The sequence below is a fragment of the Magnolia sinica genome, chromosome 7, assembly GCF_029962835.1.
Source record: "Magnolia sinica isolate HGM2019 chromosome 7, MsV1, whole genome shotgun sequence".
Lineage (NCBI taxonomy): Eukaryota > Viridiplantae > Streptophyta > Magnoliopsida > Magnoliales > Magnoliaceae > Magnolia > Magnolia sinica.
In genome coordinates, this window is record NC_080579.1 from 57,286,481 (window position 1) to 57,358,569 (window position 72,089).

General features: G+C 38.1%; 1 long non-coding RNA gene across 1 annotated transcript; it reads right to left on the bottom strand.

Annotated features, from left to right (window-relative positions):
- Positions 1 to 22,994: 22,994 nt before the first annotated feature.
- Positions 22,995 to 40,595, bottom strand: LOC131252081 (uncharacterized). Its single transcript, XR_009174156.1, has 3 exons — positions 40,520 to 40,595; positions 39,796 to 39,973; positions 22,995 to 23,517 (listed from the first exon to the last, which is right to left on the bottom strand). It is a non-coding gene; the product is annotated as an uncharacterized LOC131252081 (long non-coding RNA).
- Positions 40,596 to 72,089: the final 31,494 nt, after the last annotated feature.

A 72,089-nucleotide genomic window follows, 5' to 3' on the forward strand; every position in this document is an offset into this window, starting at 1 on the left:
CACTACAAACCTACGAGTTAAACTTTAAAGCTCCTAAAGGTAAATCTATCGCACTAAAATCTTCTAAATGTAATTTAGAAGAAAATTCTGATTCAGAAGATGATATGGCTCTTTTAGCTAAGAAATTTTACAAGATTTTCAAAAGCAAGAAAAGGGTTGATTTTCAAAAATCAAATGATAAAAAGAAGTTTAGACCCAAATTTCAAAAATCTTTGAAAGATAGTCAATGTTACAACTGTCAAGATTATGGGCACTTAGCAAATAAATGTCCTAAAAGGGACAAACCCAAGAAGAAGGGTATGTTGGCTACATGGGATGAATCATCTGATTCTGAAGGTTCTTCTGAATCAGAAGATTCTGAAACTGAGTCGAGCAATGAGGTTAAAGCTCTTATGACTCTAGCCAAATTCACATTTTCAGATAATGACTCTACAAGTGAAGAAAATCTGAATAGTGAATGTGAAAATGAAGATGATCTTCAAGATGCTTACAATGCCCTATATAAGGAAAGTTGTAAAATTACTGTTAAACATAAACTTCAAAAAGAAAAGTTTTCTAAACTCAAAAATTGTTTTGAATCACTTGTCTTAGAAAAATCACAAATTTCAGATTGTTTTGAAAAATCAAAATGCGATTTGGAATTCAAAAACTCCCTAATTATTGATTTAAAATCTGAAATTGAGAAACTTAAAACTGAAGTATCTTCTCTTCTGAGTCTAAAGGACACATGGAAATATGCCCAAGGTGATCCAAAGTTAGAGAAACTTTTATCCGGATCAAGAAAATGTGGCAATCGATCTGGGTTGGGCTATGATAAAAATTTACCTCCTAAACAAAAGTATACTCCTCCTATGTTTATTAAAGGAGAGTCTTCAAACTCAAAAGGAAAAAATACTTATCAAGATTTTTCTAGAAATTCAAAAACTTTTCAAAAACCTAGAAGTAGCCATGTCAACTTTAATCCGAAACGAAATCCACTAGCTGAAAAGATAGTTGATTTACTCAAGGAGCTCTTAAAATCTAACTCTATAGGTCATTCCTACAAATATACACAAAAGAAGACCAACTATGTTCCTAAACCCAAAACAGTTATGAAATGGGTTCCTAAAGTTACCTGCTTGGTTGCTCACACTGCTTTCAAAGCAACAAGTCACTCAAAGTGGTACCTAGACAGTGGATGCTCCAAGCATATGACAGGTGACAAAGCTTTATTCATGGATCTGAAAGATATGACTGATGGTTCAGTCACATTTGGTGATAGTAGCAATTGCAAGATTATAGGCCAAGGTACGGTTCAACTTTTTAATCTTCCTGTGTTTAAAAATGTTTTATACGTTGAAGGCTTAAAACATAACTTGCTTAGTATATCACAAATATGTGATAATAACCATAATGTTCGGTTTTCTAATCAAAGCTGTGAGATACTAAACAATAAGGGTTCTGTAATATTAACTGGACGTAGAATGTCTGAAAATTGCTATATTATTAGTGAATCCAGCTCATCTAATCAAACATGTTACATGGTCCATACAGACGAGACGGATTTATGGCACAAACGTCTTGGACATGTACATTATCGAAATTTATATAGATTGAGCAAACGAGAACTTGTAAGAGGTTTACCCAAACTTCAGAAATTAGATAAAATATGTGGTGAGTGCCAGATAGGCAAACAAACAAAGAACTCACACAAAAAGGTGAATTCAAATACCACATCAAGACCACTCGAACTTCTCCACATGGATCTAATAGGACCTACCAAAACGGAAAGTTGTGGTGGTAAAAAGTATATCTTGGTAATAGTTGATGACTTTACCAGATTCACTTGGGTAGTCTTCTTAAGGGATAAATCTGAAACCTTTGAGGAAGTAAGAAAAGTTTTCAAAAGGATTCAAACTGAAAAATCTTCTCAAATCAGTAAAATTCGTAGTGACCATGAATCTGAATTTGAGAATAGCAATTTTGAGAAGTTCTGTACCGACCAAGGAATATTACATGAATTCTCTGCTCCCAAAACTCCACAACAAAATGGAATTGTAGAAAGAAAGAATAGGGTGCTTCAAGAAATGGCTAATGTCATGTTGAATAGCATGAAGCTCTCTAAAAATCTTTGGGCTAAAGCAGTCAACACACAACTTGTTATATTATTAACCGAGTCTACACTAGCAAAGATAATAATAAAACGGCTTACGAATTGTGGTTCAATAAAAAGCCTACTCTTGTTAAATACTTTTGAGTTTTTGGCGAAGTGCTATATTTTACGTGATCGTGAAAATTTGGAAAAATTTGATACGAAGAGTGATGAAGGTATTTTTCTAGGATACTCTTTAAACAGTCGAGCTTATAGAGTTCTGAACAAAAGGATGGTGTGATTCAAGAATCCATTAATGTTGTCATTGATGATCACTTAAACACACCAATTTCTAATTCGATAATGATGAAGTACTAATCATTGATAAACCCGATACTTCATCGAATCAGATTGATTCTGAGTTGAGGACTGTTAAAGATCATCCAACCACACAAATTCTTGGAAACCCTCTCACCGGTGTTCGCACCCGTAGACAACTTGAGGATATATGTAATTATGTATGTTTTACATCCCAAATAGAACCATCTAATGTAAAAGAAGCTCTTGCTGATGAGAACTGGATTGTTACGATGCAAGATGAACTCAACCAATTCGTAAGAAATGATGTTTGGTATCTCGTACCAAGACCTAAAGATAAACACATCATTGGAACAAAATGGATTTTCAAAAATAAGTCTGACGAATGTGGAAATATAATTAGAAACAAGGCTAGACTGGTGGTACAAGGTTATACTCAAATTGAAGGGATTGATTTTGATGAAACCTTTGCACCAGTAGCACGTCTTGAATCTATCAGACTATTTATATCCATTGCATGTTTTAAAAAGATAAAGATCTATCAGATGGATGTGAAAAGTGCTTTTCTAAATGGCGATTTACATGAAGAAGTCTATGTTGAACAGCCAATGGGTTTTGAAGATTTCAAAAATACTAATCATGTATATCGGCTTAAAAAGGCACTTTATGGATCAAAACAAGCACCTAGGGCGTGGTATGAGAAACTAACGAAATTTCTTATAAGTCATAATTTTCAAATGGGATCTGTTGATAAAACTCTATTTGTTGAGAAACATAATGATCATATCTTAATGGTACAGATTTATGTTGATGATATCATTTATGGATCAACTTGTACTGACTTGACTACTGAGTTTGCAGATTTGATGAAATCACAGTTCGAAATGAGCATGGTTGGGGAATTGACTTATTTCTTTGGGCTGCAAGTAAAGCAACAACCTGAAGGAATATTCATTTCTCAATCTAAGTATGCATTGAATCTAATCAAGAGATTTAGATTTGAGAATGGCAAGAATTTTGATACTCCTATGAGTACTACCCTGAAACTATCAAAAGTCTCTAATGGTAAAAATGTTAACTCAAAACTCTATCGGAGTATGATTGGTAGTTTGTTATATTTAACTGCTAGCAGACCTGATATTTCTCTAAGTGCTGGTATTTGCGTAAGATATCAATCTGATCCAAAAGAATCTCACTTGATTGCTGTCAAGCGAATTATTAGATATGTCGCAAGTACTGTAAATCTCGGTCTCTTGTATCCTCATGAAACCAATGTTCAATTAGCTGGGTACTCGGATGCTGACTAGGCTGGTAATCTAGATGATAGAAAATCAACTAGTGGTGGTTGTTTTTTCATTGAAAATTGTCTAGTTTCCTGGTTTAGTAAGAAACAAAATTCTATATCACTTTCAACAGCTGAAGCTGAGTATATCGCAGCTGGTAATGCATGTACACAGCTTGTTTGGATGCAATGAATGCTAAGTGATTATGGAATTAAATAGGATTCTATGTTATTACATTGTGATAATTCCAGTGCGACAAATATTTCAAAAAATTCTATTCAGCATTCTCGTACTAAGCATATTGACATTAGATTTCATTATATAAGGGAATTAGTAGAAGAAAAAGTTATATCTCTAGAATATATTCCTACTGAAGATCAATGAGCTGACATTTTCACAAAACCTCTCGATAAAAGCAGGTTCAAAAAGATGAAATTTGATCTTGGCATGTGCATTTTTAATTGGTAATTTATGCCTTCTTGTATTATAGTGTATATATTTGCTAGATTGAATTCCAATTTTTGTAGAATTTGCAAGTAATTTGAATTTTTTGGGTTTCTTCGACCAGTCGTGAGTATACACGACCAGTCGTCCTACGACCGGTCGTAGATACCCACGACCAGTCGTGGAACACGAGTTTCACTTAAAATTGAGGATTTTCACTTTCTTCCTCATTTCTTCTTTCTTCTCCTTGGAGCCGAGCTTCGACTTGTCGAACCCATTCTTCAAGTTCTTCAAGGTTAGTGTTCCAAATCCCGTTTTTCTTGCAGATTTGTGTCTAGATTGTTTCATTTTCTCTCTTGAAGCTTTCTATTTTGAAAATCATTAAGATTTGGGGTTTGGATTTTGAAAAATCTGTTTTGAATAAACCCACTTCTCAATCCTTTGCAACTTCTTAATTTCTTGAAATCCTTGTTGCAAGTGGCTTCTAGAGGTAGAAAAACTACTTCCCGTAGTCCTTCTTCTTCCTCCAGATCGACTGCTATCTCTAAACGTCATCTTCTTGTTCCCAATAATGATCCATCATATGTTAGGGACATTAGATCACGGAATGTTATTGTTGAACATCCTGTTGATGTTAATCATATTGCACCTTTTGACATCCTTCCTATGCTTGAAGCTGTAGGTTGGGTTAACTTATTACATTGGGGTGGGCCTGCATACCGGTCCATTGCCCAATCCATGTTTACATGTATCAGTGCTTTTTCACAGGATAATTTAACTTTTCAAATTTCTACTAGAGAAGGGCCTTTTGACGTTGATCGTCATTTAATTTCAGCCCTTATGGAAATTCCTGTGAATGATGAGGGTATTCATATCCATAACTTAACTGATAAACCCTCAATGTCTGAAAAACGCATGCTCACTAGAGACTTGTGCAACATGGATGTTCAATGGACTCAAAAAGGGAATGCGCTTCCCCCAAGGTATTTGTTACCCAAATACAGAATTCTCCACGGAATCTTTGTGTCTAATCTGTATCCTCGTTCGGGTAATAAATATGACTTGATTTCGTTTATGGTTCGTGTTATCCATGCTATTTCCAATGGTACTCAGATTTGTTTGCCATCCTTAATCTGTCATTTCATTATTCAGTTTTGACTCTATCCTGGTCATAGTGACATTCCTTTTACCTATTTTATGACTATATTGGCTACTCATATGTTAGTCGATATGCCTATTGATGAGGCACCTATCCATCATCTGATCTTCAACAATACTAATATCAATAAGATGAAGTTGGATCTGCTTCCTGAACAAGGTGGTGGTGGTGGTGGTGGTCATGAAGAAGCTGGTGTTGACATTAATATGGATGACATTTTTAAGGAACTGGATTCTGACTCAGCAAATGATCCAGATTTTGTACCATCTGATGTTGATGCACGTCTGAGTGCATTAGAGGGTAAAGTTGAGAATATAAATGTAAAGTTGGAAAACATGTCTGTTGCTCATGATTTACAATTCAAGTACATGCGCAAATATCTTAGGCGCTTGAACAAAGGCATGCACCAACTTGATCCCTCTATTCCTGCTCCGTCATCAAGTTCTAGTTCTGAGTAGTTTTTATGAGACTTCTGGTCTGTAATAACTTTATAACTTAGCACTTGGCTGATTTAGAGTTGGATTCTATTTATGTTTTCTGCTGAATATTTATTCTATGTGATGCTATGCTGAGTGTCTCTTTCACTCTTTTGCTATACTCTCTTACCTCCTCATGTTTACTCTCATGAATTCCTTTATTTAGTTCTCCTTTGTCATATTGTGACAAAAAGGGGGAGAATGGTTTGTTCTTAATGTGATTGTGAGAGGAGTAGCATTGGTTATGTTACTCAGGGGGAGTCAAGGGGAGTATATGTTTGATCTTGTTGAATGATAATGGTTGAATGTTGAAACTGGTTGAATGTTGAATATTGAATATTGATTTGCAGGTATTAACCAGTTGTTTTACTTTTGTTTATCTTGGTTATGTGTTTTGTCACTAATTTGACAAAGGGGGAGATTGTAAGTGCTATAGTTTATATCCCTGTCTGTTGTCAAATTTGTGATGCCAAAATCACTGTTATGTTATATATAACTTGCATAAGTGAAGCTCTCTCAAGGATCAACATTCATGAACAAGCTAAGCTCACAACAAGTAAAGCTCACAAGACAAGACTCAAGCTGAAGAGTACAAGGCAGTTGGTAAAGAACTCAAGACCCTTTCAAGATTGAGCTGCATCAGGATTTCAAGATTGATCTACATCAAGACTTCAAGGCTCATTCTTCAAGGTCACTAGTTCCGAATGTTTCAATGTCCTTTACTTCATGGTTGAGGTTTGATTGACCAAAGGTTGACCTTAGAAGTAGGTCATTTCGGATACATAAACCGAATGTTTATTTTACAAGAGTTTGGTCTATTCTTCGACTAGTCCTAGGCCTTCTTCGACTAGTCCTAGACTTGCTTCAACCAGTCTAAGAAATTCCTCGATCAGTCGTGAGTTTATTACAAATTTCGAATGAAATCTATTAGGCTTCGACTAGTCCAAGAATCTGTTCGACCAGTCATAGGAACAGTGTCGACTACATCTACGACCAGTCGAAAATCTTCGACTCGAATTCCAGCGAAGTTTTTCAGGACCTACGACCAGTCGAAGGAGACCTACGACCAGTCGTAGGTGACCTACAACCAGTCATAAGAGACCTTCGACCAGTCGTAGAACGGTCAAAGCATATCCCGCCAGATTTTTCAAATATCTGTTATTGCTTCGACTAGTCGAAGAGCTCTCTAGACCAGTCGAAGACCCGATCTTCTCATCTATAAATAGTGCACGAATCTCAGAAGAAATTATCAAATTAATTAATCCTTTCAAGCCAATCTTCGTCGAACTTCTGAGAGTTAATTCTGTGCTCCATCTAAGCTAAGTGTGCTTATTTAATATTCTCTTTCCTTAGCTTTATTTAATTGATTTTGTTTCTGCTATTCCAATCTGATTTGATAAGAGGAATCGTTATTCCCTTTCTTTGGAATCAAAATCAATTAAGGCAAGCCCTATTTGGTTTAATTTAAAATCTATTAGAATTAGAACCATTGTAATCGAGTACTAGACATTGAACTTGGACATTCAATCATCTACTTTGATTTGGTTCTACCGGGCTGCTACAACGAAGGAGATATCAGGTATTTTACATTTAATTGTAAATCCCTTTCTTTTTTTTTAGTTTCTTTCAAGATTTGCCAGAAAAATCTTGTTGTATTGGTTTTCTGAGGAGAGCCAGGAAAACTCAGAAGTGGGGTTTTTTAATTGTGTAAGCCCACAGATAAAGACACAATTGTAAAGGTTTTGGGTGAACCTGGGAAAACCTATTTTGTTAGTAAACGCTAATATCCCCTGTGTGAGGATATTAGGAGTGGAGTAGCATTTTGTGTGGCTGTTGTTTAACAGTTGGTGAACACACAGGCGAACCACTATAAACCCTTGTGTTGTGGTTGAATGATTTATTCTTCTAATATTTAATTATTCTTTTGTGGGATGTATGTATGGTGGTGAATGTTGTAATCATTTAATTCAAGCTTTGTAAGAATTTTGTAATAGTTTAGAATTTATTTTCAGCTATTCCTTTATCAGCTTGATTTTCAATTTCATTTGAAAGTTGTTCCAGCAAGGTTGCCCTGCCATTTTTATGGTGTATGGCTGTCCCTAGAACAATACATTTTTTATTACAAGTTATTTCAATTCAGTTTGTATTTATTTTTGTATTCCTCTTCGATTTGAGAATTGATACAAAGATCTTTCTAGAAATAAGGTTGTCCTACCATAAACTCTAGTTTTTGGTGTAAGGTTGTCCTTAGAACAACGTTTGTATCAACCTCTCAAGATCTGAATTTTGAGGTTATTTTAATTTACTGCATTGTGATTTACTTTAGTTATCATATTCTTTATTATTCCGCTGTTATAAGTTTTTATTTGGCATTGTCCTATTCACCCCCCCTCTAGGACGTATAGCTTGGCCTTTTCAATTCGAGATTGGGTTTATGTTATAAGTATAGGTATAGGTTAGGGTGTAGGTTAACGTTTAGGGAATCGAGTTTAGGTTATAGGTTTAAGTTATAGATATAGGTTTTGGGATTTGAGAATAAGTTTAGGTTGTAAGTTAAAGTTTAAGGAATTGAGTTTAGGTTATAGGTTATGGATTTAGGTTAAGGTTTAGGTTGTAGTTATAGGTTTTGGGATTTGAGAATAGGTTTAGGTTATAGGTTAAGGGTGTGGTCCGTGCAAATACATATATAAACACGGCCTGTCCAAATGGCCTGTCCACTCCAATGCTGTCCATAGGAAATGGACAGCTTCATCATGGTCATAACAGCAGTGCCCACCTTTCAGGGACCCTCACTCAACATCCAAATAGCTCTAACGCACATCCGGGTCTACTCTATCAATTTCGAGCAAATACAAATACAAACACGGCCTGTCCAAATGGCCAAGCCACTCCAATGTTGTCCATAGGAAATGGACCGCTTCGTCATGGTCATAACAACAATTCTCACCTTTTAGGGACCCCCACTTAACATCTGGATAGATCCGACGCACATCCGGGTCTGCTCCATCAATTTTGAGCAAATACAGATATAAAGACGGCCTGTCTAAATGGCCAGGCCACTCCAATGTTGTCCATAGGAAATTGATAGCTTCATCATGGTCATAAAAGTGGTTCTCACCCTCCAGGGACCCCCGCTGAATATCTGAATAGCTCCAACGTACATCTGGGTCTGCTCCATCAATTATAAGCTAATACAATTAAATCCTAAATTAGTTACTCATCCAAGGTTGGATAGATTGTAATACTTTTATATTCCGATTTAAACGTCTACATTGAAAATTCAGCAGCATCTCCCCATGCCTCTCTACATAAGTTGATCTTATGTTACATTCCGATACCAAATATCTAAAGCAATGTAAAGATATTTGGCATTGGATATAGAACGGAAGAAATATATCCAGAGAGAAACGAGAAGATGGACCGCAGATCAGGCATGAACATTTAAACATATTATATGAAAGTATACTATCCATCTAACCTTGAACTGTCCAAAATGGGACAATTTGAGCGATTTCTATGCTACCAAAAAACACACCATATTTATGTATGGCCCCATAGAAATCCTCAAACGGGTAACTAATTATCTAACTTACAAATCACAATTACAAGTCACAACTATAAACTAACTAATCACAATAATAATTTAAGACAAAAACATTAATAGAGCCAGCAATACATATAAATCAATATGATCGTAACAATCCATAAAAGCATTCCCAATTTTACTGTAACAAGAATACATTTTATAGTCTATCTTACAAAAATAGGTTTAGTTTTAGAGATTTGAGAATACATTTAGGTTATAGGTCTAAGTTTAGGTTTTAGGTTTAGGTTTAGGTTATTGAGTTTAGGTTATAGATTATAGGTTATAGGTTATAAGTTTAGGTTAAGGTTTAGGTTATTGATTTTAGGTTATGGGTTATAGGTTATAAGTTATAAGTTTAAGTTAAGGTTTAGGTTTTGGGTTAAGGTTTAGGTTTAGGTTATAGGTTTAGGTTTAGGTTATAGGTTTTGGGATTTGAGAATAGGTTTAGGTTATAAGTATAGGTTTAGGTTAATGTTTAAGGTTATAGGTTTAGGTTGTAAGTTTATGTTAATGTTGTAGGTTATAGGTTATAGGTTTAGGTTTAGGTTTACGGATTTGAGAATACATTTAAGTTTTAGGTTTAGGTTCTACGTTTAGGTTCAGGTTACAGGTTTAGGTTATAAGTGTAGGTTATAGGTTTAGGTTTAGGTTAGGTTATAGGTTAAGGTTTAGGGAATTGAGAATAGGTTTAGGTTTAGGTTTAGGAAATCGGGTTCTATGTACTAGGTTGATTTTGAGTTGTTACTTAAATTATAAAAGTTGATATCATTTCACTGTTGGGATGGATGCCTTAAGGCATGTCATTATTTGTTCATATTGCATCCCAAGCTAGCAAAATTAACATCAACCTGCTTTTGTGTAAATATATCTTAACATCCATATCAAATTGATAGTACCCCACTACTCACATACAATCAAAGATGATAAAAGAAACACTTCACAAAAAAGTTGATTAAACTAAAATGAATATTTTGCAAGGAAAGACACTACTAATCATCATAGTCAGAGAATTACCTAACAAAAAAATAGCTGAAGCAACGGCTGTGGTCCCTTCAAAATTGATTTTGCTGATAAAATGTTGTTGATAAACTTTTTATGGAAAGAGAAAAAAAAAGGGATATACTAACATATCTAGATTGTTACATTAAACCATCAAAGAATAATTACTCTAATTTTATTTGACATGATGGAATAACTTAGAAAATACTAAGTTTTGTTGAATATGACTCCATAATTAAGAAAAATGAAAAATGAAAAACACCAAATCCTAAGATTAGGTAGATTCCTCAAAAGCAATGTTATCATATGCAATCACATATGCCATTTTGGGAGGTCAAACCGCCTCCATGGTGGCATATGCAGTTTTATAGCCGTTAGGTATTATGCGATCACATACACCATACCATATATAATATGTGATGGCATACTGTCCCAACAGTCACATTTGTGACAGTTGCCTTAACATATAGTATGCGCATAGGCAACCTCAGTCACTCAAGATGGCTAATGTCATTTGACAATATTGCTGGAAAGTGAAGACACCAAAAAGATATTACTTCATGTGAGATTTCAATGTCAAAGCATTGCACTTGAAATTCAAAGGTTAGAGAAACAACTCAAGTTGCATTTAGCTGCGCTATTGAACTCAAATGTGATTATCAACTCAACAGAGAGGAAAGGACCGAATTCTAAATATTGACCTCAGGCTGCATCTGGACACATAAGTCAATTTGATTGGGAGCATTCAGTCTAATCAAGATGGAATGGTCAAATTATAATCATGATACCGGGCATTCATGACAGGGAACTAGCCCTCAAATTGCAGTTGCATTCCTTTCAAGTTTCAGGCCCAACTAGAAATGTAGTAGCAATCTAAAGCCCGGACTCATAATATGAAAGGCTATTATACAATGTTTGGGTTAAAAAAAATGTATAGTTCCCTTTGCGTTTCCAGTTTGCATAAGTAGGGGCAGGTTGCAGCCACCTTTCAGTCTTATAAACAGTCGATATTATGGGTCCCATAGTGGATGTCCTATGCACCAAACTCCCACAGATCGTAAGAATGCTAACCCTTCAACAGACGGTTAAGAGAGAAAATACAGCAACTGTGCAAATTCAACCAGCAAAAGGCCAAATACAGATAGGATCTTCCAAGTCCACTGTAGGGCCCATATATCAACTATTTGGATCACTGAACCATCAGCCCCAGCAGCCTCCAGTCGAGCAAACTGAAAATCTGAACCGTGCTACTAACCCTTTCAGCCCAAACATGGTAAATTACCTGTAATATGAATGCTAAGGAAAATACAATCTTTCTTTTTTTTTTTTTTACTTTTTTATTATCAGCAAAATCAATTTTATTAGAAGATCCCAAAGGGGAAAAGTTTATCAGCAAAATTGCATGGGACGTGTTTGGTTCGAGGGATTGAAAGGGATTGGAAGGCTTAATCATGGGATTGGCCGGGCGTGCCAAATTGATTGGATATAGCAATCTCGGGATATAGCAATCCGATAGATCTTACACCAATCCACTGACGCAGCTAGCATTACCTTCAAATCTGTGCAATCCACTCCAATACCATCCAATCTGCACGGCCAAACAGGCCCTTATTGTATTGAGTAAACTCAGTAGGGCCCACCTTAAACCCTAATTCCCCAAATCCCCAAATCCTCAAATCCCTAAATCCCCAAATCCTTAAATCTCTAAATCTCTAAATCCCCAAATCGTTTCAATTGGTATTGAGATTGAGAGAGAGAGAGAGAGATACCTGTTTGAGTTGGAGCCCCGATCACGGTCAACCGAGCTTTAGAGGATGCTTGAGAGAAAGAGAGGACTGAGAGAGACAAAGAGAGAGAGGATGCGAGAGAGAGAGAGAGCACCAAGAGAGACAGAGAGACAGAGATAGAGAGAGGGCGCGGTGGAGAGAGGACAGAGAGAGAGAGAGAGAGGATAGAGAGCGAGAGAGTGAGAGTGAGAGTGAGAGAGGACAAAGAGCAAGAGAGACTTCAAGTCTCTCTCACGGTCTCACGAGTGGGTCACGTGGTCGGTGCTCTGTGGGCCCCACCATGATGTATGTGTTTCATCCTTGCTATCCATCTATTTTTCCATTTCATTTTATGGTATGAGAAATAAAATGAGGTATATCCCAATCTCAACTGGACCACATTATAGGAAACAATGTTGAATAAGCGTCGACCATTAAAACCTTTTGCGGGCCATATAAAGTTTTGGATCAATCTGATATTTTTTTCCCCTTTATCTGGGCCTGTATGACCTAATCAACAGATTGGATGTTAAATAAAAAATACAATGGGCCTTAGGAGGGTTTTAATGGTGGATATCTAATCACTATTATTTTCATGTGGTGTGGCCCACTAGAGATTTATATCCCTCTCATTTTTGGCATCAAGCCCTAATATGATTTGTAAAAATGGATGGACGACATGGATGAAACACATACATCATGGTGGGACCCATAGAGACCAACCAACATCCACCAAGTTTTGTGGGCCCCACTATGAGGTATTTGTTATATCCACACCGTCCATCCATTTTGAGATATCATTTTACGTCAAGAGCCAAAGAATGAGGCAGATAAAAATCTATAATGGACCCCACCACAGAAATCTCAGGTGCACCTCACCACATGAAATCAATAGTAATTGGATATCCATCATTAAAATCCTCCTAAGGCTTACTGTACTGTTTATTTGACATCCAATATGTTGATTAGGTCATACAGGGCCAGATGAAGGGAAAAAACAAAAATCAGCTTGATCTAAAACTTTTATGGCCCCAAAATGGTATGACATCCAATATTGTATTGTTTATATTCTTTTAGATGTCTTCACATAGTTGTAGATGGTAATCAACACCTGAGTTTCGTATACGGATGATTTTTGAGATATCTCATAAGCTAAAGAGGAGACATCAAATGCACGGTGTTGATGTTCGACACACATCATGATTGCCCCCTTTGACATGTCTGGTCATTTCACTCTGCTTTACTGATCAATATGCTCAATTTGACTAGTTACTTGCCTCAATCAGGCTACATATGAGAAAGAAATTGGGCATATAAGATTGATCAACAATTTCAGTGAAATTTGATTTAAACCTCTGAAGTTATTTACTCTTCAATCTGGACTCAAATTGTCCAAAAACAGTTAAAGGTTGTTTATAATATCAAAAATATATAAATGAATAGAAAACACAAACATCATCTTGATCCAAAACTTTTATGGCCTCTAAGAAATTTTAAATAGTAGAGGTTTAATCACACTATTTCCTGTGGTGTGGTCCACTTGAGCTTTGGATATGCTTCCTTTTTCGTTCTTTAGACCTCAAATTATCTGTTAGCATGGATGAATGGAGTGGATAAAATAAATAAGTAACGGTGGACCCCACAGAGTTTACTCTGGTAAAGGTAACAAGTAACTCACTTAAATGTAGTGGAGAAAGGTTTCCTTAAAACATTCATCACCATATATTGGGCCTACCTAAGTGTGATTCACATATCCAACCCACTCATTATGTGTGTCCCACTTGGATGAGGGGTCAGACCAAGTTTCAACCACATCCAAAACTCATGTGGGCTCCACCAAGTGCTTTTATATTTTTTAGGATGTCTTCGCATAAATTTAAATGGTATGGCCCACTTGAGTTTCATTTACTGATGATTTTTGAGATATCTCATAACCTAAAGGGGACACATCAAATCCATGGTGTAGATGTTCGACACACATCATAATAGGGCCCACAAAACTTACTAACATCAATTATTAGGTTCTCACGATGTCAGTAAGTTAGGTCACAATTTTAAGTAGAATATTTGGCCCATTTTACATGTCTGGTCCATTCACTCTATTTTACTGATCAATACTCTCAATTTGACTAGTTACTCGCCCCAATCAGGCTACATATGAGAAAGATAATGGGCATACAAGATTGATCAACAATTTCAGTGAAATTTGATTTAAACATATGAAGTTATTTATTCTTTAATTTGAACTGATTAAATTGTCCAAAAATGATTAAAGGTTCAATTAGTGGATGTGCCTAATAATTTAGTAATTTTATTTTTCACAAATAAATTTAACATTTTTTTTCAAAATGTATATTTTTTTTTTACTCTTTTAACTAAATATCAATTTTATTATAAAATATTTCAAAAATATTTAAAATACAAATTTTCAATGTTTATTTTCAAATTTTTAAAAATTTTCTCATATTTTAATTTTTCTCAAAATTTTCAAAATGCCGATTTTTTTCTTCAAAGGCATTATTTTGTTCTCAAAATTTTTCCTAAACATAGTTAAAATTTCTAAACTTTTCAATATTCTTTTTCATGTGATATTACAAATCATTTAAATATTATCTTTTAATTATATATAAAAAAATTTCCATTCATATAATATAAAAACTACATATATATATATATATATATATATATATATATATATATATATATATATATATATATATATATATATATATTACCAAAGCATGATGATTCGTGATCACAATACCAAGCAACGGTCTCCATTATAAATTCAGATGGCTATAAGTACTTACTGCGAACATTTCCAACTTAGCATGAAAATTTGCTATGCCAAAAATTCAAAACACCCTTTAGCGATGAACATTTTCATCGCTAAAGGTGGCTTTTAGCTACGAAATTAATTTCGTCACTAAAAGGACACATCCCGACTTTTTTGTTTTTTGAAAAATTCAAAACACCCTTTAGCGATGGAAATTTTCATCGCTAAAGGTGGCTTTTAGCTACGAAATTAATTTCGTCGCTAAAAGGAAACATCTCGACTTTTTTATTTTTTCAAAAATTCAAAACACCCTTTAGCGACAAAACGTTTCGTTGCTAAAGGTGGCCTTTAGCTACGAAATTAATTGTGTCCCTAAAAGGAAACATCTCGACTTTTTTGTTTTTTCAAAAATTCAAAACACCCTTTAGCGACGAAAATTTTCATCGCTAAAAGGAAACATCTTGACTTTTTTGTTTTTTGTTTTTTTAAATTCAAAACATCCTTTAGCGACGAACATTTTCGTCACTAAAGGTGGCTTTTAGCTACGAAATTAATTTCGTCACTAAAAGAAAACATCTCGACTTTTTTATTTTTTCAAAAATTCAAAACACCCTTTAGCGACGAAACTTTTCGTCGCTAAAGGTGGCTTTTAGGTACGAAATTAATTTCGTCGGTAAAAGGAAACATCTCGACTTTTTTATTTTTTCAAAAATTCAAAACACCTTTAACGACAAAACTTTTCATTGCTAAAGATGGCTTTTAGCTACGAAATTAATTTCGTCGCTAAAAGGAAACATCTTGATTTTTTTGTTTTTTCAAAAATTGAAAACACCCTTTAGTGACGAAACTTTTCGTTGCTAAAGGTGGCTTTTAACTACAAAATTAATTTCATCACTAAAAGGAAACATCTCGACTTTTTTGTTTTTTCAAAAATTCAAAACACCCATTAGCGACGAAAATTTTCAACGCTAAATGTGGTTTTTAGCTACGAAATTAATTTCATCGCTAAAAGGAAACATCTCAATTTTTTTGTTTTTTCAAAAATTCAAAACAACCTTTAGCGACGAAAATTTTCGTCGCGAAAGGTGGGTTTTAGCTACGAAATTAATTTCGTCGCCAACAAGAAACATCTCGACTTTTTTATTTTTTCAAAAATTCAAAACACTCTTTAGCAACGAACATTTTCGTCGCTAAAGGTGGCATTTAGCTACGAAATTAAATTCATCACTAAAAGGAAACATCTCGACTTTTTTGTTTTTTCAAAAATTCAAAACACCATTTAACGACGAAAGTTTTCGTCACTAAAGGTGGCTTTTTGATACGAAATTAATTTCGTCACTAAAAGGAAATATCTCGACTTTTTTGTTTTTTCAAAAATTCAAAACACTCTTTAGCGACGAAAGTTTTAATCGTTAAAGGTGGCTTTTAGCTATGAAATTAATTTCATCACTAAAAGGAAACATCTCGACTTTTTTATTTTTTCAAAAATTCAAAACACCATTTAGTGACGAAACTTTTCATCGCTAAAGGCGGCCTTTAGCTACGAAATTAATTTTGTCGCCAAAAGGAAACATCTCAATTTTTTTATTTTTTCAAAAATTCAAAACACTCTTTAGCGATGAAACTTTTCGTCGCTAAAGGTGGCTTTTAGGTACGAAATTAATGTCATTGGTAAAAGGAAACATCTCAACTTTTTTATTTTTTCAAAAATTCAAAACACCTTTAGTGACGAAACTTTTCATTGCTAAGGTGGCTTTTAGCAACGAAATTAATTTCATCGCTAAAAGGAAACATCTTGATTTTTTTATTTTTCAAAAATTCAAAACATCCTTTAGTGACGAAACTTTTCGTCGGTGAAGGTGGCTTTTAGCTACGAAATTAATTTCATAACTAAAACGAAACATCTGGACTTTTTTAGTTTTTCAAAAATTCAAAACACCCTTTAGGGATGAAAATTTTCGTCACTAAAGGTGATTTTTAGCTACGAAATTAATTTCATCGTTAAAAAGAAACATTCAATTTTTTTGTTTTTTGAAAAATTCAAAACACCTTTTAGCGACAAAAATTTTCATCGCAAAAGGTGGGTTTTTGCTACAAAATTAATTTCGTTGCTAAAAGGAAACATCTCGACTTTTTTATTTTTTTAAAAATTCAAAACACCCTTTAGCAACGAACATTTTCGTTGTTAAAGGTGGCTTTTAGCTATAAAATTAAATTCATCACTAGAAGGAAATATCTCAACTTTTTTGTTTTTTCAAAAATTCAAAACAACGTTTAGCGATGAAATTTTTCGTCGCTAAAGGTGGCTTTTAGCTGCGAAATTAATTTCGTCGCTAAAAGGAAATATCTCGACTTTTTTATTTTTTCAAAAATTCAAAACACTCTTTAGCGACGAAACTTTTCATTGCTAAAGGTGGCTTTTAGCTACGAAATTAATTTCGTCACTAAAAGGAAACATCTCAAATTTTTTTATTTTTTCAAAAATTCAAAACACCCTTTATCGACGAAAATTTTCGTTGCAAAAGGTGGGTTTTAGCTACGAAATTAATTTCATCGCTAAAAGGATACATCTCGACTTTTTTGTTTTTTCAAAAATTCAAAACACCCTTTAACAACGAACATTTTTGTCGCTAAATGTGGCTTTTAGCTACAAAATTGATTTCATTACTAAAACGAAACATCTCGACTTTTTTGTGTTTTCAAAAATTCAAAACACCGTTTAGCAACGAAACTTTTCGTCACTAAAGGTGGCTTTTAGCTACAAAATTAATTTTGTCGCTAAAAGGAAACATCTCAACTTTTTGTTTTTTCAAAAATTCAAAACACACTTTAGCGACGAAACTTTTCGTCGCTAAAGGTGGCTTTTAGCTACGAAATTAATTTCGTCGCTAAAAGGAAACATCTCGATTTTTTTGTCTTTTCAAAAATTCAAAACACCCTTTAGCGATAAAACTTTTCGTCGCTAAAGGTGGCTTTTAGCTACGAAATTAATTTCGTCGTTAGAAGGAAACATCTCTATTTTTTTATTTTTTCAAAAATTCAAAACACCATTTAGCGAAGAAAATTTTCATTGCGAAAGGTGGCTTTTAGCTATGAAATTAATTTCATTGCTAAAAGGAAACATTTCGACTTTTTTGTTTTTTCAAAAAATTCAAAACACCCTTTAGCGACGAAACCTTTCGTCGCTCAAGTTGGCTTTTAGCTATGAAATTAATTTTGTCACTAAAAGGAAACTTTTCAAATTTTTTTATTTTTTCAAAAATTCAAAACACGCTTTAGCAACGAAAAGTTTCATCGCTAAAACTCTTAGCGGGAAAATTTCTTTTAGCAAGTAAAAGTTACTTTTAGCTACGAATTTACAATTTCGTTGGTAAAAGTATACTTTTAGTGATGAAAATTATTCTCGTCGCTAAAAGTCATGACTTTTAGCGATGAAAAAAAAGTTTTGTTGCTGAAAACCCTCTTTCTTGTAGTGCACAATTTGAAATTATCAATCCCATTTAAGAGATTAGCAAATTGCGCGATTGCCCGAATCTTTTTTAATTGAGTATTTCATTTCAAGGTTGCGTGAAGATATTCAAGTAGGGGTTAAAATCTCTCAACCATCTGCTTTTGTAGAAGCATTCCAAATGGCGGCTTCCATCAACTAAACTTTACATCCAAATGGCTCGCAACCTTCTACCGTATGATGACTGCCTCACACAAGGAGGGCATATCGCCTATTAAGTGGTTGACTTTACAAGAAATGCAAGAGCATAGAATACATAAACTATGCTATAATTGCGATGAAAAGTTTAGCATAAGTCATCAATGTAACACACAATTAACTATTCTCATGGATTCTGAACAAGATGTAGTGGAAGAAGAACCCATCATAAAAGTTGGCATCACCTAAGGATCCTAATTTTTTAAGGGGTGGGGAATGTTGCACACCCCACTGATCATGCACACTAGTAGTAAAGGGAATCACCTTGATTGTTATCCTGGTTTTCTCTTGAGGTTATTCCCTAGGTTTAAGAAGTTTGAAGTTTGAATAAGATTATTACATTTACTTTGATTCTTTGTTTTAAGTTGTTATATATATAAACTTTGTTGTTACAAGATAAGAATAGTTAGATATGGAGAAAAAAGTGATGTATTTCTGAAAAAGAAATTAAGGAAAAATTGAAAAATGAAAACCACGATCTTGACGTGGATCAGATTGGTAGAGAATTGCTGGGGTAGTGTTTGGTTTTCGGTCCTTCTTAACGGTGAGGCGTCGGGCTTCTTTAAATCTTCGAGAGGTCTCTGGCAGGGAGACCCCCTATCCCCAGCTTTGTTCATTCTCTCTACAGAAGTGCTAAGTCGTTGGTTGAAGGCCCAAATCTCCCATCGCTCCATCCTTCTGTTCAATCTCAGAAGGGGCTGTCAGTCCATCTCCCACCTTCTCTACACCAATGACACGCTTCTTTTTCTTAATGGAAGTCTCTCCTCAATCCGGGCCACAAGGAAGTTTCTTGAAGAATATCAAGCGGTCTCCAGTCAAAATATAAACTTCAGCAAAAGCACCTTTGTTTGCAGTAACTCCTTCTCCCTAGCCAGAATCAGAGCAATGGAACGTGCTAGCGGTATCTCCAACTCCCCCTCCCATTTCAATTACCTTGGAGTTCCTCTGGTCGCTGGTAGGTCCAGGGCGGTTTTTTTTCAACCACTAATTCAGAAAATCAAGGCCAAGATATCGGGTTGGCATGCCAAATTGCTCTCTCTCTCACAGGCGGATCAGTTCCGATCCAGAATGTGCTCAGTAGCATCCCAGTTCACTGCCTCGCAACTTCTCATATTCCCTTGCAGGTGCTACAGTCCTTGGAAAGGCGGATGGCAGATTTTCTATGGGGATGGTCGGATGGGAAACGCAAGCTCCATTGGCGCAGTTGGAGCTCGTTAACCCTTCCAACGGCAGAAGGGGTCCTCGGATTTAGGTGGCTGATCGATATCATGCAGGCTCTCAAGCAGAAAATGGCCTAGTCCTATGAATTTAAGCCTGATCACGGTCTTTGGAGGAGCTTCATGATAGCTAAATATGGGCCGAACCTCAACTCGAATGAACAAAGGCGCCCCCCTGCTTTTGCCTCTCCTTTATGGAAACAAGTCCAACGTCTTCTCCCCGTTATGGAGTCTATTGCGTAGCTTCAGATCGGCGAGGGAGACAGCAACCTTTGGAGTTCAAATTAGACTGGCCTTGGCCCTCTCCAGGAGCTTGATGGGATCCATATCCTCCCTCCCTGCGACATCTTAAGATTCAGCAATTTCTGGGAAAAGCAGGCCCTCTCCTCCCATGTTCGGTGTTGACTTTTCTGCCCTAAGTGCTGTTAGATTTCATCTTTTAAGCAGGTTCTTGCACTTCTTCTGCCCCAGATATTCCTTTTGGCCGTTCACCCCCTCGGGCGAGTTCTCGGTTACTTCGACATGGAACTAGTGTAGAGCCTGCCAAACGAGTAAGCAGTGGGCCAGATGGATCTAGCACCCCTCCCTTCCCCTGAACATTTCAATTTTGGTGTGGATAATTCTGAGTAGGGCAGCCCCGGTAGATGATAGAGTGCAAGCGAAAGGCATCCAATTGGCATCAAAATGTGTTTGTTGTTTTCTAAACGTTTCGATGAGCAATTCTGATAGACCTGGCACTGATTGCGAATCCATCTCTCCCACCTTTTCCTGGAAGGTGGCCTAGCTAATGCAGGATGGCATTTCATCGGATCCTTCTTCGGCATCGACAATTGGCATGCCTTTACGGTCAAACAGAGACTGAGCCAATAGTGGGCTGCACTCCCTGAGGGCCGCCAAGCCTCACTGTACCACAAACTAGCCCCCTGCGTCATGCTCTGGGAGGTTTAGAAGGCACGCAATGCATCTAGATTCTCGGACTCCACACCCTCCATTTAGGTGCTGCGGGCCCGCATTAAATGGTGGTTTAAATACTTCAAGGAGAAGTCTGGATTGAACCATGCTCATACCCCCTGCCTGCGTCGGTCGCCTTATCCAGGGTACCATCCTCTTTCCTCCCACGCGCAACTCAACACCTCCATCTACATCGTCAGATGGTAGCGGCCCCCTATTGGGTGGGTCAAAATCAAGGTCGATGGGTCATCTCTCCAGAACCCCGGCCCATCAGGAGGAGGGGGTCTTTGTAGAGACAGTTTGGGTGGTTTCCTCTTTGCCTTTGCGGAAGGTTATGGGATGGCATCCAACACCCATGCGGAACTCAGAGCCATCCATGTTGGGTTACGCATGGGTCTCTTTAAGGGGTACCATCAGATCATTATCGAATTGGATTTGGAATTAATCTGGAAACTCCTGTCGGGTACAACTACCCCAGGGTGGAAATAGCTCTACTGAATTGCCAGGATCAAAGACCTAGACGCCTTTGCTAGGTTGACCTTCTCCCACTCCCCAAGGGAAGGTAACACCCTCGCGGACGCCATGGCCAGGCTGGGTAGCAGTACCCAAACGTCCTTCTTCTCCTGCACTCTGGCAGACCTTACTTCTCACACCAAAGGTCTCATTTTCTTGGACAAGGTTGGGATGGGGTCTCTAAGAAATCGGTAGTTTTTCTTGTGCAGTTTCCTCTCCACATGATAGGTTGGCCCAATTGCTTTTTGTTCTGGCCAACCCGAATATCTCTGTAAAGTTGTGATCTTTTTTATCCCCATATATGGAATTTGCTGGCTCTTAAAAAAAAAAAAAAGAAGAAAAAAAGAAAAAAAAAAAAAAAAAAAAAGTGGTTTCTTTACCATTTTTTATTCTTTTCTTTTTCTATGTTTTCTTGAGATATTTATATAAATTCATGATACAAGTTGAGCATCTTATTGAAAATTGCCTAACAAAAAATTCTTCGTAACCCTTGACGTGGTAACACACGGCATACACGTGTCAAATGCAAGACTTGAAGTGAAAAGTAAATATCCCCATGAAATGAAGAACAATTTCACCCATTTCAATGCAAGCCACATACCTACATGTGCACATCACCGTTTTTCATCATGCCACATAATTTGTTACAGGAATCCCCTATATAGGGAATTTTTGTCCTACTGATGCCCAAATTACATCCTCCTCCTGTCGATCCAATGGTTTGGTCATGGTCCAACCATAACATGCAATTCACAACTGTCCCGTTACCCAAAATGACATAATCCACTAGTTGGGTCAGTCCCACCAGGCTAGGCAATTCCCGTCCTTCCCAATACCTAAATGATATCATCCTCTTTTCAATCCACTAGTTGAGTCATAGTCCCACCATGCACGGCAATTCACGTATGTCCCAATACCCAAATTACATCATCCTCAGTTCGGAGACACTGGTTGTGTAAAGCGCCTTTACACATGTGTTGATACATGTGAGGAGCTTGAAGATTGGTGTCACATTAAAGTTCTTAAACATGAAGGTTGCACATATAGAACATTTACCTCATGCAAATATGCATGCAAACATCACGTTCCAACTTGCACCATACAAATGTTTTAGTATACATATGGTCTAGCCTTTTCAACCCTTTTACTAACGATAGACCACCCTTGAGTAACAGTCATATTGACTGTACATGTTGTATTAGTTTTCCTTTCTTTAAAATTGCATTAAAAAAAAAAAAAAAAAAAAAACAGAGATTGACAAACCACCAGCATGTTTTCATGTAGTATAGCTTTTAAATTAGGACCTTGATTGCATCCAAATAGCCCCTTGAGAGTGTTAAAAATCTCAGAAATAAAGGATAACTTCAATCAACAGAAGTGAAGGAACAGCCAAATTAGGAGATAAATTCTTCAAATAAACTAATATAACCATATAAGATCATAAATACTTACATAAAACCCCCACATATAAAGAATACCTACCAAGATAATATGCTTAGACAACAAGGACCCATTTGGATCATCACATTTGTCAATCCAGGATTGGCCAATACAAGGGCCCAAGCAGCTCTAATGCATAACATCCTACATCCACCCTTAGCAGGGAAAAAATAAATAAATAAATAAAACTCATTGCCACATAAAAACTTAGAGAGTTAAAAATATATGAAAATAAAGCATAAAAATCAACCAGCAGAAATCAGGGAAACTCAATCAAATTAGGAAACGATTTGTGAATACGTACAGAGCTATTTAATTGATATTGACAATTCCTAATAGAAGTTTCTTTTCCTGGAAGAAACAAATGTGATTCAGATAACTGCTGAGCAAAAGAACTTCATATTCCATTAGAATCAGAAGGAAACTAAATAAATCAACCCAAAACCACCCTACAGTTTACAACAAGTTGAGCAGAACTTGTCATACAACGTAAAAACAACAATACCGCTACAAATCAAAACAAGAAGATCTATGACAAATTCCCACCACTCTGTTGCCACAAATTGATGATATCAGTGGCCTGATTAAGAAGGATAATCATCCTCTTCTGAGAAATCCATGGCTTATTCTCTAGTTTAGTTTGGAGTTCCTTCCCATGCATCTTTTCTTGGCCAGAAATAGTGAGGACTGAGAGGGATGGTTCCATGGCCCGGTATGACCTGATCAATGGCAAGACTAATGTTCTTCTCCAGCCAGATGAATTTCAGAACCAGCCTTGGTTTCTCAATCGGCTTCACTACCACCCCAAGCTTCTGTAAATACAAGTAAAATGACACTGAGAAAAAGGACACGTGAGAACGCCAGTAAGATTTCAAGGAACAGAGGCAAATGAATGAATGAACAGAATTAAAAAAAGAAATTATAAGGCATTGAAAAAAGTTTAAACCTAATTGAACTAGATAAAAGGTAAGTGTGATAGTTAAAAGAGATGAAGACAAGGAAACCAATAAGAACAGATTATCAGAATTGTCAACCTATTGTGTTTCTTGGTGGATGGGCCACGATTAAATAATACACAGAATGGATGATCCTAATCAATGATATGTGGAGTTGATTGTGAACCGATGGAAATTTAATTTATAAACAATCAGAATCAACTGTTTGTTATGGGGCCCAGGACATGGACAGGTATGATCATCTGATAATCTGTGCATGAAGGCCCCAATGGGGTGATGCATGCAACAGAGCTGTATCAGCAAAACAAATATGATTAGAAACAATTGAAAAGTACGTAAATAAATAAATTAAAAAAAAAAAAAAAAAAAAAAAACTGAAATGGTTAAGTGGCTTGAGCAAACCACCAGTCCATGTGTCCCATGTGGTCAGATGTGTGGGCCTCACATGGCCATACATGGCTCCACATGGCCCATACATGTGGTAGTAGGGCTTGGACTTTTCCATTTGTTTAATGTTTAAAACAAATAGGGAAGAAGTCTAAACTATCCTCACTTTTGGGCCTACCAGTGAATATTGCTTGAGGGCCTTTTGGTCCTTTCACCTTTATGGCTTAGTCATTTGTTTCAAGATATAAATAAGCCCCTCTTGGGCATGTGATTCAACTTATGTAATGAATTATTTTTTTTCGCTTTTTTACCAATAAATAGTTTTTTTTTTTTTTTTTTTGAGAGAACTCTTGGTGCGTTGTTGGTGGCATGGCTTGCCTCTTTATCTTACCATGTGTTGCTAGATCTTTCCCTTTCGTCCACATTCATAGTTTTTTTTTTTTTGGTGCGTCTGTCTGTTTGTTGAATCATGAGAAGGCTGCCATCAACCTATATTTTTCTTCTTCATTTTTTATTTTAAATCAAGATGGTTTAGGGTTTGGGATCAGATAATTGGATTAGGCAAATCAGGGTAGAGAGGGAACCAGGCGTTGCATTAATCAGTACTGGAGCAAGTTCCTCTTTTTTCCATTGCTTTTCTTTCCAATCTCGAAAGCTCTAGCCGTCCCTCTTTCTCATCCCAAAAAATCTAGCCGGCCCTCTTTCCCATCCCCAAAATTTATCCCTAACCGTTTCTTTCCATCTCCAAAACCCTAACAGCTACTTCTCCCTTTTAATCGGAGTCTGAGCTGCCACCCAAAAGACCCTATGTCTAATTTCCTTACACCCACCAATCCTCTGATCCATCACATCCAACCCCATATCAATTGTTAAATCGACACCATAGTCATGATCAGCATTCATAGGCAGTGTAGTTTAATCCGATTTGTTTATCCCTGGCATGATCATTGTTTTGATCAAGGTCATCATTCAAACATTGCCTACAAATCGTGTATGACATCCATGGCCAAATCAACAGTGGGATCTACCCGTATTCAAGAATGACATTCATATATTGTCCATATATCGATCTGCTTATTTGAGACCATATCGATGATTGGATCTAGCCCATATTCAAGATCAATGTTCATATCTTGTTCACAAATTGGATTTCCTTACCCATCTGCCCTGAAATTCAAATATTTTTTATGTGACCTTCAAGTCGGATCATGATCCATAACCAATCAATAGTCAGATCTGCCCCAAATTTCATATACCTGAACTATTAACCATCTTCAAGTCCATTTGGTGATCCATAACCTGATCAATGGTGAAATACGCCCCAAATTCCAAAACAACATGATCTTCAATCGATATGTCATCCTTGACCCGATCAACGGTCAGATCTTTCAACATTTCATGTCTGCATTTCATGCACAATCTTCAAGTCAAATTGGTCATCTGAGACCTGATCATCTGAGACCTGATCAGTGTTCACACCTGCCCCAAATTTAGATTTGCATTCTTATACTATCTTCAAGTCAGATTTGCGATCTGTGACCAATAAAGAGTCCAATCTGCCCCAAATTTCAGATCTGCATTTTTACACGTCTTCAAGTCAGATCTGTGAGCTATAAGCCTATCAACAGTGTAATCTGCACATATTTCAGAAAAGCATTTTTACGATATCTACATGGCAGGTCAGATCTCCCAAAATTTTGCAACTGCATTTTTGGACGATATTCAAGTCAAATTGGTTGTCTGTGACCCGATCAACAGTCAGACCTACCCCAAATTTTAGAGTTACACTATTACATGATCTTCAAGTTGGATCAGTGATATGTAACCCAACCAAGAGGCAGATTTGCTCCAAAATTCAGAACTGTGTTTTAATACGATCTATAAGCCAGGTTTGTGATATGCGTTCAGATCTGCCATTATGCACAAGAAGAGGGCATTCTTATAGTCCTGAGATGGAGGGAGATGAGCAAAATGAAATACCTTTGGGACATATGATGGAAATGATGACGAAGCAAATGAATGGCATGAGTGGCAACTAATCAAATCAAGGGGCCCTGGGCTGATGGAGATGTTATCTCTTCTTGCAAACACATACATCCCAGTTCATGGCTTGGACAGAAGAATCTGAGCCTCAGATTCAAGGGGAGGAGAGCAAGTGGTTAATTGTCCTGCATCAAGGGTTCTCTGTTAAATCTGTTTTAATGATTTGTCGGGTGGAGAAAGTTCACCTACTTCCCAAATCTGGGCCAACTGAATCCCATAAAAAATTGGGGCATTTGTATGGATAACATGTTTTTTACAAGATCATAACCATTGATCACGTGAGGAACTGCAAATGATATCTCTGAATATATGCCGCCTATGAAGCAAAAGTAAAGAAAATGTACATCGTCTACTTGTTCATTGTCTGTTTGCACCACAAATTTGGGCAGAGATTTTAGATAAATTTGGAATGTCACATGGGTAGCACACGCTTGGCATTCTGCTGGCTGAAGTTTCTGGGGCATAACAATTCATGCAGTTCAGGCGTGATATGGTTGGAAAGAAACTTAGCAGTTCTCGACGGAAAATGGCTTCTATTGGTATCATTTTCAGAAGATTATCTCTTTGACAAACTAGTGGGCAGATTTGGACAGGAGGCTCAGAGTCATCCCTTCTAATTATGCTAATTCAGATTAGGAGGAGGTTTTATCGTGGTCTCTAAAGAAAATCCAGGCCTCTACTCAGTGGTTCGCTGCAGCTTCGAGAGTCATCAAAATCAATTTCAATGGTATTTCAGAAACCCCTGTAAGTGCATATGTTTGTCAATCACGGGGGCCATTGTATTAGTGGGTCGATTAAGTCCTTTGGAAGCTGAAGACTGAAGAGACATGAAGACTTGAAGCATCAAGAAGTGAACAAATAGGTAAATTGAAGTGTCTTTCAGTAACCTAATCCTTAACCCTTTAGGTCCAAAACAACCTAGCCTCTGGATGATATACTTCAACCGGAAAACCTTATTTTATTATCCCAAGCCTTAGGAATTGATCATTAATCATCAAGATTTATAGAAGACCAGAGAATCTACAGACCTCTAGATCGAATCGATAGACTTGTAGATCGAATCGACAAACCTATAAATCGAATCAACAAAACAGTCGATCAAATTGATAGCCCATCGATTCGAGTCAATCAAATTGAAAACAGCCAAAACTATCCAGTGAGCAAATTGAAAAATTTTGGAATTTCTAGATAGAATTGATAACTAGCCTTTTTAGATCTGTTGGAGCACTTTTCCTATATATTTAGCATCCAGATATTTGCGAAGATGATGGGTTTTTGGTAGAAACAGAACCCAAGTGATTTCTCACTCTTTATTCCTCTCCTAGACTCCAAACCAAAGAGTTTTATGTCTCTCTTCTTGTGATTAATTATTTTAATAAGCATTTCAAGTTCCATTATGAAGGTGTGTTTGAACTCTTCTATTTCTAGAAATTAGATACCAAACATATAGGTAAATCCTTGTCTATATCCTCTAGAATACCCATGTAGGTGAATCTTTACTTAAAACCAATTAACATCATTAGTTGTAAGAGATTCAACCAAACTCCCAATACCTTTGCATCTCAATAGGAAGATCGTTGACGGTAGCCGATTCGAGCAAGTAGAAGAAGATCAACTTTAAAGATTGGGGGAGCACAAAAAAAGTGAATTCAAGATTGAAGACGCATCTCAAAAGTGTTACAAAGGGGCTCATCCAACCAAGTAAGGGTTATTGTTTAGAGTCCATTGTGTCCTCTTTTCCTATGTAAAATTGAGTATAAAATTTATAACCCAAACTCGAATTCATCAAACACAGGTTTGTAGGTGTTAATTACTATGGGAGTCTCTGGTGGGATTATACATAAGTACTTGGATTAAGACCGAATAAGTTCTTGGTTACCCTATAGAAAACTAAGTCTCCAAGAGAGACCGACACGGGTGGATACATGTGGTTAGCCTATAGAAATCCAAGGCTCCAAGGGAGACACCGACATGGTTGGATACAGGTTCCACCAACATGGGTGAGTATGTGTAGATCCTTGTGTATGACTGTCACCAACACGGGTGTGTACATATAGGTCCTTGTATAGGGTTGTAAAGGTTTGTGGTGAACCTATTGAAGGCCATCGAGATAGAGAAATCCGGTACAATCGAGTTTGAGTGCGTCCGCCGAGAGTGGAGTAGATACTTAACCAAACCACTATATATCAGTGTGTTTGCAATTGCTTATGTGGATGCATTTATATTCTTTTTTTGATTGAATTTGTTTAATTCATAATGCAGGGGCATTTCCACACCGGGCTTGAGTGGGGTGGCCTGTGAGATGCAGGGGCACACTCAGGGTGGGTGGCTTGTGTGAGGCAGGTGGCTCGTGAGATGCAGGCCCCACCCGTGTGACTCGGGTGGCTCGTGTGAGGCGATACACATGTGATTTGGGGCCCACGAGGGGGGTTCGACCAAGGGCCTAACCCATGGTATGTGGGGCCTGGGTAATGAGATAAAGGGATTGATTCGCCATACTCTAATAGTTCGAGCTTTTAGAGCAAGTGGTTAATTGTCCTACATCAAATTGGTATCAGAGTGGGAGGTCTCGTGTTCGAGACTCCTTACTGGGGGTGATTAATGCTGGGGCATTTTCACACCGGGCTCAAGTGGGGTGGCCTATGAGATGCAGGGGCACACTCGGGGTAGGTGGCCTGTATGAGGTAGGTGGCTCATGAGATGCGGGCCCCACCTATGTGACTCGGGTGGCTCGTGTGTGGCGGTACTCATGTGATTTGGGGCCCACAAGGGGGGGTTCGACCAAGGCCCTAACCCATGAGACGTGGGGCCTAGGCAATGAGATAAAGGGATTAATTCGCCACACTCTAACAGTTTGAGCTTTTAGAGCAAGTTGTTAATTGTCCTACATCAATTCATATGGATGAATGATTAGAGTGTACGTTAGCCACTTAATTTGCAACACACGCAATTGATATTTTATATCTCACTCCTTAGATTACTTTGCTCAGTTAGTTGTATCTCTTGTAGTCTACGCACTTGGATTCACTTAATTGAATTAATTTGTAAATAATTTTAAGTGGTCTTATTCACCCCCATCTTTAGGACCTAGCCATAATTCTAAGATCTGAAAGCTTCCACGAGTTGTGATATCGTGTTAGATAATCTAGGCAATTTCAACCCCGATACTATAGGAGTGGGTAGAGTGGTCAGAGATAGCACCAGTGTGATTTTGATTGAATTATCCAAGTCTACTAGGATAAGGGATTCCAATTTTGCTAGGGAGATGGCCCTTAGGCAAGCTGTAAAATTTATTATGGATTTTAATCTCTTACTTGCTATCATTAAAGTATATTCCTACAATGCTATTAATTAGGCTAATTTCAAGGTTGGCCCATGGAGGCAATGATGCGGACACCAGGCCATTCAAAGTATATCAACACAGGAGGCGTGCGTTACCCGTGTCAATGTGGTTAGATGACGGATATGGGTCAGGTCTCTAGAGGTTGAAGACCTTACACATGTGTTCGTGACATGAGTAAGTTGCTTAGAGGAGATAGTTGGAACATTGGATCACGTGAATGGTGTGATCGGACCATTGGATCGTCATGGCCTACCTTTATTACACCACCTTCACGGTGCTATCATCGGGGCCCATTGGGCATCTTAAATTTGCATTTAGTTTATGAACATTTCATTTATTTAAGTTTTGAGGTAGTTTGAGAACAATTTTGTGCAAATTTTCTTTTTTTGAAACCTTTTTTAGTAGGGTAATTTTGGTAATTTTATGTCATTACGAATTTATAAGGGTTGCCCTAAACCTATAGCAGGTTATATTATGTTTATGAAAAAGAAAAAGTGAGCTTTTTATTTCTGAAAAATTTTTCTTTGACTTCCAGTTATTGAAAAAGGGTGTGAGGCTCAGGTAAACAATTTCTCATTCTCTACTTCTTTCTCCTTCTCTCTTTTATAAAGGTACTCTTTTCTTTAACCCAATTCTCTTCCTTTTCTCCTAAAATCTTTATATCTAGAAGCCAAATCTTATTTCTTTTTTATTTAAATCATTAGATTTTAAAAGATTTTCATCCCCACATAAAACTCATCACCCAAATCTAAATTTGAAGAACCTCCAATTCTTTTCTGAATTTTTCAGATTTCCTAATCCACGAAATTCCTATCTTTCTGGATTAGAAAATCCACTTGGGTTGTTAGATGAACCTATTACAAGATAAAAGTTTTATTTTTCGCTCGATCCAACTAAATTCAGATTTTAAGATTCAATACTTCGTGTTTGTGATGGATGACCCTAATCAATGCTATATTAACCATATTTCTTTCTTGTGTTCATGATGTATAAGGCAGGCTGATATTTTATTTGTTTTTTAAGATTGCGTGAATCTTCTCCTTTGAAATACCATGCTTATTTAAGGTTGGATTAGGCTGTCCTACATCAATTTTTGGTATCAAAGCTTAGGTTTCTTACATTGGGTCGTCTTAGATCAAGTTATCAAGAGTCTAGATTTTTATTTTATTTTTCTAGGGTTTCATGCATTGCATATAGAGTCTAGATCTGAAAATTTTTAATTTGCATTAAAGAAAATCTAGATCTAAAAACTTTTCCACATTTACATCATTTTAAAAGTTAGGATCGTCAGTGTCCATAGTCTTGTGTCAAAACAATCTATTAGAGTGGTGTTTTAGGAAACCTAAGTTGAGTCTTATTGTGTATGCATACTCGAACTGGTAGAAGATTTGGTTTACACCTGATTTTTAATATGAAATAGTTGACTGAGATGATGAACACGATCAACCAATGTTTGACTGCCATTGAGGCGCAATCTAGGAACACGAATACCCGTATGGATCAGATGGAAGCATCCCTAAGAGAAATCTCTGACATTGGAGGGGATGAACAGTCTCACGTAGGGGGAGTAGTTGAGGAACGGGTAGAAAATTGTGATAGAGGTTGTGGAGCACGTGGCTAAGGGGTAGAACATGGAGGAGCATGAAATCTGCAGCCCGATGTCGAGTATCAAAACCGTTATGATGTCAATGAGAGGGTCTGAAAGAGTGTTAGAGTAGATGCTCCTAGTTTTGATGTGCATCTTGACCCAAAGGCATTCCTTGATTGGTTAGCGGACATGGACCATTATTTTGAATGGTATGAGATGTCTGAGAACCGACAAGTGTGGTTTGTAGAGATGAAACTTGTGGGTCAAGCTTAGTTATTTTGGACAAATACGGAGCGTATGATTGATAGACCAGGAGGTTTCCTAGTCGCGCATTGGGTAGAGATGAAGGAGTTATTAAAGGAAAAATATCTTCCTCTCTCTTACCGTCAAAAGCACCTAGATCAATGGCAATCATTACGCCAGGGATCAATGTCGGTTGGAGATTACATCACAAAATTTGAAGAGTATATGATGCGGTGTGATATTCAGGAGGATCCCTTAGTGACGCTGGCACGTTTCAAGATGGGTCTTCACATGGATCTGCAGCATGAGCTTATCACCCATGTAGTGAGTGACGTGGATCAGACTTATCAAGTTGTATAGGAGTTAGAGCTTTACCTAAAGTCTCCTGTCACGAGGCGCTTTGAGTCTCGAAACTCTATTGTTAGATCTAGTTTTCAGGGAACCAAACCTAACATTGGAAGTGCCCTAGGGCGCAGGCTAGTGCACCGCCTAAGCCTAAGGATGATAAGGGCAAAGGTGTCCTTAGTGCTAATCCTGGTAGTGGTAGTCACTTGAGATGTTATGAGTGCTGAGGTACAGGTCATTTCGCATATCAGTGCACGGTAAAAACTCACGGAAAAGCCTTAGTCATAGATGAGTTAAATGAAAATGTGGATGACATGGGTGATTATGAAGTTGAGTAATATCCCCCAGAGATAGGTGTTAATGATTATGAAGAAGAAGAATCAGAGACTACACCACCAGCTGTAGTTAGATGTGCTTTATCGCAAGCCAAAGAGAGTGATGATTGACGCAGAAGTTTAATTTTCTACACATTTATCAAGAGCGGTGACAAAAATTACGAAGTCATCGTGGATAGTAGTAGTTGCACCAATGTGGTCTCAGCTAGCACAATTACTCATTTGGGTTTGAAGCCCATCCCTCACCCTCAATCCTACAAGGTTTCTTGGGTTGACACGTCTTCTATGCCTGTGTCCCAGCAGTATTTAGTCCCCATCCAAATCGGTTCATATAAAGACATATTGTGGTGTGATGTTTTACCTATGGATGTAAGTCACATCATTCTAGGGAGGCCGTGGTTATACGATAGAGATGTCATGATTTTTGGTCACTCAAACGTGTGTACATTCACGCATGAGGGCAAGAAAATCAAGATTATTCCGTTGTCACCCAAGAGCCACACAGACAAGGCTAGGGATGTGAAAACGAGTGAGTCAAGGAAGGATGTAAGAAAATCTATTCCGAAGTCTCTAGATATCATAAATGTAAAAGATTTTGAGAAAGTGACAGAGGATGATTGGACGGTGTACGCCCTATTGGCTAGGGAAATTACACTCGAGGTTCATGTAGAGTTACCCCCTGAGGTGACTTCGATTCTTGAGGAGTACAGTGATGTATTCCCCAAGGATTTACTAGATGAGCTTCCCCTTATGCGGGACATCCAGCATACCATTGATCTCATCCTGGGGTCTTCTTTACCGAACCTTCCTCATTACAGGATGAATCCTACAGAACATGCAGAGTTGTATAGGCAGGTAAATGATCTCTTGCGAAAGGGTTTCATCCATGAGAGCATGAGTTCGTGTGGCGTGCCAGCTCTATTAACACCTAAGAAAGATGGTACATGGCAGATGTGTGTGGACAGTAAGGCCATTTATAAGATCATGATCAAGTATTAGTTTTCAATACCGAGGCTTGATGATGTGTTAGACATGATGGCCAAATCCACTATTTTTTTCCAAGATAGACCTCAAGAGCGGGTATCACCAGATACCCATGCACCCTAGAAATAAGTGGAAGACAACCTTCAAGACGAAGGATGTGTTGTACGAGTGGTTGGTCATGCCCTTTGGCTTGACTAATGCACCCAGTACTTTTATGCGTGTGATGACCCAGGTTTTAAGACCCTTTATGGGTAAGTTCTTAGTGATTTATTTTGATGACATGCTCATATATATTACCACTAATGAGCTGCATCTCGACCACTTGAGGCAGGTCTGTAGTGTCCTGAGGGCGGAGAGGTTCTGTGCGAACCTTAAGAAATGTTCGTTCTTGTCTGATAGGGTTGTCTTCTTAGGGTTCATAGTGTCGTCTGTAGGGATGCGAGCAGATCCAAAAAAAGTCAAGGACATAGTTGACTAACTTGAACCGCGGAACATACATGAAGTGAGAAGCTTTCATGGCTTAACCACAATTTATTGTCGGTTCATTCGAGGGTTTAACACTATTATGACTCTCATTACTGATTACATTAAAAAGGGAGAGTTCATATGGTATAAGGCCGCAGCTAAGGCATTCAAAGGTATTAAGGGTAAGATGATAGAGGCTCCCGTCATGCGTCTTACAGATTTTTTTAAAGTCTTTAAAGTAGCGTTAGATGCTTCAGGCATAGGTATAGGAGGAGTACTAAGTCAAGAGGGTCATCCAGTTGCCTATTTTAGTGAGAAACTGAATGAGGCAGAACAAAAGTATTCCACCTATGACAAAGAATTTTATGCGGCAGTGCAATTGCTATGTCGTTGGCGTCATTATCTTCTACCGAAAGAATTTGTCTTATTTTCTAATCATGAGACTTTGAGGTATTTGAAATCCCAAAAGAAGCTTAACCCATGGCATGCCAAGTGGGCAACGTTTCTTTAGGAATATTCATTTGTCCTGAAACATAAAGTCCGGATCGAGAACAAACCAGCCGATGCCCTTAGTAGGAGAGTGACATTGCTCAACCCCTTGAGTGTAGGAGTTGTCGGGTTTGAGCAATTGAAAGACGAGTATCTCGTGTGTCCAAATTTTGGTGGAACATATGTGCACTTTTGGTGCCCAACATAGTTCAGGTGAGTTCGTGTTAAAAGATGGTTTCCTTTTTAAAGGAGACAGACTTTGTATTCCCCGCACTTCCCTCTAGGATTTTCTTATTTGGGAGCTTCATGCTGGAGGTATTACTAGCCATTTTGATCGAGATAAGACCATCGCCCTAGTGGAGGTTCGATTTTATTGGCCAAGTCTCAACCGAGACATAACCAAAATTTTAGGGCAATGTCGAACATGTCAACTGGCAAAATAGAAGAAGCAGAATACTGGATTGTACACGCCATTGCCAGTGCAACACGTACCATGGTAAGACATCAGTATAGATTTCGTGCTTGGATTTCCTAAGACAATTAAAAAGCACGATTCCATTTTTGTGGTCATGGACCATTTCTAAAAAATAACCCACTTTCTCCCTTTTTCTAAAACCTCAGATGCGTCCAACATAGCTAATATCTTCTTTGAGGGGGTGGTTCGATTACATGGTTTGCCTAAGACCATAGTGTCTAACAGGGATGTCCGGTTTACTAGTTATTTTTGGAAGACATTATGGCATATGATGGGTACAAGACTCCATTTCTCGTCTGCCTACCATCCTCAAACTGATGGCCAAATTGAGGTTGTGAATCGAAGTCTCAGAAATCTACTATGATGTTTGGTGGGTGAACACATTAAAATTTGGGACTTAATCTTGCTAGTCGCTGAGTTTGCATATAACAGTTCAGTTAATAGGTCTACAGGTATGAGTCCATTCGAAATTGTTAGTGGGTATAAACCTAAACTACCCATAGATTTGTTAACTATGTCAATCACCCAGAGGACCTCAGAGTCAGCCGATGCATTTTCACATCACATTCATGAGCTGCATGTAGAGATTAGGAGGCGGATAAATGCTAGTAATGAACAATATAAAATTTTTGCTGACTTACATTGTAGAATTGAAGAATTTAATGAGGGTGATTATGTAATGGTTAGGATGAGGCCAGAACGGTTCCCACAAGGTACCGTTAAGATGTATACAAGCACGCAGTGCTGGACCATTTAAGATTCTGAAAAAAATTGGGTCCAATGCGTATGTGATAGATCTTTCCCCTCGCATGGGGATTACTTCAACATTCAATGTGAAGGATCTAATGCCTTGTTCAAGTCATCCCATAGACCCTAATTTTGTTACAAATCATTGGCCAATTTCTGAATTTTCTTCCCAACCTACACCACCTATGCCTATTATACCTAAGAAAAGAGAAGAATTTGAAGGAATTGTGGAAGAGAAAATTGTTTCCACTCGAGACGGTGGATTTTAGAGGTACTTAGTGAAGTGGAAGAACAAACCATCATTCGATTATACATGGTTGACGGAGTAGAGTTGCAGCGACTAAATCCAGATTTGTTAGAAAAGCACAAGAGTTTTATCTCGCTGGAGTCGAGATCTTCTCAGCCAAGGGGAGTTGATGCAGACAACGGGCCATTCAAAGTATATCAACGCAGGAGGCGTGCATTACCCATATCAACGTGGTTAGATGATGGATACGGGTTAGGTCTCTAGAGGTTTAAGACCTTGTACATGTGTAAGTTGCTTAGAGGAGACAGTTGGACCATTGGATCGCGTGGATGGTGTGATCGGACCGTTGGATCGTCATAGCCCACCTTCATTATGCCACCTTCACGGTGCTATCATTGGGGCCCATCGGGCATCTTAAATTTGCATTTAGTGTATGAACATTTGATTTATTTAAGTTTTGATACAGTTTGTGCACAATTTTGTACGAATTTCCTTTTTTTGAAACTTTTTTTAGTAGGGTATTTTGGTAATTTCATGTAATTATGAATTTATAAGAGTTGCCCTAAACTTATAGCAGGTTATATTATGTTTATGAAAAAGAAAACGTGAGCTTTCTTGCTTCTGACATTTTCGTCTTCAACTTCCAGTGATTGGAAGAGGGCGTGAGGCCCAGGTAAACGATTTCTCATCCTCTACTTCTTTCTCCTTCTCTCTTTTTCTAAAGGTACTCTTTTCTTTAACCCCATTCTCTTCCTTTTCTCTTAGAATCTTTAGATCTAGAAGTTAAATCTTGTTTCTTTTTTATCTAAATCACTAGATCTCAAAAGATTTTCATCCCCACATAAAATCCATCACCCAAATCTAAATTTGAAAATCCACCAATTCTTTTTTGAAAATTTCAAATTTCTCAATTCAGGAAATTCTCATCTTTCTATATTAGAAAATCCACTTAGATCGTTAGACGGAACTATTGCAAGATGAAAGTTCTATATTTCACTGGATCCAATTAAATTCAGATTTTAAGATTCAACACTTCATGTTTGTGATGGATGACCCTAATTAATGCTATATTAACCTTATTTCTTTCTTGTGTTCATGATGTATAAGGCAGGCTGATATATATATATATATATATATATATATAAGATTGCATGAATCTGTCCCTTTCAAATACCATGCTCATTTAAGGTTGGATTAGGTCGTCTTAAATATCTTCGATATTATCGTTATCTCTAGCTTGGGGATACTGATAAGACTAGTAGCAATACCGATAACACTAGAAGTTTAGAAATTCTAGACATCAACAATGTATCTCTAAATATCGGCAATGTGTCGACATCGCCAATATTTTCAATTGTGTAAATTCTAGACATCGCTTATATTGCCAATGTATCGATATCACCAATGTATCGTCAATATTTTCGACTATGTAATGATGCTTGTATCACAAGTGTATCGGCAATATTTCAACAATATCATCAATGTAAAGATACCACAGAGAGTTTGTTTATTAAAAAACAAATCTATTTCAATTTTTTTATGAGCACATTATTGTATGCAGTTTTGAATTTATTGTTGTTAATATTGATAATATCTCAATATTATCGTTATTGCAACATGCTCGATATCAAGACCAGGATGTTTCATTTTTTTTGGTTGTTAATGATTTCTTGGAAAAATATTGTGAGTTGTTGATATTCTACAATATCGATGGAAGGTTGGATGTATGATTGGATGGTTAGATGGGATCGATGGGATAGTTAGACTATTTCTTATGGTGATATATGCTTTTAAGACCCATTAGATGAAAACTTATTGTGTATACATTCTTTTTCAAAATTTTTTATTTCTAAATATACAAATATGTGTATTTTAGCATCTTCTAAAGTTTTACTAAAAATTCTACCATTTTTCCATGTTTTCCTGCATTTCCGGTTATTAGCGATATTATCGGCGATATCGATATTGTTTCTATATCCCTAGCCAACGAAACTTGTAGCGATACCAATACTTCGAACACTACATGGAAGTTGGAGTTTTTTTTTTTTCCTGTGTGTGTGTGTGTGTGTGTGTGTGTGTGTGTGGCAGGGATGAATGTGATGAGGTCGAGCACCATCTCCCTCAAGAAGATAACTGTTCTGAATCCACGGAACTTCTCTGGACTCCTCATAGAGGCCTCTTGAATCCACGAGAAAGAAAGAAAGCAAAATAGAAAATAAATTCTATAAAATTTGAAATTGATGAATGAATGAAATAAACGAGTTCACAACCCTTTAAATAGGGATATCAAGCAATGGGAGAGAAATTTGAAGCAAACTACAACTAAAACTCCTAGAATTCACAACTTACTATAAATAGTAAACTTACTAGATGCTGATAACGTTTCTAAATGAGATTTAGTTCACAAGATATGCAGGATAGAAAGATGTTATTTGCTGTAATTCCATCTATTTGTGCATCAAGTTTGAAGAACATCTCAATCTATAATGAAGAAATGATAATAGCTCGTCATTTTATAGGCTTTATCATATTCAGTCGGAAGAGTTTAGGTAAGACTTTCAAAGTGACACTCGATGGTAAACTTATTATTTATAAATGGTCGTAATGTTTACTAGTGTGCAAGGTTTTCAGCCAAAAATAGTAAGTGTCCTATTTAGCTTCACCAAGTTGTTCTCCTAATTATTCTAAGCTCTTTTCACATTGGGCGCAACTTCTAAAGCCCAATGGATGGAGAATTATAATCAAAATAAAACTTACTATTTATAGTAAAAATGGAATTAAAATAGGGAAACAACTGTCGATCTAGGGGTATTTTGCAAATTCAGCTTGTACAACGCGGCGTTGTGGGGTTGGGTCGCTAAAGTAGCTCGTTCTACCCCAAAATTATATATTTTATGCCCGATAACTCATTCAAGATTGTGAGATACGCCCAATCTAAGGTCCAATGGTCCAGATCACTTCTGTTGTCGACCGGGCCTTTTTTAATCCATCGTGGCCATGAAGCTGTCCGTGACCTATTGTACATCTGTGTGTGTGTGTGTGTGTGTGTGTGTGTGTGTGTGTGTGTGTGGAAAGATTGGATGAAATCATTGACAAATTGTGGGATTTAAGTGTCAGGATAGCCATCTCATATGTTTTAGTTCTCAAAAGTACCAATGAAGAGACATATGTGTTGGCAAAAAAATTGGCTTTAAGAATGAGTTGGTCAATGGGACTGGGGAGAGATGAAGCTTTGGGTGTGTGGGATGAATTCTAGCAAAAGAAATGAGGTTTTACACACCATGAGTGTCTCAAATTGGCATATGCGTGTGAGATCTAATCCATCCATCGGGTGGGTCCAACCATTTAAATGCTCTTATTTTTCCCGAAGCCTCAATCCAAAGACTGGTGTGTACCTAAAACTAATCTGATTCGCGTCTAGGCCTTTAAGATCTAGACGCAGACCTGAAAGGACCCAAAACCGGCAAGAACCAAACTCAGTTAGCCTAGATATGGGTACAATAGGACCCGACCCATTGACAGACCTACCTACAGCCACAAAGCCCTTATTGGCTGTCTAATTATATATAGAAAAGGAAGAAATTACTCCTCACTTTATCTACTCCTTGACACTATCCTAACTACTTCTAGAGTAGACAAAATTAAGCAATAGATATGGGGAGTAAGGACAAATAGGATTTGAGTTGTGGTTTCTTTTGCAGCTTTATGTACTAATGCGATATATTGTCATTCCTATGAAGCATTGAAGACAGATCAATTGAATGAAGAACCTTTTTTCGGTTCCTAAGTTTGGAATTTCTTAGAATCGGGACACTTTTAACCTTAGGGGCAAAATTCCTTCAGTTTCTTGTGGCAAGACTCCATGTGTTTATTTATCCTTCTTTATCCTATGATCCTATTATTCTTCCCTATCTTCTCTACTTTGCTGCAATTGAAGCGAATTATCTAATTTGTGGCAATTCAAGATGGATTTCTAGTTTCAAATGGGAAGTAGTCATACCTTATAAAGTGAACTTAATTTCCATCACGATGATTCATTAAAGCCCCATAGCATTTTAATTGATTAATGTAGGGTTTTAACAATAGGGGGTGGTTTATTTAGATGAAATGTAGCAAAAAGGACCATGTAACCCGATATAAAGCATTACTCATCCATAATTCAAAAACCTATTGTGTTTCACTACTTCATTGTTGCCTTGGGTTCAAGCAAAACTCATTTTGTAAAAAAATAAATAGTTCAGAATAATTTCAATATTACATTTCTATCCCCTATTTTTTCCTCAATACAATGCAATCATACAATTCACTTCAAAATGGAAACCTCTAAAGATTTTGAGGTGCATTACTTTCAACAACCTAAAATCAGAAATACAACTTCAACAACGAATTAAAGATCCAAAGAAATGGAGAAAAAAACACATAAAAAGGAAGATTAAGAAAGACCTCTGGGGCATCAATGGTAGCGGCCCTGACAACAAGACCATGGAAATGCCTCTAGTTGAGCCGTACATTACAAGGCCCAACCGAAGAAACCCTAACTATGGATGGGCGGAATCCTTCATAAGGTGGCAAGCTCCTTGTTGCAGAAGCACCCGGGAATTGTATAGTAGCCATGGAAATCCTATAGGAAAATTCTCAAAAGACATCAGAAAAAATAATATATATGAAGAAGAATCTCATAACTTATGTGATGTAAAAAGACAAAAGAAAAAATAAATAATTTTTTTTTAAAAAAAATGAATCTAAATAGTAAAAATCGAGAAACTGTAGAATTTCAACTTCTAATGGGAACTCTGAAAGAAAATAGAAGAATTCTAGCGAGGAATTTTCCAATTATTGCATTAGAACCTGGAAAAATCAAACAAAAAAGAGGTTCTCAGAGAATCTAAGCGCCAGAAAACTAAAAAATCTCAAGTTTTTGACTCAAAAGCCATCGACAACATCTGAAAAAGAGAGAACATGAATTTTCAAAATCAAGTAAGAAATTCCAGATTTCTCCTGGGAAAAAAGGTTCAAAAGTATAAGAAAAATGAGACCCGCACGAAAATAATCATCCAAACAAGAGAGGGAAGAAAACTGAAAAATCCACCTCATTTGAAAGAAAATGTAGATGAAATCAGAATCCGTCAAGAAATTTATGGATTTTCAGAAGTATAGGAAAACGAACCAGAAATGAGATTGAAAATGCGAAGGAGACTGGATTTTCTTATATGCTGGGGGGGGGGGAGCGTGAAACTCTTTAGTAAGGATAATAACTGATAAGTTGAGGCTTCAAGAATATTTATGCATTGCCACATATATACTCGGGTTTTTCATTTGGGAAATTGACCATACTCACCTCGAAGTTTGGGCAAATTACCTAGAAAGCTAGGTCATTCCACATATTACAAGAAGGGCCTTCTGACATGCTTCTGAAAATTACTTAGACCAAAATGCCTTTCTCGTTGTTTCAGTAGTTGTACAGTTTTTCAGGGAAGAAGAAGTTACGTCGTATTTAATGCAATTAAAGTGATGTGTATGAAACCCTTTTTTGTGTGCGGGCAAGGACTAAGCTCGTGGGGCCCACATTGATGTATATGTATAATCCATGTCGCCCATCCTTTTTGCCGTGTAATTTTAGGGCTAGGGTCCAGATATCAGCCTGATTTAGAGCTTGCGTGGGTCACATAATAGAAAATAATGGTGACAATGGAACCCACTATTGAAACTTTTCAGGCTCATTGTGATGTTTGTTAGAAGTGGACACTGCCCAAGTCAAGATTTTTTTGGGCTCACACGGAGCAGGCCGACAAGGTGGACGAAATGGATCACCCCATTGTCGGCCTTAAGCTATGGTACTAATGGTTTGGTAGAAAAGGACATGTACACGTTCAAAACCACGATCCATACAACATGACAACCATGGCCCATATAACATGACAACTATGACCCATGCAAACCACGATCCAAATGGGCCCACACTAATGTATGTGAGTAATCCATTCTGCCCATCCTTTTTGTCATGTCATTTTAGGGCTAGGGCCCAGCCATTAGCCTGATCCAGTGCTTTTATGGCTCACAAAATAGAAAATAATGGTGACTGTTGAACATTTCCAGACTCACTGTGATGTTTGTTAGAAGTGGACATTGCCCAAGTTAGGACTTTTTGGGCCCACACCGGGTTGGCCGATAAGGTAGATGGATTGGATCACCCCATTGTGGGCCTTAAGCTATGGTACCAATGGTTTGGTAGAAAAAGAATTGAACACGTTGAAAGCCACTATCCATACAATATGACAACCACAACCCATATAACATGGCAACTATGACCCAAATAGGCCTACACTGATGTATGTATATAATCCATTCTGCCCATCCCTTTTTTCATGTCATTTTAGGGCTAGGGCCCAAATATTGGTCTGATCCAGTGCTTTTATGGCCCACAATAGAAAATAATGGTGACTATTGAAAGTTTCCAGGCTCACTGTGATGTTTGTTAGAAGTGGACATTGCCCAAGTTAGGCCTTTTTGGGCCCATTCCAAGCTGACCGATAAGGTGGATGGATCAGATCACACCAATGTGGGCCTTAAGCTATGGTTCCAATGGTTTGGTAGAAGAGGAATTGAACACATTGAAAACCACGATCCATACAACATGACAACCACGATCCATATAACATGGCAACTACCACCCATACAAACCACAACCTAAATGGTCTGGAGTTGTATGGATCGTAGTTGTCATGTTATATGGGTCTTAGTTGTCCTGTTATATGGGTCTCAATTGTATGGATTGTAGTTGTCCTCTTATATGGGTCGTAGTTATCCTATTATATGGGTTGCGGTCGTAGTTGTACTATTATATGAGTCTTAATTTTCCTGTTATATGGGTCTCAGTTATATGTATGGGTTACAGTTATCCTGTTATATGGGTCGTGGTAGCAGTTGTCCTGTTATATGGGTCTTAGTTGTCTTGTTATATCGGTCTCAGTTGTATGGATCGCAGTTATCCTATTATATGGGTCGCAGTTATCCTGTTATATGGGTCGCGATTGCAGTTGTCCTGTTATATGGGTCTTAGTTGTGTGGATCACAATTTTCCTATTATATGGGTCGTAGTTATCCTATTATATGGGTCACGGTCGTAGTTATTATAAGTGTCATAGTTTATAGCCCTTTGTGTTATCATATTTGTGGTGTCAAAGACACTGTTATGAAGCTTGCATCTGTGAAGAACAATACTCTACTCAAGATCAACTTAGGTTGGCAAGCACTGTTCACAAGTCAAGAATCTCAAGAAGCTTTCAAGTTTAACCTCAAGATCTCAAGAAACTTTCAAGTTTAACCTCAAGATCTCAAGAAACTTTCAAGTTCAATCTCAATATCTCAAAAAGCTCTCAAGTTTAAATGACATCGAGACTTCAAGCTCCATTACTTTCAAAGGTCAATCGTCTCTAAAGTTTCAATGTCCTTACTTCATTATTGAGGTATGGCTGACCTTAGGTTGACTTTTAGAGTAGGCCATTTTGGATACATAATTCATATATTTTATATAAGTGAGTTTGTTCTATTATAAGACTAGTCCTAGACTTTGTTCGATTAGTCGTAACACTGCTTTGACCTGTCTAAACATTTCCTGGATCAGTCGTAAGTTTGTTACAAAATTTGAAAAATTTTTATTAGGCTTCGACTAGTCCTAGGGACTGTTCGACCAGTCGTAGGAATAATGTCGACTGCATCTTCAACCAGTCATAGACCTATGACTCAATGAACAAAGTTAAAATTTAGCCACCTACGACCAGTTAAAGGGATCCTATGACCAGTCAAAGGAGACCTACGACTAGTCGAAGGAGACCTACGACCAGCCGTGAAACTGCCAAATCTTATCGCGCCTGAATTTTCAAATATCTGTTGGTTCTACGACCAGTCGTAGAGGTCCTTAGACTAGTCGAAGGCATGATTTGTTCACGTATAAATAGAGCACGAATCTCAGAATTATATATGGAAATTAAAAAACTTCAAGTTAAATTAATTCGGCCTTCTAAGAGATAAGTCGGTGCTCCATATAAGCTATGTGTGCATATTTAATATTCTCTTTCTTTAGCTTTCTTAATTGATTTTTTTTCTTGTATTCCAATCTAATCTGAAAAGAGGAATTGTTGTTTTCCTTTTTCTGGAATCAAAATCAATTAGAGCTAGCCCTTTTGTTTTAATTTAAAATCTATTAGAACCTAGAACCATTATAAAGTGAGTATTGGACATTGAACTTTGACATTCAAATCTTTACTCTGACTTGGTTCTTCTGGGCTGCTACAACGAAGGAGAAAATCAGGTATTTTATAATTTGTGTAATTTACATTGTTTGGTTTTATTTGAGGTTAAGCCTGAAAAATCTCAAAGTTGTTGGTTATCTGAGGAGAGCTAGAAAACTCAGAAGTGAGGGTTTTTGAATTGTGTAAGCCATTTGAAAAAGACACAATTGTGAAGTTTTTGAGTGAACCTATGAAAACCTATTTGATAGTGAACGTTAATATCCCCTGTGTGAGGATATTAGGAGTGGAGTAGCATTCTGTTTGGTTGTTATTTAACAGTTGGTGAACACACAGACGAACCACTATAATTCTTTGTGTTGTGGATGTGTGATTTATATTTCCTATCTTTTATCATTCAGAATTGTGGAATGTATGTGTGGATGTAAATGTTATAAATTTTACATTTCAAGCACGGTGGGGAATGTTGTGATAATTTAGATTTACATTTTAGCATTATATTTTTGCTATCTATTTATTACTTTGAGCTTCAGTTTCTCTATTTGTTCTAGTAAGGTTGCCATGGTGCATAGTTGTCCTTAGAACAATCAATATTTTGAGCTAGCATTCAGTAGTGTGAATTGATTTATTTATTTAGTTCTATCTTTATATATTTCCGCTGTATTTATCTTAAAATTAGGCATAGTCCTATTCACCCACCCCCCCCCCCCCCTCCTAGGACATATAGCTTGGCCATTTCAGTTATTTGGGTCATAGTTGTCTTGTTATATGGGTCTCAGTTGTATGGATCACAGTTGTCTTGTTATATGGGTCACAATTATCCTGTTATATGGGTCGCAGTCACAGTTGTCCTGTTGTATGGGTCTCAGTTGTATGGATCGTAGTTGTCCTGTTATATGGGTCATAGTTATCTTGTTATATGGGTCGCGGTCGCAGTTGTCCTATTATTTGGGTATTAGTTGTCTTGTTATATGGGTCTCAGTTGCGTGGATTGCAGTTGTCCTGTTATATGGGTCGCAGTTATCCTGTGATATAGGTCGCAGTCACAGTTGTCCTGTTATTTGGGTCTTAGATGTCCTGTTATATGGGTCTCAGTTGTATGGATCGCAGTTGTCCTATTATATGGTTCGCAGTTATCCTATTATATGGGTCACTGTCGTAGTTGTCCTGTTATTTGTGTCTTAGTTGTCCTGTTATATGGGTCTCACTTGTATGGATCGCAGTTGTCCTGTTATATGGGTCTCACTTGTATGGATCGCAGTTGTCCTGTTATATGGGTCTCACTAGTATGGATCGCAGTTGTCCTATTATATGGGTCGCAATTATCCTGTTATATGGGTTGCGGTTGTCATGGGTTATGGTTATCATGTTATATATGGCCCACAATGGGGTGATCTGATCCATTCACCTTGTTGGCCAGCTTGTCATGGGCACAAAAAGTCCTGACTTAGGCCCACATTAATGTTTGTTAAAAGTGGACAATGCCCAAGTCACCATTATTGATGTTTCAACAGTCACCATTATTTTAAAAAATTCCTAACTTGGGCCCACATCTGATCCATTAATGTTTCAATAGTCCCGATTATTTTCTATTATGTGGGCCACACGAACACTCAATGAAGCTGATATTTGGCCCCTAGCCCTAAAATGACATGGTAAGAAGGATGGGTAGCATGGATTATACACATACATCAATGTGGGGCCAAGTCAGGACTTTTTGGGCCCACGACAAGCTGGCCGACAAGGTGGATGGGTCAGATCACCCCATTGTGGGCCATATATAACATGATAACCACGACCCATATAATTGGAGAATTACGTTCCATACAACTGAGACCCATATAACAAGACAACTAAGACACAAATAACAGGACAACTGTGATCGTGACCCATATAACAGGATAATTGCGACCCATATAACAAGACAACTACGATCCATGCAACTGAGACCCAAATAACGGGACAATTAAGACCCAAATAATAGGACAACTGCAACCGCGACTCAGATAATAGGATAACTACGACCCGTATAACAGAACAACTGTGATCCATACAACTGAGACCCATATAACAGGACAACTAAGACCCATATAACAAGATAACTGTGACAACGACCATCTAACAGGATAACTGTGACTCATATAACGGGACAATTGTGATCCACACAACTGAGACCCATGTAACAGGAAAACTAAGACCCATATAATAGGACAACTACGACCGCAACCGATATAATAGGCTAACTACGACTCATATAATAGGACAACTGCGATCCATACAACTGAGACTCATATAACAGGACAACTAAGACCCATATAACATGACAACTACGATCCATACAACTGTGGCCCATTTGGATCGTGGTTTACACATGTTGTAGTTGCCATATTATATGGGTCATGGTTGTCATGTTGTATGGATCATGGTTTTCAACGTGTTCAATTCCTTTTCTACCAAAACATTGGTACCATAGCTTAAGGCCTACAATGGGGTGATCCGATCCATCCACCTTATCAGCCGGCCTGACGTGGGCCCAAAAAGTCCTAACTTGGGCAATGTCCACTTCTAACAAACATCATAGTGAGCCTGAAAACTTTCAACAGTCACCATTATTTTCTATTTTGTGGGCCATAAAAGCACTGGATCAGGCTAATATCTGGTCCCTAACCCTAAAATGATACGACAAAAAGGATGGGTGGAATGGATTATACACATACATCAATGTGGGCCCATTTGGGTCATGGTTTGCATGGGTCGTAGTTACCATGTTATATGGGTTGTGGTTGTCATGTTGTATGGATCGTAGTTTTGAACGTGTTCACATCCTTTTCTACCAAACCATTGGCACCATAGCTTAAGGCCTACAATGGGGTGATCCATTCCGTCCACCTTGTCGGCCTGCTCCGCGTGGGCCTAAAAAAGTCCTAACTTGGGTAGTGTCCACTTCTAACAAACATCACAGTGAGCCTGAAAAATTTCAACAATGGGTTCTGTTATCACCATTATTTTCTATTATGTGACCCACAAAAGCTCTGGATCAGGCTGATATCTAGGCCTTAGCCCTAAAATGACATGACAAAAAGGATGGGCGACATAGATTATACACATACATCAATGTGGGCCCCACGAGCTTGGTCCTTGCTCGCACACAAAAAAGGGTTCTGTACACATCACTTTCTTGGCATTAAATACGACACAACTTCTTCTTCTTTAGAAAACCGTAGAACTACTGAAATAAGGACAAGGGCATTTTGGTCCAAGTAATTTTTAGAAGCATGTCAGAAGGCCCTTCTTGTAATATATGGAATGGCATAACTTTCTAGGTAATTTGCCCAAACTTCGAGGTGAGTAGAATCAATTTCCTTTTTCATTTCTTGCGAGTGGGATCTAATGTCCCTGATCTAAGCCTTGGACGCGGTATGGCTAGCTAGTGGTCAGTGCTCTGTGGGCCCCACCAAGATGTATGTGTTTTATCTGTGTCGTCCATCCATTTTTCTAAATCAATTTAGGGCTTGATTCTAAAAATGAGGCAGATTTAATCTCAGGTGGACCACAACACTTTAAAACAGAGCTTGGATATACAATAAATACATCAAGATGGGCATTAATGTCAATAACCCACCCACATTGCTTGCTCCGGGGTCACTATTGCGGCGTATCTACTCGCCACACTACGATGAACTCGACGCAGATTGCCTGCAGCTAGGGTGTTTCCTCCATCCCTAATTTTCATGGAGCATCATGATATATGTGTTTTATTGGCTCCATCCATCCATTTCCCCAACTCATTTTACAATAATAACTCTAAACATGAGATCCAAGGCTCAAGTGGACTACAACACAAGAACAGAGGAGGCAAAGATTCTTATTGTTAAAAGCTTAGCACTAACGTGGTCTTTATATGCCATTAAACTAGTTTATCAGGTGACTCTGACTTAGGTTTTAGGTTAATGGAAAGGACAAACAACAGCTTGATCCAAAGCTTCTATGTCCCGGAAGATGTTTTCTACAGTGGATGTTCAATCCCCACTATTTATGTGGTGTGGTTTACTTATCCTTATAAGTTGCTTCATGAGTTTTGGCTCATGTGCTGAAATGAGCAGGTGAATGGATAGTGTGGATATAACACATATCACAATGGCCCCACAGAGCTAGGGTTACGAGGTGTCCCAGCTAACTAGGATGGGAAATCTTTGGCATTGGACTATTATCGTTATATACAGCTGGCCTCAGCTTGACTCGGCTCAGCCACTAGCTGACCTCAGCTCGAACTTGTCTTGGCTCAGTCCTCGAGCCTGATTTGCTTGCTCAGCTCGATTTGGTCAGCAGCTCGAGCCAGTTCGAGCCGAGTTCGCCATTGCTGCAGTTTCACAAACACTTGGACTGTACCTTCAAAATGTCATTGTATTTGAGACAACAACAATGGTTTTATAGGTATTTTATTAAAGACCTTCTAAGAAACATAAAAATTAAGAAAAAAAGGATGTTGGTTTCATATACATACCTTTTGTAAGTGCCATGGTTTCTTCCTCCTTTGATTGTTAGATTTTATAGTGCTAAAACCACAATTTGTGTCTTGTGTAGCACATTGATATATATTGTTCAAGACAATGCATTACATGTATAACGACAATGCTTCAAGTCAAGAACAAGATCTACATCAAAGAAATGCAAGATCAAGTACATTGTTCTCCCCTTTAAGCTTCAAAGTTCAATGTTTTAAAGTGACATCGAAAGACAAATCAACTGTTCATACTCAAGACTCAAAGTGAAGTAAAACTCAAGTACTACAAATTCAAGTTTCAAAAGATCTCAAATTCAAGCTTCATCATGTGTTGAGATCTCAAGCTTTATGAACTTCAAAGATCATCTATTATCTGAAGAAAAAGAAGGTTCAATGTTCATACTTCTTGCTTAAGGTATGAAAGACCTTAGATTAACCTTAGGGTAGGTCATTTTGAATACATGATTCAAATTGAATTACTTTATCAGTATTTGGTCTGTTCTTCAACTAGTCTTAGCACTGGCTTAACCAGTCCAAAAAATTCCACGACCAGTCCTAAGGTTGTTGCAAATTTTTCAAAATTTTTTGTTTAAGCCACGACTAGTCCAGGAGACCGCTCAACCGGTCGTGTGAATAGTGCACGACTCGTTCATGACCAGTCTTGTAGCTATGACTCAAAGTCCAGCAACTATTCCACGTTCCACATGACCTGTCGTGGACAAGTCAAGACCAGTCGTGGACAGGTCACAACCAGTCGTGGAGGTCCCTCGGCCAGTTGCGAAGGTCCTACAACCAATCTTGGAACGGCTTTCTCTTATTGCACGCAAATTTTTAAAAAACCGTTGGTCCTATGACCAGTTGTGGAGACCTTAGGACCAGTCATGAACGTGATTTGTTCAGATATAAATAGACGACGAATTTCAGAATTTTTTAATCCAATTCAAGTATAATCAAGACACACTCTGAGAGATAAGTTTGTCATTATTTTAAGCTATATTATGCTCATTTAATATTCTCTTTTACTAGATTTTTATATTTGATTTTGTATTCTGCATTCCAATCTAATTTGAAAGAGGGATTGAAATATTCCTACTTATTGGAATCAAAATCAAATAGAGCTAGCCCAACTTGATTTAATTTAAAATCAATTTAGAATCTAGAACCATTTCATAAGTGAGTGTGGACATTGAACTTCTATATTCGAACTTCTACTCTGATTTGGTTCTTCCAGGCTGTAATAAAAGGAGAATATCCAGGTATTTTACATTTGTGTAAATCTTCTGTTTTGGTTTCTTTTGAGATTGGGCCAGAAAAATCTCATTCTTTTGGTTATTGAGGAGATCTAGAAAACTTGGAGTGTGGGGTTTTTTGAATTGTTTAAGCCCACTTGAAAGACACAATTGTGAGGGTTTTAGGTGAACCTAGAAAACCTATTTTCATAGTGAACACTAATATCCACTATGTAAGGATATTAGGAGTGGAGTAGCTGTGTGGCTGTTGTTTAATAATTAGTGTACACACAGGCGAATCACTATAAATCTCTGTGTTTTGTGGATGTATGGTTTATTTTCTATATCTTTTATCATTCAAGATTATGGGATGTATTTGTGGATGGGAATATTGTAATCTTTTACATTTCAAGCATTGTGAGGAATGTTGTAATAGCTTATATTTCTTTTGTGGCTATTTCCTTTTTATTCCTCTTCAGTTTGAGTTTTTGATACACAAACCGTTCTAGTAAGGTTGTCCTACCATAAACCCTTAGTTTTTATGGTGCAAGGTTATCCTTAGAACAATATTTGTATTAACCTCTCAATACTAGAATTTTGTGGTTGCTTTACATTTCTGTATTGTGGATTGTTTATAGTGATATCTTTCCTTTATTTGTTTAAATTTCGCTATTATCATTTTAGTTTGGCATAATCTATTCAACCCCCCCCCCCCCCCTCTAGGACATATAGCTCAGCCTTTTCAAGTGGTATCAAAGCCTAATAGCTCGCTTTTAATTCTTCTATTTGGATTTATTTCCTGAGCTAATCGATCTGAGCTATTTATAAGATGTCAAATTTTGATAGCCTTTCAGTCACTAGGCCTCCACCATTTGATGGCACCAATTATGCCTATTGGAAAGCCAGAACGAGGATTTTCTTAAAATCCATGGATGAAAGTGTGTTGCTAGCTATAGTGACTGAATGGACCCCTCCTACTACTGAAGTAACTGGTATCAATGGATTAAAATCTATGAGAGTAACACCTTATTTTTCTTGGACCACTCTTCAGAAAAGTGAGAGTAGTGCCAATGCAAAAGCACTAAATGCAATTACTTGCACACTATCACCAGATGAATTCAAAAGAATTATATCCTATAATTCTACAAAGCAAGCCTAGGATATTTTAGAAATGACATACGAGGGAACATCAATTGTCAAGAAATCTAAAGTCCAAATCCTCACAACTAAATTTGAGGAAATATATATGGAAGAAAATGAAATGTTCATAGACTTCTATAAAAGATTAAAAGACATTGTGAACTCTATGTGGGGTCTTGGTGATAAATTCCCCGAAAGTAAAGTCTATGCAAAGATTCTATGCTCCCTTCCTGAACGGTTCAATTTTAAGGTAACTGCGATCCAGAAACTTCATGATACGGATAATATGAGCATAGAAGAATTAGTTGGCTCTGTACAGACTTATGAGTTAACTTGTAAAGCTCTTAAAGGTAAATCTATCGCTCTTAAATCTTCTAAATGTATTTCTCAAGAAAATTCTGAAGATGATACGGCCCTTTTAGCAAAAAAGTTTTATAAAATCTTCAGAAGTAAAAAGAGGGTTGATTTTCAAAAATTTAATGATAAGAAAAGATCTAAATCTAAAACTTGAAAATCTTTAAAAGATAGTCAATGCTACAACTGCCATGAATATGAGCATTTAACAAACAAGTGTCCCAAAAAGGACAAACCCAAAAGGAAGGGTATGTTGGCTACTTAGGATGAATCTTTTGGCACTGAAGCCTCTTTTGAATCAGAAGATTCTAAAACTGAGTCGGGGAATGAAGATAAGGCCCTTATGACTCTAGCCAAGTTCACTTTTTCAGATCATGATGATTCAACTAGTAAAGAAAATCTGAATAGTGATAATGAAAATGAAGAAGATCTTTAAGATGCTTACAATGCCCTATACAAGGATAGTTGTAAAATTACTGTAAAACTAAAACTTCAAAAAGAAAAGTTTTTTAAGCTTAAAGAAAATTTTGATTCTCTTGTTTTAAAAAAATCTCAAATTTCAGATTGTTTTGAAAAAACTAAATGTGATTTAGATTTCAAAACCTCCCTGATTGAAAATCTTAAATCTGAAAATAAAAAACTTAAACTTGAAGTCTCTTTACTTTTGAGTTTAAAGGATATATGGAGGTATGCCCAAGGTGATCCAAAGTTAGAAAAGCTTTTGTCTGGATCAAGAAAATGTGGCGATCGATCCAGTTTGGGCTATGACAAAAATGTTCCTCCTAAACAGAAGAATACTCATCCTAAGTTTGTGAAAGGAGAGTCTTCAAACTCAAAAGGGAATAGTTCAAATCATTTTTTTTCTAAAAATACTAAAACCTTTTAATCTTTTAAACCTAAAAGCAACCATATCGACTATAAAAAATCAGAACCGAAACCCTTTAGCTGAGAAGATAGTTGATTTACTTAAGGAGCTCTTAAAATCTAACTCAGTAGGTCATTCTTATAACAACTACAAATATAAGAAGACCAACTATACTCCTAAACCAAAAACTGTAATGAAATGGGTTCCTAAAGTCACCTATTTGGCTACCCACACCACTTTCAAAGCATCAAGCCATTTAAAGTGGTACCTAGATAGTGGTTGCTCCAGGCATACGATAGGTGACAAGGGTCTGTTCACTAACCTTAAAGATATGACTAATAGTTCAGTCACATTTGGTGCTGTTAGCAGCTGTAAGATTATTAGCTAAGGTACGGTTCAACTCTTTAGCCTTGCTTTATTTGAGAATGTTTTATACGTTGAAGGTTTAAAACACAACTTGTTAAGCGTATCTCAAATATGCGAAAATAATCATAGCGTAAAATTTACTAATCAAGGTTATAGAATTTTAAATAAAAAGGGTTCTGTAATATTAACTTGTCGCAGAACTTCTAAAAACTGCTACATTGTAAGTGATTCTAGCTCATCTAATAAATCGTGTTACATGGTCTATACCGATGAGACCGAATTATGGTATAAACGCCTTGGACATGTACACTACCGTAATTTGTATAGATTAAGCAAAAGAGAACTGATAAGAGGTCTACATAAATTATAGAAAGTAGACAAAATATGTGGTGAATGCCAGATTGGCAAACAAACTAGGAGTGCTCACAAAATGGTGGACTCCAATGCCACATCCTAACCACTCGAACTTCTCCACATGGATCTTATACGACCAACCAGGACGGAGAGTCGAGGTGGCAAAAAATATAAACTGGTAATCGTGGATGATTTTTCCAAATTTACTTGGTTAGCCTTCTTAAGGGATAAATCAGAAACCTTTAATGAAGTAAAAAGAGTTCTCAAATAGATCCAAACGGAAAAAGGTTCTCAAGTCTGTAAGATCTGTAGTGATCATGGATCAGAATTTGAGAATACTAGTTTTGAGAAATTCTATAGCGATCAGGGAATATCACATGAATTCTCTGTGCCCAAAACACCACAATAAAATGAAATTGTTAAAAGAAAAAATTGAGTGCTTCAAGAAGTGGCAAATGTAATGTTGAATAGTACGAAGCTCCCTAAAAATCTTTGGGCTGAAGCCGCAAATACTGCCTACTAGATAATTAACTGGGTTTATACAAGTAAGTTAAATAATAAAACAGCTTATGAAATATGGTTTGATAAAAAGCCTACTGTCAAGTACTTTCGAGTTTTTGGCAGCAAGTGCTATATTTTATGTGACCGTGAAAATCTGGGTAAGTTTGACACCAAAAGTGATGAAGGGATCTTTTTAGGGTATGCTTTAAACAGTTAAGAGTATCGAGTACTGAATATGCGGACCAGTGTAATTCAAGAGTCCATCAATGTGGTCATTGACGATCACTTGAATACACCTGCCTCAAGTTCAGATAATGATGAAATTCTTCTAATTGACAGAACAAATACTTCATCAAGTCAAAATAACTCTTAACTGAGGACTGTTAAAGATCATCCATCCACTCAGATTCTTGAAAACCCTCTAACTGGTGAACGTACTCGTAGACAACTAGAAGATGTATGAAATTACGTGTGTGTAATGCCCTGAAATTCGGGGGTCGAGCATAACTCAGCTCCCGAGTTCCAAAACATCACTTATACAACATATTTGATGATGGATGTATGTTGACTGTATTAGTGCATAAAACATGGAATAGATTAAGCCAAAACACAGATATAATTCAAGGATAAGTAAACAAAGCAAGCGGAAGACTTATAGAAATATATGTGTACAAGTGTAAATCCCTGAAGTACATATACAAACCAGGTCGTGATGAAAGTGTTACTTAACAAAATTTCAAGTATCAAGTTATATCATTTAAATCTCAAAAATAATCCTATAATCCCGCACATCAGACAAGGCTCGCTAGAACCCGTCTGAAAACTGCATATAGGAGAAAGCAGCCTCATCATCATCCATCTCCCGCTCTGCCTCAGAAGTCGCATCAACATCTGCAACATCAGAACCTAAGACAGATTTTGGTGGGTGTTTAACACCGCCACAGAACGTGGGAGTGAGTGATCAACTCAGTGGAACAATAAGGCACTGGTTAACATGTTATCAGTTCAATCAAGCAGTAATGATAAAGCAGAACAATTAAACAAATCCTAAGTACTCTTGTTAATGCAAGGATGTATGCAAAACGATGCGTGCCCTCACGTGTACACCCTCAGCGTCTTCATCTTACGTTACGCATGACACCACCTCAAAGTGCGCCACATCTACATAGCACATGCAAATGCGGTGCATGGATATGATTACCAAGTTGTTATTAGTCCTTTTCATGCAGCAGGATTGGGAAGCTAAGATACCTTCCTCACATCACCATCCAAACAGTGATCCATTCTTGGGTCGTCACTCCTAGGCATCTCATACGATCATATGGTTTCAGGTCGTAGCAAAGGGCTCGTCACCAATCAATGCACGCATATCACACCTTCATTACCACAGTTCAGCTCGTCACCTCATTGCGGTATCCAGGTATGCTCGAGGTCACTACAAAGGGCTCATCACCAATCAATGTAGGCCGACAGCACGAATATAGTGTCCCATACCACCATAATCGGCTCACGAGTTTAGTTACTCACTGATCACTACGGGGAGGCTCGTCACCCCAGCGTAGGCCGACAGCTCGACCACGGTGTCCCATACCACCATGTCCGGCTCATGAGTCTCAGCGGATCAAGGTACCATGGTTAATAGGATTTCACTGGTAAGTTCGGTACCCTAGATTTAAATAGTAGCGTCCAATACATAGTGAACATACATCGGACAATCGGGTTACTTGACGAACTCGACTAGCACGAGCGCACGTTGGGTTGAACAACATAGAGTGCGCAAACACTCTGCGTGGCCAAACCACTGCCGCCAACTCTAATACGGGTCGGGTTCGTCTAATCACATCCTTCATGGCGAAAGCAGTCTCAGCCACGATCATAAGGCAGATTACCGATTTCCTGGACTATTCATAGTCCCAAACACATTACACTATGACAGATATTCATATTGAATGTAGAACAGTAATGGAACAACAACTTAAATCAAGTGGTACTCAAGCATCTGAAGAATGTCAACTTAACATAAATGAAAGCATAAGTAATGCTTGAAATTAAATAACAAGGAATGTAACTTGCATAAAGGAATCATACACACTAGTGGGAGAGTTGAGAATCGCTTCTCAACGCCCATACTAGGTTGAAATATCACACTTTAGCTCATTCAGACATTTCTACAAACACTTAGAATACATAATACAACATACATGACATATGTTGAAATACAAGTATTTGGACAATTCCTTTTACCAAGGAGTTGTCATACACACATCTAGCATGCATACATGACAAATAATCATGGCAAACACAAGTGCATAATTTATACGTATACGGTACTTTATACATACACATAAAATACACAAATCTCAATGTAACACTTGCATATCAGGAACGCAACATAAACACAACATTTGGCATGTGAAATCTCATCCATAACAAGAATAAATCAGTAACTGGCATTGAAAGCCTTGAAAACCATAACCTATACACTTAAAGTCCGCACCTTAAGCCAGAAAAGAAACACTGAACTGATTTAGACGAGTTGTCTTCGTCAACGGCGATAGAATACCCTAAAGTAAGAATAGAAATGAGATACAACAACACCAAGACTATTCTAAGCTCTAACACAGATTACGGTTAGGTTAACTTACCCAAAGATGAACTCAGAATCGTCAGAATAACGATTCAGAGTGAAGGTTCAAAGAGGAAGAAGAACAAGAAAGAATCTAGGATGATTGACCAACTTCTCTCTCACTTTCTCTCTCTTTTCCACTCTCATTCCAAGCTAGGGTTAGAGAAAATTCGTATGGATAAGAGAGCTAGGGTTTAAGGACTATAAATAGGCCTAATATTGACGAAAATAACCCCAAGGCCAAGGTATACTTAGGGTATAACCAAAACCTGACTCTCGCGATCCAACGAAGCACTTCTGGTGGGCCTAAAACCACGAAAGGTCGGACTTAAGCTCACTGACCATGGATCTAGGTCAAGCTGAATTTTCGTACTGACTGTTTCTTCAGATCAGTCGTGACAGACCACACTCAATTCAACGGTCACTGAATCTTGATTAGGTCCACAAGCACAAGGATATGCTTGGGCCACCTTCCCTGATCAGAGGGTGAAATTGGGTCAGAATCCGACGGTCAGATTGCTTAAAATCATCGCGCAAGCGCCACGACTCAGATTTCATAAAAGCTTAATAAATTTCCAACCGTTCTCACACTCTTCACTCCAAACTCAATCAAATCGACCCAGAACATCACATGGACTTGATTCTTGAGGTGATGGTCAAGCCCAACATAGTGACCGCAACAGCCTAGGATCATCGCAATCGGACTTTCGACGCGCGGTCCAGGTCCGATCCAGAACTTCCAAAAATTCCCCAGAACAACTGGATTTAGCGATGGATCCCAGATTTCAGAGTAACATAGCGCTAACTAATCTACAAGTTTTGAGCCATGGAGATACAATTTAAAGTGATTGATGCAGATTTCACAAGCAATCGAGTATAGTGCTAATTACCCCAAAAACAACTGCTTAAGGAAAGATTAGCACAAAATTTCCAAGGTCGTTACAATCTACCCCCCTTAAAGAAAATTTCATCCTCGAAATTCATACCTTCATATAATCCTCAAGGATCAGAGGGTAGGTCTTCCTGACCTTAGCTTCAGATTCCCAAGTAGCTTCTTCCACACCATAATGCGTCCATAGCACCTTCACAAGAGGGATAACCTTGATACGCAATACCTGCTCCTTCCTGTCAAGAATACGCGTCGGTCGCAGTACATAAGTGGCATCCTCACTCAACTGCACTTGCTCCCAACTGATAATATGCGAAGGATCAGGAACGTACTTCTTCATAGAAACATGAAATACGTTATGCACGCCCGCAAGAGGCGTGGGCAAAGCAAGGCTGTATGCTACCGCTCCCACTCGATCCAGAACTTGAAATGGACCAATAAATCTCAGCGTCAGCTTCCCCTTCTTACCGAACCACAGAACTCCCTTCATAGGAGAGACCTTCAGAAAAACATGGTCTCTAACCTCAAACTCAAGCGGTCGACGCCTCGTATCAGCATAACTCTTCTACCTACTCTGGGCTGTCAAAAGTCGACGTCGAATGATGTCAACTTTCTCTGAAGTCACCTGCACCAACTCCGGGCCAAGCAAACTACGCTCACCAATTTCTGCCCAGCAATGTGGTGCTCTGCACGGGCGACCATACAATGCCTCATAGGGAGCCATGCCGATACTCGCCTGGAAACTATTATTATACGCGAACTCTGCATACTGAAGACAATCATCCCAACTGTCCTTGAAATCCAAAACAAAAGCTCGCAACATATCTTCCCGGACTTGATTCACGCGCTCCGTCTGCCCATCTGTTTGCGGATGAAACGGGGTGCTGAACTTTAGTTTCACACTCATCGCTTCCTGAATACGAGTCCAAAAGATAGATGTGAAACGCGTGTCTCTATCAGACACAATCTCTAGGGGAACTCCATGCAGATGTACTATCTCCTTGATATACAACCTAGCCAACTCGTCTGCAGAGTTAGTGACTTTGATCGGTAAGAAATGTGTCGACTTCGTTAATCGGTCGACGATCACCCAAATAGAGTCATATCCCTTCCTCGTTCTCGGCAAGCCAGAAATAAAATTCATAGAGATGAATTCCCACTTCCATTCAGCTATGGGCATGGGCTGCAACAATTCAGGAGGTCGGCGATGCTCTACCTTGACCTGCTGGTACGTGAGACAACGAGAAACAAATTCAGTAATCTGGACCTTCATATTGTCCCACCAATAAGATCTTCTCATATCCTGATACATCTTCGTGCTACCTAGATGCATCGCAAGTTTAGAACTATGGGCTAACTCGAGAACCTCCTGTCTCAAGTCAGGGATGTCAGGAACACATAACCGGCCACGAAATCGTAGGCCCCCATCAGAACTAACACTCCAGTCGGAGTTCTCATCTGTACTAACCCGCTTTCTCATCTTCACCAAAAGCTCATCATCTGCCTGAGCTACAACGATCCTCTCGTCGATAAGGGGTTGTACACGAATGTGTGCTATAACCTCATACGGCTTAACCACCGTAAGCTTCTGCTCAAAATTGCGCACGAACTCCAACATATCCCACTCTCCTATCATCAGCGGAGCCACAAACTCAATAGCCTTCTTGCGACTCAACGCATCTGCCACAAGGTTCGCCTTGCCCGGATGGTAAGAAACATCGAACTTAAAGTCCTTCAATGTTTCCATCCATCGGCGCTGCCTCATATTCAAGTCACGCTGCGTGAAAATATACTTAAGGCTCTTGTGGTCGCAAAAGAGCTCGAACTCCTCACCGTAGAGGTAATGTCTCCAAAGTTTTAATGCGAATATGACAGCTGCTAATTCCATGTCGTACGTAGGGTAATTCTCTTCGTGTTTCCTCAACTGAGGCGAAGCATAAGCAATCACCCTGTCCTTCTGCATAAGGACATAACCCAGACCCACGCGAGAGGCGTCAGTATATATGATATACTTAACCCCTTGCTCTGGCAATACTAGCACAGGGCGGACGTCAACTTGTCCTTCAGCTCCTGAAAAGCTAACTCCGCCTGCTCATTCCAAGTAAACTTCAAATCCTTCAGTGTCAACTGCGACAATAGTCTGGCAATCTTTGAGAAGTCTTGAATGAAGCGTCGATAATAGCCTGTAAGACCCAGAAAACTCCTTACCTCAGTAACTGAACCAGGCTGCTTCCAGTCCTGCACTGCAACTACCTTGGCAAGATCGACAGCTATCCCTTCGTTGGACACCACATGTCCCAGGAACTTGACTTCCTCCTTCCAGAAATCACACTTCTTGAACTGCGCGAAAAGCTGATTCTTCCTAAGAGTATCCAAAACTGCTCTTAAGTGCTCCTCGTGTTCTGCCCGACTCGCCGAATATATCAAGATGTCATCGATAAAGACAATGACGAATCGGAACAAGAATGGCCGAAACACCCTGTTCATCAGATCCATGAACACGGCTGGTGCATTCGTCAGACCGAACGACATCACAAGGAACTCATAATGACCGAAGCTAGTCCTGAAAGCGGTCTTCTGCACGTCTCCATCCTTGACACGCAATTGATGATACCCTGACTGCAGATCAGCCTTCGAAAAGTACCATGCCCCCTTCAACTGATCAAACAGATCATCAATCCTGGGCAAAGGGTACTTATTCTTCACAGTTACCAAATTCAGCCTGCGATAATCAATACAAAATCGCAAGGAACCATCCTTCTTCTTCACAAACAGAACAGGTGCTCCCCAAGGAGACACACTAGGCCGAATAAAACTCAAATCCAGCAAACCATCTATCTGCTTCCTCAACTCCTCCATTTCACTTGGAGGCATACGATAGGTGGGTAATGAAATGGGCGCCGCACCAGGCATAAGATCGATAGCAAAATCAATCTCACGCTGAGGAGGTAATCCAGGAATCGACTCAAACACATCTTCAAATTCCAGAACTACCAGCGTACTAACTAACGCCGATTCGGCCAAACTCTCCAACAGCGAAGAATAATAATTAATACGAAGAGGGTAACTGACCTGAACTGGGAAAGTAACAGTCTCGCCCTCAGGTCCATGGATCCCTCAGGTCCATGGATCGTCACTGATCTAGCTTCACAATCAATCTCAGCTCGCATCCTCGTGAGCCAATCCATACCCATAATAACATTGTAATGATAAAGCGGTGTGACTAAGAAATCAACCCGGATCAATCCACTTCCCAGATCGACCAAACAATCCAAACAACGCTTGCCCAAAGCAGAGGAAATCCCCGTAGCGGTAGTAAGCGTCACTCCTTGCATAGGAACAGATCTCAAACCCAAACGCCTAACTGCCGCATAAGATATAAGAGAAGTAGTGGATCCTGTATCCACCAACGTAGAAATGGGAATACCATCAATGTGCGCTGTCACCTCGAAGGACCTAGGCACCAAGTTAGACATAGGCGCTTCAGCTGAAAGCGCATGAACTCGAACCTGCTGCTGACGATTCGGCGGAGGAACCATGGGCCACTGAGGTAGCCTGAAGCTAGGAACTGCAGGTCTGAAGGATGGATGAGCTGGCGCTGATCGAAGAGGTGGAGGAGAAATAACCTGAGGCATCGGACGGCTAATCCTCTGCGGTGGAATAAATCCACTAGCTCGCATACGGGAGAAGCATAAATGGTCCAAATGCCCTGTCTTCCCACAATAGGAACAACGAAGATCAGCTCTCAACTGCTAAGTTGGGTCGGTATGTTCCAACTTGTAATGCCCTGAAATTCAGGGGTCGAGCATAACTCAGCTCCCGAGTTCCAAAACATCACTTATGCAACATATTTGATGATGGATGTATGTTGACTATATTAGTGCATAAAACATGGAATAGATTAAGCCAAAACACAGATATAATTCAGGGATAAGTGAGGAAAGCAAGTGGAAGACTTATAGAAATATATGTGTACAAGTGTAAATCCCTGAAGTACATATACAAACCAGGTCGTGATGAAAGTGTTACTTAACAAAATTTCAAGTATCAAGTTACATCATTTAAATCCCAAAAATAATCCCATAATCCCGCACATCAGACCAAGGCTCACTAGAACCTGTCTGAAAACTGCATATAGGAGAAAGAAGCCTCATCATCATCCATCTCCCACTCTGCCTTAGAAGTCGCATCAACATCTGCAACATCAGAACTTAAGACAGAGTCTGGTGGGTGTTTAACACCGCCCCAGAACGTGGGAGTGAGTGATCAACTCAGTGGAACAATAAGGCACTGGTTAACATATTATCAGTTCAATCAAGAAGTAATGATAAAGCAGAACAATTAAACAAATCCTAAGTACTCTTGTTAATGCAAGGATGTATGCAAAATGATGCGTGCCCTCACGCGTACACCCTCAGCATCTTCATCTTACGTTACGCATGACACCACCTCAAAGTGCGCCACATCTACAAATCACATGCAAATGCGGTGCGTGGATATGATTACCGAGTTGTTATTAGTCCTCTTCATACAGCAGAATTGGGAAGCTAAGATACCTTCCTCATATCACCATCCAAACAGTGATCCATTATAGGGTCGTCAATCCAAGGCATCTCATACGATCATATGGTTTCAAGTCGTAGCAAAGGGCTCGTCACCAATCAATGCACGCCTATCACACCTTCATTACCACAGTTCGGCTCGTCACCTCATTGCGGTATACAGGTATGCTCGAGGTCACTACAAAGGGCTCGTTACCAATCAATGTAGGCCGACAGCACGAATATAGTGTCCCATACCACCATAATCGGCTCACGAGTTTAGTTGCTCACTCATCACTATGGGGAGGCTCGTCACCCCAGCGTAGGCCGACAGCTCAACCACGGTGTCCCATACCACCATGTCCAGCTCATGAGTCTTAACGGATCAAGGTACTATGGTTAATAGGATTTCATTGGTAAGTTCGGTACCCTAGATTCAAACAGTAGCGTCCAATACATAGTGAACATACATCGGACAATCGGGTTACTTGACGAACTCGACTAGCATGAGCGCACGTTGGGTTGAACAACATAGAGTGCGCAAACACTTCGCGTGGCCAAACCACTGCCGCCAACTCTAATACGGCTCGGGTTCGTCTAATCACATCCTTCGAGGCGAAAGCAGTCTCAGCCACGATCATAAGGCAGATTACCGATTTCCTGGACTATTCATAGTCCCAAACACATTACACTACGACAGATATTCGTATTGAATGTAGAACAGTAATGGAACAACAACTTAAATCAAGTGGTACTCAAGCATCTGAAGAATGTCAACTTAACATAAATGAAAGCATAAGTAATGCTTGAAATTAAATAACAAGGAATGTAACTTGCATAAAGGAATCATACACACTAGTGGGAGAGTTGAGAATCGCTTCTCAACGCTCATACTAGGTTGAAATATCACACTTTAGCTCATTCAGACATTTTTACAGACACTTAGAATACATAATACAACATACATGACGTATGTTGAAATACAAGCATTTGGACAATTCCTTTTACCAAGGAGTTGTCATACACACATCTAGCATGCATACATGACAAATAATCATGGCAAACACAAGTGCATAATTTATACGTATACGGTACTTTATACATACACATAAAATACACAAATCTCAATATAACACATGCATATCAGGAACGCAACATAAACACAACATTTGGCATGTGAAATCTCATCCATAACAAGAATAAATCAGTAACTGGCATTGAAAGCCTTGAAAACCATAACCTATACACTTAAAGTCTACACATTGAGCCAGAAAAGAAACACTGAACTGATTTAGACGAGTTGTCTTCGTCAACGGCGATAGAATACCCTAAAGCAAGAATATAAATGAGATACAACAACACCAAGACTATTCTAAGCTCTAACACAGATTACGGTTAGGTTAACTTACCCAAAGATGAACTCAGAATCGTCAGAATAACGATTCAAAGTGAAGGTTCAAAGATGAAGAAGAACAAGAAAGAATCTAGGATGATTCACCAACTTCTCTCTCACATTCTCTCTCTTTTCCACTCTCATTCCAAGCTAGGGTTAGAGAAAATTCGTATGGATAAGAGAGCTAGGGTTTAAGGACTATAAATAGGCCTAATATTGACGAAAATAACCCCAGGGCCAAGGTATACTTAGGGTATAACCAAAACCTGACTCTTGCGATCCAACGAAGCACTTCCGGTGGGCCTAAAACCACGAAAGGTTGGACTTAAGCTCACTGACCATGGATCTAGATCAAGCTGAGTTTTCGTATCGACCGGCTCTTCAGATCAGCCGTGGCAGATCACACTCAATTCAACGGTCACTGAATCTCGATCAGGTCCACAAGCATAAGGATATGCCTGGGCCACCTTCCCTGATCAGAGGGTGAAATTGGGTCAGAATCCAACGGTCAGATTGCTTAAAATCATCGCGCAAGTGACACGACTCAGATTTCATAAAAGCTTAATAAATTTCCAACCATTCTCACACTCTTCACTCCGAACTCAATCAAATCAACCCAGAACATCACATGGACTTGATTTTTGAGGTGATGGTCAAGCCCAACATAGTGACCGCAACAGATTAGGATCATCGCAATCGGACTTTCTACGCGCGGTCCAGGTCCGATCCAGAACTTCCAAAAATTCCCCAGAACAACTGGATTTAGCGATGGATCCCAGATTTCAGAGTAACATAGCGCTAACTAATCTACAAGTTTTGAGCTATGCAGATACAATTTAAAGTGATTGATGCAGATTTCACAAGCAATCGAGTATAGCGCTAATTACCCCAAAAACAACTGCTTAAGGAAAGATTAGCACAAAATTTCCAAGGTCATCATAGTGTGCTTTACATCTCAGATAGAACCAGCTAACATAAAAGAAGCTCTTACTGACGAAAACTGGATAGTTACGATGCAAGAAGAGCTTAATCAATTTGTTAGATATGATGTTTGGTATCTTGATCCTAAACCTAAAAATAAACATATTATCGGAACTAAGTGGATTTTCTAAAATAAGTCTGATGAACTTGGTAATATAATTCGAAACAAGGCTAGACTGGTTGTAAAGGATACACTCAAATTGAAGGCATTGATTATGATGAAACCTTTGCCCAAGTAGCTCGTCTTGAATCATCAGACTATTTATATCCATTGCTTTCTTTAGAAAATTCAAAATATATCAAATGGATGTAAAGAGTGTTTTCTTAAATGGCGATTTGCATGAAGAAGTGTATGTTGAACAACCAATGGGTTTTTAAGACCCTAAGAATGTTGATCATGTCTACACCTAAAAAAGGTACTCTACGGTTTGAAACAAGCTCCTAGGGCATAGTACGAAAAATTGACTAAGTTTTTACTAAGTCATAATTTTCTAATGGGAAGTGTTGATAAGACTCTTTTTATTAAGAAACATAACAATCATATCTTATTAATGCAGATTTATGTTGATGTTATTATTTATGGATTTACCTATATTAACATGACTGTTGAGTTTGCAGATCTTATGAGATCTAAATTCGAAATGAGCATTGTTGGGGAATTGAATTATTTCCTAGGGTTGCAAGTAAAACAATAACCTAATGGTATATTTATTTCTTAAACTAAATATGCTCTGAACTTAATTAAAAAGTTCAAATTTGAGAATGAGAAAAAATTTTGATACTCCTATGAGTACAACTTTAAGACTCTCAAAGGGCTCTACAGGTAAAAGTGTAGATCCTAAATTATATCGTAGTATGATTGACAGTTTACTTTATTTAATTACAAGTAGACCTGATATTATTTTTTGCGTTGGAATTTGCGCTAGGTATCAATTTGATCTTAAAGAATCTCATTTAACTGTTGTTAAGCGGATTATGCGATAAGTCACAAGTTCAGCTAATTTGGGTCTTTGGTATCCACATGATACTAGTGTTCAGTTGGCTGGTTACACAATGCTGATTAGACTGGTAATATCGATGATAGGAAATCAACCAGTGGTGGTTGTTTTTATATTGGAAACTATTTAGTTTCTTGGTTTAGCAAGAAACAAAGTTCTGTATCACTCTCAATTGCTGAGGCTGAATACATCACAACTGGAAACGCATGTACTCAGCTTGTATGGATGAATAAAATGTTAAGCGATTACGGAATTGCATAAGATTCTATGGTTTTATATTGTGATAATTCCAATGTAATAAATATATCTAAAAATCCAATCCAGCATTCACGAACCTAGTACATTGACATTAGATATCACTACATTCGTGAATTAGTGGAAGAAAAGACAATTCCTTTGGAATACATTCCGACCAAGAATCAACTTGCTAACATTTTCACTAAACTGCTCGACAAAAGCGGGTTTAATAAATTGAAATTTGATCTTGGTATGTGAAATTTGATTTGATTATTCATTCATTTCTGTATTATAGTATATATATTTATTAATTTATTTGTTTAAATTTCAAATTTATGTGAATATATTTTTAGCTGTCCACGACCAGTCAAGGACGTACTCAACCAGTCGTGGTACGACCAGTTAAGGACGAACTCGACCAGTCATGGTACGACCAGTCAAGGACATCCCATGACCAGTCATGTAACATGCTGGTGCTTTTAATTTGGAAAAAATTCCTTTTCTTCCTCATTTGGTCTTTCTCTCAAACGAGTCTAAGCTCTACCGGTCGTACCCAACTTCTTAATTCTTCAAGGTTAGTATGTTATTTTCATTTTTCTTCTAGATTCAAGTCTATTTCATTTCTTTTTCATTCTTGAAGTGATTTATTTCTTGTTTCCTTGAGGTTTTTGGAGTTTTCTTCTCTAAAATCTGATTTTGAGAAAACTCACTCTACATCTTTTGCAACCTCTTGATTTTTTTTTATTTATTAGTTGTATATGGATGCTAAAGGTAAAAAGAAAACTTCCCGTGATGCTTCCTCATCTAGATCGACACCTTTAACTAGGCGCCACCTTCGATCACCCGAAGATAATCCCTCCTTTGTGTGGGATTTACGGTTGCGCAATGTTATTGTTGAACAACCTGTTCATCTAGAACATATTACTCCTTTTGATCTCCTTCCTCTTCTTTAATCTGTAGGATGGGCTAACATTCTACATTGGGGTGGCCGACATACCGGTCTATTGCTCAGGCTATGTTTGCATGTATTTCTGAGTTTTCCACTAAGAATTTAACGTTTATAATAGCAACTAGAGGAGGTCCATTTGAGATAGACCGCCATCTGATCTTAGTTCTAATGGACATACCTATTAATGATGAGGATATTCCTATTCACACTCTAGTTGACAAACCTTCAGAATCAGAAAAACCTATACTTACTAGAGCATTATGCAACATAGATGCGCAATGGAGTCAAAATGGGAATGCGCTCGCTTCAAAGTATTTGTTACCTAGACACAGGGTTCTTCATAGGATATTTATTTCTAATTTATATCCACGTTCTGGTAACAAAACCGAACTGACCTCTTTCATGGTTCGGATTTTGCATTCCATAATCTTTGGTACAAATGTTTGTCTTCCTTCTTTAATTGTCATTCCATCATTCAATTTCATCTCCATCCTGGACACAGTGATATTCATTTTACATATCTTATTATTTTGTTAGATACTCATATGTTAGTAGCTATGCCTATTAGAGAGGCTCCTATTCATCACCTTATTTTCAACAACTCAAATATTAACAAGATGAATATGCGGTTGGCTGCTGGCCAAGTGAATGTGGGTAGTGGTGGAGCTGAAGCATTGAATGAAGAAGAAGGTGGCGATTTACCTCCAGATGATATAAATATGGATGATATCTTTAATGAGATCGAATCAAATTCTGAGGCTAACCCTGACTATCAGCCTTTTGATTTCACTGAGAGGCTATATTCTCTTGAGGAATAGGTGGCTTAGATACGTGTAACCCAGGATTCTCAATTTGCTTATATACACATGCAAATATATGAGGTGCATTAACAAGGGTTTACACCAAATTGATCCATCTATTCCTGCTCCATTTTCTGGATCTAATTAAATGTTTTCTCTTATGACCTGTAATAACTCTTATGATACTTTGCTTTATTTCAGTTTGTAGGACTGACTTTGGATGAACTTGGTTCATGTTGGTTACTTATATGTGAACATTATTTGCTTATATCTTTCATATCTTGACTAGTTTGCTCCCTTATTCCTCTTTTGTTAATTTTCCTCTTCCACATCTTAGTTGCTTCCTTTGTCAGATTGTGACAAAAAGGGGGAGAATGTTTTGTTATGCTTATGGATATGGAAATGGTCAATGCCTATGTAAATGTATGGTTATATCGATTGTGGGTAGTATGTATATATATATTTATGTGTTCTACTCATGGGGAGTAAGTAAGAAGTGTGCTTTGACTATTTCATGATGATGTCTTCTGGTTATTGTAACTGGTGCATTATACTCTCTTGTGTATATATGGTGCATGATTCTTTGTTGAGCATGTAATGCTTATCTTATTTCTAATGGTGTGTTTTGTCACAAATGTGACAAAGGGGGAGATTGTAACTGCTATGGTTTCTTGCTCCTTTGATTGTCAAATTTTGTAGTGCCAAAACCATAATCTATGTCTTGTGTAGCACATTGATATATATGTTTCAATACAATGCATCACATGTATAAGGACAATGCTTTAAGTCAAGAACAAGATCTAATTCAAAGAAATGCAAGATTAAGTACATTGATCACTCCTTTAAGCTTCAAAGTTCAATGTTTTAAAGTGACATCGAAAGACAAGTCAACTATTCATACTCAAGACTCAAAGTGAAGTACAACTCAAGTACTACAAATTCAAGCTTCAAAAGATCTCAAAATTCAAGCTTCATCATGTGTCGATATCTCAAGCTTCATGAACTTCAAAGATCATCTATCATCTGAAGAAAAGAAGGTTTAATGTTCATACTTCTTGTTTAAGGTATGAAAGACCTTAGATTGACCTTAGGGTAGGTCATTTTGAATACATAATTCAAATTGAATTACTTTATCAGTATTTCATCTATTCTTCGACTAGTCCTAAACTCTGTTCGACTAGTCATAGCACTGGCTCAACCAGTCCAAGAAATTCCACAACTAGTCCTAAGGTTGTTGCAAATTTTCAGAATTTTTTGGTTAAGCCACGACCAGTCCTGGAGATGCTCGACCAGTCATGTGAACAGTGCATGACTCATTCATGACCAGTCCTACAGCTACGACTCAAAGTCCAACAACTATTCTAGGCTCCACACGACCAGTTATGGACAGGTCACGACCAGTCGTGGAGGTCCCTCAATCAGTCGCGAAAGTCCCACGACCAGTCGTGGAACGACTTTCTCTTATCGCGCTCAAAGTTTTAAAAATTCGTTGGTCCTACGACTAGTCATGGAGACCTCAGGACCAGTCGTTAATGCGATTTGGTCAACTATAAATAGACGACAAATTTCAGAGTTATTTAATCCAATTCAAGTATAATCAGGACATCATCTGAGAGATAAGTTTGTCATTATTTTAAGCTATATTGTGCTCATTTAATATTCTCTTTTATTAGCTTTTTATATTTAATTTTATATTTTGTATTCCAATCTGATTTGAAAGAGGGATTGAAATATTCTTACTTCTTTGAATCAAAATCAAATAGAGCTAGCCCAACTTGATTTAATTTAAAATCAATTTAGAATCTAGAACCATTTCATAAGTGAGTGTGGACATTGAACTTCTATATTCGAACTTCTACTCCGATTTGGTTCTTCCGGGCTGCAACAAAAGGAGAATATCTAGGTATTTTACATTTGTGTAAATCCTCTGTTTTTGGTTTCTTTTGAGATTGAGTTAGAAAAATCTCATTCTTTTGGTTATCTAAGGAGATCCAAAAAACTCAGAGTGTGGGGTTTTTTGAATTGTGTAAGCCCACTTAAAAGACACAATTGTGAGGATTTTAGGTGAACTTGGAAAATCCTATTTTCATAGTGAACGCTAATATTCACTGTGTGAGGTTATTAAGAGTGGAGTAGCTGTGTGGCTGTTGTTTAACAGTTGGTGAAGACACAGGCGAACCACTATAATTCTTTGTGTTTTGTGGATGTGTGGTTTATTTTCTATATCATTTATCATTCAAGATTGTGGGATGTATTTGTGGATGTGAATGTTGTAATCTTTTACATTTCAAGCATTGTGGGGAATGTTATAATAGCTTATATTTCCTTTGTAGCTACTTCCTTTTTATTCCTATTCAATTTGAGTTTTTGATACACAAACCATTCTAATAAGGTTGTCCTGCCATAAACCCTTGGTTTTTATGGTGCAAAGTTGTCCCTAGAATAACATTTATATCAACCTCTTAATACTAGAATTCTGAGGTTGCTTTACATTTCCGTATCATGGATTGTTTATAGTGTTATCTTTCCTTTATTTGTTTAAATTCCGCTATTATCATTTTAATTTGGCATAGTACTATTCACCCTCCCCTCTAGGACATATAGCTCAGCCGTTTCACCTTCTTTGCCACCAACCACACTTCTTTGAGTCATTTCATCAAACACTTGGTGAACAACATCAATATTAAAGTAACTAAGTCATCGAACTAGTTCGATCCGAGTTCAATTCGAGCTGGGTTCGATCCGAGTGGAGTCGAGTTGGGGCCAGCTCGAACTCATTTTTGAGCTCAAAAAATCAGCTCGACTCAGTTCAAACTCAGCTTCGAATCGAGTTAAATCAATCTTTTTCGAGTCGAGTCAAACGAGCTAACCAAGCTAGCTCGGTTCATGTATACCTCTAGCTGTGGAACTAGAAGGCAAATTACTCCCATTAGCGACCTAGCTGCTGGATGGTGCTCTGTGGGTCCACCATTACGTATGTGTTTTATCTCCGTTGTCCATCCATTTTTCCCTACTCAATCCATCAACCTAAATAACACTACAAGAAACATTGTTATCAGCGGCGCACTATCACTGGCAACCACAAAGATGGTCGGTGTAGATGGAAAATGAGAGGCATTTTTACATAGTCGCCAATGTAAAAATAAGCCACCGCCGCTGAAAAGGACTTTTTACCTCCCCCATCCCCAAATCGCACTCCCCATCCCCAAATCCCGAAGGAGTCTCTCTCTCTCTCTCTCTCTCTCTCTCCCTCTCTCTCTCTCCAACATCTCTCGATCTCTCTTTTCCACTCTGGCCCGTAAGAGGAAGAAGCACCAGCAACAGCCACAACTCCCCTTCTCCAACAGCCGTAGTAGTATGCTACTCCCTCTCTCTCTCTCTCTCTTCTGGTTTCATAATGTCTAAAATATCTTGCAGAGCATGATGGATCATACCATAGAAAATGATGTTGGGTTTTCCACCATTGAAACCCTTTTTGTAGGCCCACTATGATGTCTGTCTGTCATCGAATCTATCCATATGGTCACTTGGACCTGGACGTGGGGGCAGGGCCCATAGATGGGGCAGATCCAAAGCTTGATGGACCCCACCACAGAAGCTACAATGGTTTTCTGTTCACCGTTGAAACCCTTCCATAGGGCCCACCATGCTTTTGTTTTTTTTTTTCCAATTAGACCTGTAGTAAAGGAAGACATAAATGTCAGCTTGATCTAAGCTTAAATGGACCCCACCATAGGTAATTACAGTGATTGACTCCCACCATTTAATCTTCTAGTGGGGCCCATTGTGATGGTGATGTGCCCTCCACCTGTTGTTACGGTCACACAATGTGGTAGAAGGGACATCAAAACTATCAGCTTGATCCAAAATCGTTGTGTGCCCACCCCAAGAAATAGTGTTGATGGAACATCCACCAAGACGGAGGAGCACCCATCATTAAATCTTCCTTTGGGGCCCACATGATGTTTATTTTCCATCTAATTGACTATAAGGTCACTCACGCCTAGTCATGGCCAGGCCATAGAAAGGAAGCATATTCAGAGTTCAAGTGGGCCCCACCCCCATGAAACAATGGTGACTGAATTTCTACCGTTGAAACCTTTCTGGGGGGTGGTCTGGTTTTTGGTTTTGTTATGTTATTTTTTTCCAGTTTTTTTATTTTTATTTTTTTGTTGTTTCCTATTGCTTTTCCCTTCGGTTTGTATCTCAGTTCAAGGAGTTTTGGTTCGCTATCTCAGTTCGGTTTGTTTTCCACTTTAGCCTCCAAGCAAAACATTTCATTCACCCATGTAGGTTGAGAGGAAAATTCTATTGCAAAGGTTTTAAAAAAGAATGGCATTTTCCTTGAGGCTCTTTATAATCAGGAATCGCTTCATGCTTTGAGTTTTCTAATAAATCTCTCTCTCTCTCTCTCTCTCTCCCTCTCTCCCTCTCTGAGAAAGAGAGATTAATTTGTTTTGGGCTGTTTTTAGCTCTTCCTTAGCATTTCTTGCTGTAATTCTTTATCTTCTTCTTTTGTTTTTGTTTAATGAAGTTGTCGTTGTTCATAAATGTTCTATCTATTGAATTTGTCATCATGGCATAGATGTTCTATGGTCAATGCATTAAATCACATTTGTGGATATGCCGCCCTTGTAGGTTTTCTGCAATTGATCCGTCTCTAAGTGGAAGAGGTGCAAAACCTATGTACCAGGATAAACTCAACGGTGAGGGAAATCATGCCCCAAAGCATTTGTTTTGAGTTTCTTATGCAGTGATTTGAGTTGTAATTTGTAAATGATGCTAGTGAGGTTAAGTTGAAGCATTTGATATTCTAGCATGCTTATTTCACAATGACTTGGCTCTATTTTAACATTGTTGCAGGTAATCATTTGTCAAAGGATGAGTTCTTGAAATAACAACATGAATAAGAAAAAGCCCAAGGTATTGCTTGAAGTTCTACCTGTGAAATGAGAACTATCACTTTTGTATGGATGCTTTCCAATTTTATCTGTCTAACCTACACCCCAGTCCTTAGTCTCCTTTACTTATACCACGTCTGGTGCAAGTTCAACTATGTCTGTTGATTGCCAACCTAGCCCAGACCTAGTCCTGAAATAAGGAGCGAATTAAAAACTTATTTTATTAAAGAGAAGGGCCTTGTCTCCATTTCTTTTAGAAATTGAAATGTAGTAAGAGATATTGTTGCCAAATTGGCTTGCTTATCTTCCTTTAGTGCTTTTCTTCTCTAATTGGAAGATTCATTCTCATGGTACATGAGTGTTGTTTGTCCTTCATTTGTCGGATGATCATCTCTTTCATTGGCATTAGAAACTAATATTAATTCCTCCACTATTTTCTTAGCCAGGAGAAGAAGTTGGAGTGGGGAAAAGGCTTAGCTCAGAAGCGAGAAGCTGAAGCAAGGGAGCTTGAGTTAGAATCGGAAAAAGACAAACCATTTGTGCGAACGAGGTAAATTTACATGCCAAAAGACATGGTCAATTTATATGACTTTTACTTTAGATGGAAATATATCTCACATTGGAGGACAGGTACACTATACACTTGCAAATAGACTCACTCAAATGTCATTGGAAAATAAATTAATTAGTTATACATATAAAATATATGCCTGGCATTTCTGTCCTCGGTCAAGATAATTTTGTCAAAGGTATAAAGACAAGCAAGGATTTTACTTCAGTAGCAAATTACCCCAATTCAAATTTAAAAAATTAGATCAACCAATACCATCTATTTAAGTTCCATTGAGAAAACAAAATAG